Source organism: Narcine bancroftii, chromosome 3, assembly GCF_036971445.1.
Source record: "Narcine bancroftii isolate sNarBan1 chromosome 3, sNarBan1.hap1, whole genome shotgun sequence".
Taxonomy (NCBI): domain Eukaryota; kingdom Metazoa; phylum Chordata; class Chondrichthyes; order Torpediniformes; family Narcinidae; genus Narcine; species Narcine bancroftii.
This window is the reverse complement of record NC_091471.1, coordinates 107,175,345-107,247,433: the sequence shown is the minus strand read 5'-3', so window position 1 is coordinate 107,247,433 and position 72,089 is coordinate 107,175,345. Positions and strand designations below refer to the sequence as shown.

The 72,089-nt window shown below is 41.9% G+C and overlaps 1 long non-coding RNA gene across 1 annotated transcript; it reads right to left on the bottom strand.

Moving 5' to 3' along the window:
- Positions 1 to 24,471: 24,471 nt before the first annotated feature.
- Positions 24,472 to 36,964, bottom strand: LOC138756184 (uncharacterized). The gene is made up of 3 exons (XR_011352835.1): positions 36,783 to 36,964; positions 26,423 to 26,485; positions 24,472 to 24,583 (listed from the first exon to the last, which is right to left on the bottom strand). It is a non-coding gene; the product is annotated as an uncharacterized lncRNA (long non-coding RNA).
- Between the last annotated feature and the right edge of the window lie 35,125 nt (positions 36,965 to 72,089).

Genomic DNA, 72,089 nt, shown 5'->3' with positions numbered 1-72,089 from the left:
ATAACTGTTGTCTATCGTGTTTGCTCTGCAGTATTTTGATGTGTATCTCAGTACATCTCAAGAACCAATTGTGATATTTACTGACCACAATCCTGTGGTGTTTTTGAATAAAATGAAGAACAAGCACTGAAGATTGTTAAACTGGAATTTGATATTACAAGAGTATAATCTGCAAATTATTCCTTTGGGCTAAATAATTTATCTTGGGGTCCTTTGGGCTTGTAACAATACCAAGCAGGCTAAATGAAGGAGATAAAGTGGATGCTGCACATTTCAATTTTCAAAAGGCTTTTGAAAATTGCTGCACGTGAGGCTGCTTAACAAGCTGAGAGCCAATGGAATAACAGCATGGGTTAAACATTGGCTGATCGACAAGAATCAGAGTGTGGGAATAAAGGAATCCCATTCTGGCTGGCTTCCGGTTAATAGGGGTGCTTTGCATGGGTCAGTGTTGAAGCCACTTCTTTTTACATTGTATATTAATGATTTGGATTGCAGAATAAATGGCTTAGTCGGCATGTTACAAAGATAGGTGGAGGGCAGGTAATGATGAGGAAATGGAAAGGCTGCAGGGAAACAGATAGATTAGGAAAATGGGCAAAGAACTGGCAAATGAAATATAATGTTAGAAAGTGTATGGTCATGTACTTTGATGGAAAGAATAAAAGGACTTTGGATGGAAAGAAAATTCAAAATTCAGAGGTGCAAAGGGACTTGGGAGTCTTTGTTCAGGATATCCCAAAAGTTAACCTCCAGGTTGAGTCAGTGGTGAAGAAGGTGAATGCAATGTTAGTTTTGATAGCTTTACGAAAAAGATATAAAGAGCTGGAATGTAGTGCTAAGGCTTTATAAGGTACAGGTGAGGCCTTACTTGGCGTACGAGTTACAGTTTTGGGTTCCTTATTTAAGAAAGGATCTGCTGGCATTGGAGGGTGTTCACAGAAAATTCACATGAATGATTTCTGGAATTAAAAGATTAACATGTGAGGAATGTTTGACGGCTTTTGGAATGTATTCCTTGGAGTTCAGAAGAACAAGGGGGGACCTCACAGAAATATTTCAAATGTTGAAAAATGTAGATGAGGCAAAATTGTTTCCATAGTTTGGAAGTCTGGAACAGGAGGGCACAAAATTAAGATTGAAGGGTGCCCATTTTACACAGAGATGCGAAGGAATTTCTTTACCTCAAAAGTGGTGAACCTCTGAAATTTGCTACCACGGGCAGCATTGGAGGCCCAGTCATTATGTGAATTTAAGACATAAATTGATAACCTGATAATTCAGATACCTATCAAAGGATATGGGGAGAAGGCAGGGGAGCTGAGCTGAGTGGGAGAATGGATCAGCTGATGATGGACTCAATGGGCCAAATGGCCTAATTCTGCTCCCAAATCTTAGCGTCTGACCTGCTGAGTTTCTCCAACCTCTCATTGTTTGCTTATAGATTTCAGCATTTACTGTCCTTGCGTTACTGTATCTCAGTACTTTTTGGTTTCTTTACTAGCTTTGGATGTTTACTTTATTTCGGGTTTGGTACTATATTGACAATTTGTATCAAACTATCATATAACAGAATAAACTTTAAATATTATTAAATTCGGTGGAAGATCGTCTCTTTTTATAGAGGAATTGCTGTTTTTTACTTGAAAGTGACGTAAAAAAAAATAAGCATTATAGTGCCAGGATATTTTGTAGTTAAATCTTCCTGAAGGAGGATACTGTAATTTTGAGCACTAGATGTGGCTTAAAAGCTGTAACCCCTTTAAGGATTGTGTTCTATGACTAACAGCTTTCTGGACTCAATGTGTGCAGGAGGTCTATGGGGAAATCAGTTGAGAAATCTATGCATACATTGCTTGAGCACCTCATATATCTTAGTGTATCAGTGTGGACACTCTTTGATTATCCATGTTAGAGATGAAGATTTCCCTGCACATAAAGGACAGATGGCAAAGAATTTGTTTATTGTCATGTATTAAAGCAAAAAAGTATAATATACTTGATTCGCTTCAACTTTTGTCTGCCATAAGGCAAACAAAGAGTCGCCATGAGCTTTGACTGGTGCCCCCAACAATAAGGGAATGAGAAGCCAAAGAAAGCCCTTGCAGAGTCACTGAGAACCCTTAGATTTGCTTCTGGTGCTCCTGCAGTCTCACAGACTCTTGTTTCATCCATTGGCAACCCAAGCTCCAGGTCTGAACCTCCAAAATAATTAGGAAGCCTTCAGTGCCTGAGGCCCTTTGGGAGCTCATCTTGCCCTCAGTCCCTTCTCGAATTCTAGTTCCAGTACCTGGTCCCTATGACTCAGTGTCCAGCATGTGTGAGTCCTTTATCTGCAATTTGCCTGAAGCCTGCAGCTTGTTTGAGTCCTTCGACCACAAGTCGCCAGTAGCCTGCAGGCAGTATGGGTCCTTCAGCTGCCAAGCACATCACAGCTCTGTTGCCTTTATCACCTTCCCTGTAGGGTCATCTCCCATGTTTTTCCTTCTTAACAGGGGTTGTTATATGGTGCCCTGTATCGGTGTGCTTCTTCCCTGTAGTCCACAAACCTCATAGTATACTGCGCAGCATAGGTGCCACCATCTTGGACAAAGACCTCTATGGTTACAGGATATTTTAAAAATATGCAGTTGGCTCCTTCATCAGGCTGTTTAAAGCCTGTACAGAGCTGTTGGCATCATGATCGGGCAGAAACACCAGCGACTGTGCTGCTGTTACACCAGCTCCAACAGAACGACCATTTTACAATCATCCAAGGTGACAAAGGCATAGGGGATGATGATTGACCACATGATTGTTTATAGAACTGGTCTGATGACCTTTTAATTAATTCTGGTACATCTGAGATGCAGATTTGATGTTGTGGTGGTGGGGGTGGGGGGGGTGAAATTTGTTCTGAATAGGGTAAGTCTGGTCATCATCACTGAAGCAAAAGGTTTTTGTAAGATGATAGAGGAGTTATATTCAAAATCTTGATTGTTACAACAAAGGAACTCTTTGATTCAAATATTGAATGGATGGGAACTTTGTTTGGATAAATAAACTGTTGAAATGAAAAGTAAAGGCAAAAAATGGTCAGAATGAGGCAAGTAAATACAGAAATTCCACCCTGTTTTTAGGAACAGGGCCAGATGCTTTTGTGATGTTGGCAAACTCACTGGTGCTTCATAGAATGATCAATGTCCCACTTAACAAATTAATAGGACCAAGCTGCCAAATTATTTGAACCCAATGTCATTAGTGATTGTGGAGGTGTGCAACTGTGAAACCCATTACCATAGGTTAAAGCAAACAATTAATGATCAGATAGTCATCCCAAAAAATGTTGTCACATCAACTTTGGGACATTTCTGAAACATGCAATGAAAAATAGATTATTCCGTTTCTAAGCACAGAAGCTTTAATATTCCAACTGCCATGCTAAAACTAGTGTAAAAAAAAATTGGCTGGCAAAGGGAAGGTAAATGTTTCTGGTCAATACCCAGCATCAGCACTGAGGGTTTGGTATGACATTGGAAACCCTGGCAAACTTCTACAGATGTGTGGTGGAAAGTATGTTGACTGGCTGCATAAAAGTCTGGCATGGGGACACCAATACCCCTGAGTGTAAAGCCCTCCAAAACGACAGAGCCTAGGGCTTCACAGGCAAAACCTTCCCCACCATCAAGAACATCTACAGGGAACACTGCCTTTGGAGAGCAGTAGCGATCATCAAGGATCCACATCACCCTGCACACATTGTGTTCTCACTGCTACCATCAGGAAAGAGGTATGGGTGCCACAAGACTCACTCCACCAGGTTCAGGAACAACTGCTTCCTCTCCATTATCAGACTCTTCACAACAAAATCAATCATAGACTCATTTAAGGACTCTTAGTTTTGCACTTAATTGATATTTTTTCTCTCTCTCTGTCTTACACAGTTTGTTTCCATTTCTTTACTGGTTTATGTGTCTATGTTGAGTTTTTTTTGCACTATCAATTACTTTGCCTCACCCACAGGAAAAAAATCTCAGGGTTGAATGTGATGTATGTACTCTGACAATAAATCTAAAATCTTAGAAGAAAGTTAGAAGTGAAAGCAACACACAAAGTGTTGGAGCAGCTCATCGGTCAGGCAGCATCTGTGGAAAGTAACAGACTGAGTATAGTTCAGTCTAAAAGCCATTCATTGGGAAGAGCACGAATTCTCCAAATGCTTAAATAAAAAGGGGCAGGTGAATGGGGTGGGGTTGAAGGACTACCAACTGGCAGGGGATAGGTGACTACAGGTAGGAAGGGAAGAAAGAAAGAAAGAAACTGAGGGATGATGGGGAAGGGAGACAAGGCTGAGAAAGATACACTCTGAAGGGAGGCAGTAAGGGAATAAAGGCATTGGTGACAGACTGGTTGGCTGGGTGTTGGGTGGAATGGAGAAGGAAAAGAGAAAGAATGGGGCCAGAGGGAAGGGAGCTGCTGGAAATTGGATATTCATGCCAAGTGGTTGGAGATTGCAAAATCTGAATAGAACATGCTGATCATCTAATTATATGTGGCCTCAATCTAGAAGTACCAATGTGTCAATGTCTGAATGAAAAGTGGAAGTGAAAGGGAAGGGTGAGTAAAAGTTGGAACATGATACATAAAACAGATGAAGGGGAATGAAGTACAGATGGATCCAGACTTTGTGGGAAAGGAGAAAAAATGAATATGTACCTGATGGATAGTCCTGCGGTTGTGGCAGATGGAATCAAGATGGGAGAAGGTAACGGTGGGAGTGGTGGTGGTGGGGGGAGTGAAAATGGAAAAGGAAAGAGCATCTGGGTGGACTGGAGTGGGAAAGGAACCCAGGGGGTGCAGGTTACCTGGAATTCATAATTCCAAAGTTCATATTGTTGGGCACTATCAGTTGCCCCAATAATTGCAATGACAAAGACTTGAGGGGAACGAAAGGTTTTATTGCACAGAAGACTTGAGCTGGCCCGAATACAAACTAGGGAAGTGCAGGGAAAGGAAAGGTGGCCCGATCTTTATGGTCTGGGTCCCAGGGGAGGAGTCCAGGTAAGAGTGTCATCAGGGGCGGGCCAGCCTGAGCCAATTAGCATATACAATTCATACCATTACAGTCACCCCATCTTTTAAAACAGAAACACCCCCTCTTTTACACAATGAAAGGGATGAGTGAGAAAGAGAGAGAGAAAGAAAATTGCTAGAGGTAGAGGTAGAGAGAGAGAGAGAGAGAGAGAGAGAGAGAGAGAGAGAGAGAGAGAGAGAGAGAGAGAGAGAGAGAGAGAGAGAGAGAGAGAAAATTGCCACAGGTTTAGCCGTCCCGGGGACTTCCTCCTTCTACGGAACCGCTGGAGGGCAGGCATGTCTGAGCTCTGCTGTTTGGGAGGGGAAGCGATCCCGGGGGTGTCAGGGGAGGGAGAAGTCTGGGTTGGAGTAATGCTTGAGCTCCCAGGAGGAAGGGAAATTTGATGCCTCCCAGAGGACCGACTCCTGGAGAGGAGAGCTGGTTGGTTCAGCCTCCAGTATTGCGCTCTCGTGTGGGGTGGTCTGCTCCATGGGATGGGCTGTGGCCGGCATGGTGGTTTTGGGATCCCCTGTCCTCACCAGGTCTTGGATAGGCACAGTGTCCTCGTGGCCACCGGAGTACCTCACAAATGCATATTGCAGGTTGGCGTGTATGAGATGTACCGCGTCCCTCAGTGGATCCATCTTATGGCCCATCATGTGTCTCTGTAGCAGGACTGGCCCTGGGTTTGCCAACCAAGGAGAAATGGAGGCACCATTCACCAATCTCCTAGGGAATCCAAACAAACGTTCATGCGGGGTGGTGTTAGTTGTGGTGCACAGGAGCGATTGGATAGTGTGAAGCGCTTCGGGCAAAACGTCCTGCCTGCGGGACACTGGCATGTTTATGGATCTAAGGGCCAGGAGCACTGCCTTCCAGATGGTGGTGTTCTCCCTTTCCACCTGGCCATTACCCCTGGGGGTCCTGCTGGTGGCTGTGCCTCTGGCTAGGAAGTACTGCCGCAGTTCCTCACTCATGAACGAGGTCCCCCGATCGCTGGGGATGTACTCGGGGTACCCGAACAGGGTGAAGAGACTGTGCAGGGCCTTGATGACCATCGCCGAGGTCATATCCAGGCAGGGAATAGTAAAGAGGAACCTGGAGAACTCATCCACCACCGTCAGGAAGTGGGCATTTCCATTTGTAGTGGGTAGGGAGCCCTTGAAGTTGACACTGAGCTGTTCAAAAGGGTGTGTAGCCTTGATGAGGTGTGCCTTCTCAGGCCAGTAGAACTGCGGCTTACATTCAGTGTAGATCTGGCAGCATCTGGTCATGGATCAGACGTCCTCAATGCAGTACGGAAGGTTCTGAGTCTTAATGAAGTGGTATAACCTTGTTACTCCGGGGTGGCACAGACTGTCATGGAGGGTCTGGAGATGGTCAAGATGCGCGCTGGTGCATGACCCCCAGGGTAGGGTGCCTGGGGGATCGTTGCGTTTACCTGGTCGGTACAAGATGTTGTAATTATAGGTGGAGAGCTCGATCCTCCACCTAAGAATCTTGTCATTCTTGATTTTACCCTGCTGTTTAGAATTAAACATGAAGGCCACAGCCCTCTGGTCTGTCAGCAAGGTACAACATTACTGGCCAGGTAATGACACCAGTGGCACACCGCCTCAACGATCACTTGGGACTCCTTCTCGACCGAGGAATGACGTACCTCAGTACTGTGCAGGGTGCGGGAGAAAAAAGCTACTGGCCTGCCTGCCTGGTTAAGAGTGGCGGCCAGTGCCAAGTCGGAGGCATGGCTCTCCACCTGAAACGGGATGGACTCGTCCACGTCCATGTCTCCTTGGATCTGGAAGAATGCAGCTTGGGCTTCTGCCGATAATGGGAAAGTTGTGTACTTAATCAGGGGGTGGGCTTTATCGGCATAATTGGACACTCATTGTGCATAATATGAAAATAGCCCCAGGCACCTTTTCAGCGCCTTTAGGGTGTTTGGAACTGGGAGCTCCATAAGGAGTCACATGCAGTCAGGGTCTGGGGCTAACACACAAACCAACTGAGAAAGGTCAGATGGTCTGTGTTGAACACACACTTGTCCTTATTGTACATCAAGTGGAGAGACTTGGCCGTATGCAAGAACTTAGTGAGGTTTGCGTCGTGGTCCTGTTCGTCATGGCTGAAGAAGGTGACATTGTTGAGATAAGGGAATGTTGCCGTCAGCTTGTGCTCCTCCACCTTCCCGTCCTCGACCCTCTGAAAAGCAGAGACACCATTAATAACAGCGAAAGGCACACACAGAACATGAAAAATTCTGCTATCAGCCTCAAAACCCATGTAGAGTCGGTCGCTTGGGCGAAGGTGGAGTTGATGATAGGCCGATTTGAGGTCAATGGTCGAGAAGACTCTGTATTGTGTGATCTTATTGACCAAGTCGGCTATCTGGAGAAGGGGATACACATTCATCTGGGTGAAGCTGTTGATGGTTTGGCTATAGTCAATCACTTTTCTGGGCTTGCAGGTGCTAGAGCTATGGGCTATGATCCCCTCTGCCAAGCTGAACCTTGGCCTGGATGAACGCCAAATCCTCAGTGCCATAGCACCTACTCTTGGTAGCAATTGGCTTACAGTCCGGGGTGCGGTTTGCAAATAGTGATGGAGGGTCCACCCACAGGTGGTGAGGCTGCAGGACAGTGCTGAAGGCTGGGTGCTCGATTGGGTGGAGGGGTCTGTAAGTTGCAGGTTATAAACAGTGAGCGGAGGTTGTAGCCCCCCCCCCCCTCCAAACACCATTGTCACACTCCTGAACTGACTCTGGAAGTTGAGGCCCAAGAGGATCAGTGCATAGAGCTGGGGCATGACCAACACTCCCCCTCCCCCCCCCACCATCAGCAATGTCACATAGTCCCCCCAGATATGTCCGTTGGTCTTTCGCTGACATTCACACGGACCCGGTAACCGGTCAAATGGGGATCGAGAGTCTACGGGCCACCTCAGGTTGGATAAAACTTTTAGTACTGCCACTGTCAAAGAGGCAGTTTGATTTGTGCCCATTCACCTCGATCTGCATCATGGAGTTCATGATCGGGTGAGGGCTGGCTTGGTCCAAGGTGATCAAAACCAGGATGGGTGCATCGTCTTCATTGTCGGTGGGGAGGCCTGATGCCCAAGAAGGCAGCCTCCATGTTGACCACACTGCCAACACTGGTGAAGAAGGCGGAAGTGTCGTCGTCCGGGGCGGAAGTGATATCACTGGTGATGACTGCTGCTACGCAGAGGGTGGAGGTGTGAGTGGCTAAAATGGTGCTCGCCTCACCGCGCACATGGCCGGCATTGGAAACTGCTCAGCCAGACATGCCACGCTGCTCTGAGATGGGGCTCTGGACCTGCAGACACGTTGGTAGTAGTCCTTTTTCCCGCAGCCTGAGCAGGTAACTCCTTTTTCAGGGCAGAGATGTTGCGAATGTTTTGCCTGCCTGCAGAATTGCACCTCAATGATCCCGGTGTTACTGCGGCCACTGTCAGGTTGGCCGTCCCCGATGTCAACTCCCAGGATGATGGCCCTCGTGGTGGCGCATATTGGGTAGGCCCATTTCTGCCCATGATCCACTCCGCGTGGCGCTGGGCCGAGTCTAAGGTTCTGGTCAGTTGGATATCCCATTTCAGTGGGAGTTGATCCTCCTCAAGGAGACATTGTCGGATATAATCCGACCTCAACCCCGACACGCAAGTGTCCTGGACCAGGTCTTCCATGCACAGGGCCCCCAGCACACAGACTGTGGGGTTCCCCAAACAGTCTTTTCCCAGTGTGATCAAGGCTCGGATGAACTCTTCTACCAACTCACCAGGCTGCAGTTTTCTAGAATCCAGGAGGTAACGGGAGTAGACCTCATTGATCTTGGACTTGTATAACGCCCGAAGTTCAGCCATCGCCTCTGTCTATGTCGAGCAGCTTCTGATGGCCTGGAAAGCACTCTGGCCGACATGCCTGTAGGTCCTTCAGCCTCTTTTTTTCTGAATCAACCACTCCTGCAACGGCCTCCAGGAAGTTGTTAAAGCAATTGACTCACTGCTCGAAGAGCTCTGATGCTCCCAGAACTTAGGGATCCACTTCTAGCTGATCGGGGCGCAGCAACTTCTCCATTACTGGAGATGTTAAAATTTCTGTGCAATAAATTTTTGGGCACTATCAGTTGCCCCAATAATTTCAATGACAAAGACTTGAGGGGAACGGTAGGCTTTATTGCACAGAAGACTTGAGCTGGCCCGGATACAAACTAGGGAAATGCAGGGAAGGAAAAAGTGGCCCAACCTTTATGGTCTGGGTCCCAGAGGAGGAGTCCAGGTAAGAATGTCTTCAGGGGGTCGGCCAGCCTGAGCCAATTAGCATATACAATCCATACCATTACATATATCAATGGGTTACAAACTACCCAAGGCTCTAATAGCTCAGTGGTTAGGGCACTGGTTTTGTAAGTCAGGGATTGTGAGTTTTTTCCTCATTTCTGTGAGGGGCGCTTGACAAAGTGGCGACTCTCTGTCTTCCATATGCAGACAAAGTTAAAGAATTTCATGAATGTTATATTTTAAATGTAACATTATGTGACAATAATGGGGCCTTTACCTTTATCAAACAAAATAAGAGGGTTTCTTTTAGTTGTATTAGGCTTTACCATAGAGGACAGACAGGTCGGTGTGGGAATGGGAAGGAGTTGAAATGACGTGGAACTGACAGATCAAGGTGGCTTCAGCAGATAGATTGTGGATGCACCACAGGCAACCTAGTCAATGCTTGATCTCACCAGTGCAGCAGAGGCCACAGTGTGAGCATAGAATGCTATAGACCAGGTTGGATGAGATGCATGCGAATCTCTGTCCTTAAATGGTGGTGATGGAAGAAGTGCAGGGACAAATGCTCCACCTCTGTTTACGGGTGAAAGTGCCAGGTGATGGAAAGGGGTGGGTGAGGAATGCGGAGCAAACTGGGGAGTCATGGAGGAAGTGATCCTTGTAGAAAGCAGAAAAGGGAGAGGGGAGAAATATGGGTATGAGTGACTAGTGGTGGGATCCCACAGAAACTGGCAGAAATGGTGAAGGATAATTAGCTAGATGCAGAGGCTGGTGTGATGAAAGCTGAGTACCCCTTGGTTCCATCTGCCTAATCTCCTCTACTTTGCCCTTTTCACCCTCACCCACATGTCTATGTCACCCTTCTCTCTCCACTCTCAATTTCCATCTGAATGTTGATCCAAAACACCAACCACCTCTTTGTCTTCACAGATGTTGCTCAACCCATTGAGTTCCTTCAGTAATTTACTTTTTGCTCCAGATTCCAGCAGCTCTAGTTTTGTATCTCCCAACTAAAGAGCCATGGGCAAAGATCTTTGAAACTGTGATTAGTTGTTGATGGCACAGAACATTAGTGTAAGTGTGGTTAAGGGAACAATCTCAGGAGAATTGGCAGGAGCTCTGTGATGAGGTCCAAGTCACATGAATGTGTATGGTGTGAAAAATGGGTTCTGGTGGGAAATTCTGTTACTCTTGCAATAGGTATCTTTCAGCAAATGTTTCAGCTCAAACATCCAGAATCTACCATGGTAGAAATAGAGGGCACCAGGTCTGCATGCAAGGCTAAGTAGAGTATAACAAGCCAAAGTTGTGGCCGTCACAAGGGGTCTCAATGGAAGGAAGCATTTGCAATTGGAAGCCACTGTAACAAATGTGCCATACACCTAATTGTTCTCGCAGAAGCAGCCTGTGATGAAACTTTGAATAAATTGTGTATGCTTGGACCTCCTCATATCTCATAGTCTGTGTGCACCACAGAAGGCTTTGTTAAAGGTTAAACCTCACCAGGTTCACATATCATAAAGATTTACTGATACTTTCATACTACATTAGTTTGCGGCCTTTGAATAGGAAGGTTGTTTTTCCAAACTCCATAAGTGTATTTTTCTCTATTATGCATCATTTGTGTTGTGTATAATAGGGGCAATTTGTAAAAGAGTTCTTAGCAGGTGAGGGTAAATGCCTCAAGCTCCAATTCAAGCATTTCTCTCCAGTGCAGCATAACATTTCCATGGTGTATGCTAATATTTGTCCTTGGATAGCTTCTAGTGAACTACGTAAGATTGTGATCTTGGAGCAGTGTCTTCTGTAACTGTGCTTTCTTTAATTTCCTCTGTCTGCCTTTCCCAAACATTTTATATTAATTAACCTTGGTAGAAAATCTAATTACAAATAAATTTAAATTAAATATAAAAGTTGGCACAAAAATGCATGTTATCCCAAAAGGGCACATGTATCAAACTGAACAATGTGTTGTTAATCTTAATTAATCTTTAATTATATTTAAGCAATGGGAAATAATTTCCTCTGGCAGTATAAGCTATGATTATATTGTGCATTGTCTAATTTATTGAAAATGATGTTTCATCTATCTGATGGAAAGTGAACTAGATTGATTGGTCAGTTAATGCATCAGACACTAGTGACACAAGTGTGGTCCATACATTATGGAACAAATTCTTGTCTCACACAAAGCAACAAAAAGGTAACAATTTGAATGAAGGTTTGAGACTTGTTTTTCAATATGTTATTATTAACAATTGGTCAGACAGTTCCCATCATTTGAAAATGTTGAAAGCACTGAGATGTAAAACAAATTCTGTCTTGAAATGACATTTTTGGGGAATTAGAGAATAATGCATAGTTCTGAAATTACTCAAAATCAAGAAACTGTCGATGTTGGAAATCTAAAATAAAAAGGGAAAATGCTGAAAACACCATAGGTCAGGCAGCAACTGTGGAAAAAGAGTCAACATTGCCACATCTGACCTCCCTCTGAACTGAGGAGAGGAAATCACCTAAATGTAATTGCAGCAACCAGCCAATATATGTTTGGACCATATATTCTGAGCCACAAGAACATTACCCACAATGTTGGACTGGTTGATAGCTCCAGCACCTCTGGGGTGATGAAGGAACAAAGCATAAATTGGATGGGAATATGTCTGGACCATTTTGGCATTTGAATATATTCCATCAAGTAATGTAATCCATTGTGGTTTTATCATAATTGAAACCCACATCTCAAAAAAATGTATCAATCTTCAGATTGGAAAATTTTCACTTGCACCTCTTGAATCAGCTTTTTGGGGAACAAGTTCCAGATTTCTATGACCCATGTGATTAAGTGTCTGCTTCCATCAGTCCTGATCAACAGTAAATAAAAGATCATTCCAGATTAGTTAAATATATCAAAACATCATCTGCAAATAGACTAAGAGCCCACCTCACTGACAAAAGGCAAAGGAGGAAAAACCCAACACCCAACCCCAACCAACCAATTTTCCCCTGCAGCCGCTGCAACCGTGTCTGCCTATCCCGCATCGGACTTGTCAGCCACAAACGAGCCTGCAGCTGACGTGGACTTTTACCCCCTCCATAAATCTTCGTCCGCGAAGCCAAGCCAAAGAAAGAATATTTATCATCTACTATCTTTATAACTCTAATATTCTCATTCTGTCTAATAGCCTGAGCTAAAGGTTCGATGACCAATGCAAATAGACCTGGCGACAGAGGACAACCTTGATGAGCTGAACGTGATAATTTAAAGAAAGAAGAGTTTTGACCATTTGTCACCACCCTAGCTACCGGATTAAGCTACAGGATTATTTTATAATGCCTTCACCCAACTAATAAAAAAGGGTCCAAACTTGTATTTCTCCAACACTTTAAATAAAAAATTCAATTCGACCCTATCAAAAGCTTTTACAGCATCTAACGCAACTTCCATTGGTAGGTCAGGTTGCTGTTGTGAGGCGTTGATCAGTGAGGTTACTCTAAGAATATTATCAGAAGCAAACCTATTTTTAATAAAACCAGCCTGATCAGCATATACCAATTGTGGTAAATACTTAGCAAGTCTATTGGCCAGTAATTTCGCTATTATTTTATAGTCAACATTCAGTAAAGAAATTGGCAGATATGAAGCTACTTTCAAAGGGTATCTATCTTTTTTTGGTATAACTGTTATTATTGCACTTAAACACAAATCTGGTAAGGCTTGTTCTTGGGTTACCTGATGAAGAATGTCCATAAATAAAGAGGACAGATCATCATAAAAAACTTTATAAAATTCAACAGTGAACCCATCATCTCCTGGAGATTTCCCATTAGGCATTTTTTGAATAACATCCTTTATTTCTAAATCTGTAAAAGGAGAATCTAGTTTCCACACATCATCTTCCCCTAATATTGGCAAATTTAATTCTGACAAAAATGATTCAATAGAACCTTCTTCTCGAACTACCTCAGAAGCATATAATTTCTGATAAAATGATAAAAATTGGTCATTGATTTCCTGAGATTAAAAAGTAACTGTATTATCTTTTCTCACAGCATTAATAGTTCTTGATGTTTGTTCTGTTTTCAATTGCCAGGCCAAAACTTTATGAGCTAGTGATAGTACAGATTCTATCACCAATGTGTTTATGTTCAGATTGTAGTGCAGGATGACTGTGATTGGCTGAGAGTGTAGCCACACCTACTGGCAGGTCTTAAAGGGTTACTCCTAGCCAGACCAGGTCATTCTTGATTGATCGACCTACATGTGATACACTCCAGTCTTCTAGTTAATAAAAGTCTTGGTTTGGATCAACAAGCTTTTGATTCTTTCAACGCGCTCTACAATTTTATTAACTAGAAAGTTTTGAACGCCTCAACATTGATCCACAGTCGGCTACAGCCTCGAATGATTTTAAGCACTGGGTGAGGTGCTTCAAAACATACTTCCTGCTCTCTGAGCCTGGCATGATAGAGGACAGCCATCGACTACTAATATTGATGACTATGGTGTCACCGAAAGTCTACCAGAGCATCCAGATGCGACCACTTATGCCGCAGCCATGAAGGTGCTGAAAGGGCTCTATGAGCGACCAGTGAACAGGGTCTATGCTCGGTACAAACTAATGAAAAGTAGGCAACAGCCCGGTAAGTCCTGTACAGCTTATATTCAACCACTAAGGGCAATGGGCAGGAACTGTGTCTGCTGCAGAGACCACAGATGATCTCATTCAGGATGCCTACGTGGCCGGCGTCCGATCAGTGAGGTGAGGCAGCGCCTGATAGAGCACGGGGGAGAAAACCAAGAGGACATGATCTGGATTGCAGAGACAATGGAGGATGCAGTCTTAAGTATGGATGTGTACTCTCCGGGCTGGACCCCATGCTCTGATGTGAGTAGGATGCCCTCCCTCAACCCTACTAACCCCCGGTACACTGATGGCCTGTCAGCTGCCGCTAAGATGCCTGATGCGACCCTTGTGATAGTACAGATTATATCACCAATGTGTATATGTACAGATTGTAGTTTAGGATTACTGTGATTGATTGAGAGTGTAGCTACACCTACTGGCAGGTCTTAAAGGATTGCTCCTAGCCAGACCAGGTCATTCTGGACTGGTCGACCTACTTGTGATATGCTCCAGGCTTCTAGTTAATAAAAGCCTTGGTTTGGATCAACAAGTCTTTGGTTCTTTCAACTCGCTCTTTCTGCGCCAGTGCCTGGCGAGAAAAGCCAGGTGTCAGAAGTGCCTTTATAAACGGCCATTTTGCTGCAGTCTGTCACTCCAAAATGGCCACCATCTAACACAGTGCCTTGTGTGAAGCCCAACCGCCACCCTGCCATTCAATAACATTTTTTCCTCAGAGCTCTCATCCAGTGAGAGCGAGGGCTCCACTGCACGGCAGCGCCTGACGTCACGGAGCAGACACCGAGTGCAGAAGGTACAACCCATCCTCACTACAATGATGTCATCCTGCTTCACCCTCCATCATGAATCAACATCCAACCAGTCCCCAGCCCCGACTTCAACAGCCAGGGACCCGTCGCCGCCATCACCACTGAGCCCGCTGCTGCCATCACCACTGAGCCCGCCGCTACCGATGCTGCTTACCAGGGACCTGCCGCCACTGCCGACCAAGGACACACCACTGAGCCCACCGCTACCAATGCTGTTGACTGGGGACCCGCCACCAATGAGGCAACCGATCAGGAACCCGCCGCCGTGACCAATGCTACCAACCCGGTACCCACCGCTACTACTGACGCTGGCGACCTGGGACATGCTGCCATGACCGACCTGGTACTGACCGCCATGACCGCCCGACTGACCGTCCCACTGCCGACAGCAAGCAGCGACCCACAGCTGCCTTATTATCCTGTGTACAATTCCTCTGAAATTCTTTTTCCAAATCCGCTATCTGTTTCTCCAATGACCGAGTCTCTGCCAAAAATTTCTTCTTTTCCTTTGATGCATAGCTAATAATTTGACCATGTAAAAACATCTTCAAATCATCCCATACAGTAAAATTACTCTGAACTTTATTCCTATTCAAATCTAAGGAAGAAACAATTTGATCCTTAATAAATTTTACAAATTAGGTTTTTTTCAATAACATTACATTAAACCTCCATTGAAAGGTTGATTGAATAACTTCCGGTCCAATACAAGAAATGAGAAGCAATGAATGATCAGAAATTATTCTACTCTTACATTCAGCTTGAATAAAATGTGATTGCAAATGTGCTGATACCAAAAAAAAAGTCAATCCTTGAAAATGAGTCTTGGCACGAGGAATAAAATGAAAAATTTTTCTTAATAGGGTTTATTCGGGGATTTGGACCAAAAGGAATTTATTAATAGGCTCAAAAGGTAAAATATCAGTTCAGGCCACAATATATCAAAATTAATTAATTCCTTTTACATGGAATAATAGATTTTTAGGAAATTGGCAGATCAAAGGAATAAAGTAATTGCAGGATAGTTTTGAAGAGGGTAAATTTTTATAATTTAATCAACTTAGAGAGAAATTTGGGATTTCAGGGAATTCTTTGTTTGTTTATTTATATTAGAGTGTTATTGAAAGAAAATTTTGGAAGAGAAACGAAAATTCCCAAGTTAATGGAATTTGAGTTTATGATTTCTCATTTTTCGGATAAGGGTTTTATTTCAGAAATGTCTGCGTTGTTACAAGACACTATGGATAAAATAAATTTAGATAAATACAGGATTAAATGCCAAAATGATTTAACTTGTGATATCGATCAGGCTGACTGGGAGATGATGTGTTTTGAGGTTGTGAATAAATTGTTTAATGTAAGATATAATATGATCAATTATCATTTTTTTGCATCAGTTATATTTAACCCCTGATAAATTGAGAAAATATGGATTTAGTAATTAAGAGTCATGTTTTAGATGTGGATCATGTGTTGGAACTTTTTTACATTTGGTCAGGCTTTGTGATAAAGTTCAATCATTTTGGTATAAAATCAGGGAATTTCTTCAAAATTTGTTTAAAATTCAATTTTTATTAGTTCACAAATTTTTTTTGTTGGGTTATATTGTTCCATTTATGGATCTGGGGTTAGATAAGTTTCAGACAACATTTTTGCATTTAGCATTGGCAGTCACGCGTAAATGTGTTGCGACTTCTTGGAAAGATGAAGTTGAGATAAATTTAAATTGTTGACATAATGAGTTGAGGTCCTGTATTTATATGGAAAAAATAACATATAATCTGCATGATAATTTTATTTTTTTTTGTTAAGATGTGGTCACCTTATTTGAAATGTATGAATTTAGTAATATCAAACTGCGATGAGTATTTTCTTTAATGCTTCCCTTGTGGGGTCTATTGAGGGGGAGTAGGGGGGCATAGTTGTAGTTCTAATTTTTATGTTATGGATTTTGTAAAAATTTTTCTTTGGAAAATATTAAATAAAGGTTTTTTTTTTAAAAAAGGTCCTGATCAACGATGTTTTATTCCTCAGGTGATGTCCCCATTTACCTGATGCACAGTACCAAACAGGCAAGTCCAATTATAACCTGTAAAGCATAGCATTGTTAAATGCATCACATTGCCTTACAGGATAGGAGAAGATTCTAAAATGGGAAGGAAATAAATGTTGAAATAAAATCTGAAATATAAGCAGGTATTTGGGCAAAATCTGTGCAGAAAGAAGCTGATACGAAGCTTTGAGGTTTTTTTTTTGTCCACCCCTGCTAATAGGGAGAGGGAAACCAATGAAACTATTCATTAAGGAGGTAATTGATGTGAAATGTTAACTTGGTTTCTCCCTCCACAAATGCTATCTGGCTTGCTGAGTCTTTCCAGCAATTTCCATTTTTTAAATTTCTGAAAGGAAATGGCAACTAGGCAGAACCTTCTGCCCAGTTGGAACTAAGATAGCATTTAAAGAATGAAGGAAGAATGTGCCATGCAGCCTATCAAAAAACAGGCATGTCAACTTAAGGCAGTGTTTGTCGCCCCAAGTAAGCTGAACCATTTTTGATTGTTAAAGGTGTCACTCTGTCATGAGTAGTGCAGGGCCAGAATGATTGGAAAAAAAGTTCATTTATGTAAACAAGGGGCTTAGTATTGAATGCTGTTAACATAACATATAACATAACATAACAATTACAACACGGAAACAGGCCATTAGGCCCTTCTAGTCCGCACCAAACCAAACACCCCTTTCTAGTCCCACCTCCCTGCACAATGCCCATAACCCTCCATCTTCTTCTCATCCATATACCTGTCCAACCTTTTCTCAAATAATACAATTGACTCCGCCGCCACTATTTCTCCCGGAAGATGATTCCACACAGCTACCACTCTCTGAGTAAAGAAGTTCCCCCTCATGTTACCTCTAAACCTCTGCCCCTTAATTCTTAACTCATGTCCTCTTGTTTTAATCTTTCCTCCTCTTAACGGAAATAGTCTATCCACATCCATTCTGTCTATCCCTTTCATAATATTAAATACTTCTATCAAATCCCCTCTCAACCTTCTACGCTCCAAAGAATAAAGACCTAATCTGTCCAATCTCTCCCTATACTCCAGATACTTAAACCCAGGCAACATTCTGGTAAACCTTCTCTGCACTCTCTCCACTCTGTTTATATCCTTCCTATAAATTAGGCGACCAGAACTGCACACAGAACTCCAAATTAGGCCGCACCAACGTCTTATACAATCTCAACATCACCTCCCAACTCCTATATTCCATGCAATGATTGATAAAGGCCAGCATACTAAAAGCCTTCTTCACCACCCTATTCACGTGAGTTTCTACCTTCAGGGAACGATGTACCGTTACTCCTAAATCTTTCTGCTCTTCTGTATTCCTCAATGCTCTCCCGTTTACCACATATGTCCTATTCTGATTCTTCTTACCAAAATGAAGCACCTCACACTTATCAGCATTAAATTCCATCTGCCATTTTTCAGCCCACTTTTCTAAGCAGCCCAAATCCCTCTGCAATCCTTGAAAACCTTCTTCATTATCCACTATTCCACCTATCTTAGTATCGTCTGCATATTTACTAATCCAATTCACCACCCCATCATCTAGATCATTAATGTATATAACGAACAACAATGGGCCCAATACAGATCCTTGAGGCACACCACTGGTCACCGGCCTCCAACCTGACAGACAATTATCCACTACCACTCTCTGGCCTCTCCCATTCAACCAATGTTCAATCCATTTGACTATCTTAAAATTTATACCTAAAGACTGCACCTTCCTAACTAACCTTCCATGTGGTACCTTATCGAAGGCCTTACTGAAGTCCATATAGACAACATCCACTGCGCTACCCTCATCCACATTCCTAGTCACCTCTTCAAAAAATTCAATCAGATTGGTCAAACATGACCTTCCTCCCACAAATCCATGTTGAGTGCTCCTGATCAGACCCTGTCTATCCAGATGTTTATAAGTACTATCTCTAAGAATTTTCTCCATTAATTTACCTACCACAGAAGTCAAACTTACAGGCCGATAGTTGCCAGGCTTCCTCCTGGAACCCTTTTTAAATAACGGAACCACATGCGCAATGCGCCAATCCTCCGGCACTATTCCCATATCTAATGACATTTGGAAAATTACCGCCAGAGCCTCTGCTATTTCCTCCTTCACTTCTCTCAATGTCCTGGGGAAGATCCCGTCTGGTCCCGGAGACTTATCCACCTTTATATTCTTCAAAAGCCTTAAAACTACACCTTTTGTAATCTCTATATTCCCCATATTTACCCAATTTGCTTTTTTTATCCCATATCTCCCAATATCCTTCTCCTTAGTGAATACCGAAGAAAAGAAACTGTTCAATATCTCCCCCATTTCTCTAGGCTCCACACACAGTTTTCCACTCTGATTTTCTAAGGGACCAATTTTGTCTCTAGCTTTCCTCTTACCATTAACATATTTGTAGAACTCTTTTGGATTAGTTTTCACCCTGCTTGCCATAGTTTTCTCGTACCTTCTTTTAGCTTTCCTAATTCCTCTCTTAAGATTCCTCTTACATTCAATGTATCTTTCAAACATCTCCTTAACTCCATGCTTCTTATATCTAATGTACGCCTCCCTTTTTCTTCGAACCAAGTTTCCAATATTCCTTGAAAACCACGGCTCTCTCAAACCTTTTGCCCCTCCTTTTAACCTAACAGGAACATAAAGCTTTTGCACTCTCAAAATCTGATCTTTAAAAGACTTCCATCTCTCTACTACATCCTGCCCATAACACAAATTGTCCCAATGCACACCCTGCAAGTCCTTTCGCATCTCCTCAAATCTAGCTTTTCCCCAATCAAAAACCTCAATCCTTGGCCCTGATTTTTCTCTTTCCATAATGACATTGAAGCTGATGGCATTATGATCACTGGACCCGAAGTGCTCGCCAACACTAACCTCCGTCACTTGACCCATCCCATTTGCCAACAGTAGATCTAACACTGCTCCTTCTCTGGTCGGCATCTCTACATATTGTTGTAAAAAACTATCTTGCACACATTTCACAAACTCTAACCCATCCAGTCCTTTCACAGAATGTGTTTCCCAATCTATATGTGGAAAATTAAAATCTCCCATAATTACAACCCTGTGCTTATCACAAATATCTACTATCTCCCTACAGATTTGCTCCTCTAGGTCTCGGTCCCCTCTGGGTGGTCTATAATACACCCCTACAAGTGTAACCTCTCCTTTCCTACTCCTCAGTTCCACCCAAATAGCCTCTGTGGATGTGCCCTCTAATCTATCCTTCCTAGGCACCGCTGTAATATTTTCCCTGACAAGCAATGCAACCCCACCTCCTCTTGCCCCTCCGACTCTATCACACCTAAAACAACGAAACCCAGGGATATTCAGTTGCCAATCACATCCCTCCTGCAACCATGTCTCACTAATCGCTACCACATCATACTTCCAAGTATCAATCCACACCTTCAGCTCATCCACCTTTTTTACAATACTCCTGGCATTAAAATATATGAATTTCAGGGATTTCCCAATTTTTAATCCCTGTTTTCCCTCATCTTTAAGAACAACATTATTTACTTTTCCTGCCAATTGCCCTTCATCTTCTTCCAGAGCATTTCCCTTCTCTATCACCTGCCCATCCATATTCAAATACTTACTACAAACTTTCTTTGTTTGCATTCCTTACTGCTCTGTACTATTTTGTTGGTGGTGGAGAGGTTTTCATCCCCTTCACGAGTCTCATAATGTGGTCTGGCACGTTGTCTCAGTACGGAAGAGAGAGAGAGAACACCAAAGGAGCTCTTTTCAATTGTTCTACAGTTGAATGTTATTCTAATTTATATAACATAACCTTTACTTGTGGCAGATGGAATTTCATTTAATCTACGATTAAGCTTATACTACAAATTAATGCTCAACAACATCAATGGATCAATGGTTAACTATATGAGATGGTTGTTGGAGGTAACATCATCCCCCAGCTATGTTAAACTAAGCACTATTAATGTTAATATGTGTAAATACCAGAGACTTGGGTGAGTAGGTGAAAGAGGGGGAGAGGTTGTGTGCTGGTGACTCTATCACAAGAGCTCTTCAGAGTTTACACCTTGTAAGACAACCATGAAGTGAGTGGTCCTTGGATGCCTCTGTTCCACAAAGGCGATGGTTAGTCAACTATTTCATCTACAATCAAACGAAGACATTGCACTAGTGCGTCAGTAATACTTGAAAATGGATTCTTTGACCTTCAACTTGAATGTGTCAACTTGGGTGGTTCTGAGAACCTGCTGTTGATTCAGAGCTGCCTCTTGAGTGGACACAGGAGAGCGGGAGCAGACACAACACTGCTCTATAGGGTCCTTCCACCTGATTGTCATGTGTTGGTTCCATATAAACTTTAAAAACCCTGTTAGACCAGCTGATTTTTTTTTAAACATCCTGGAACCACAGAGGTCTGTGCCCAATACTGCGACACCTATGCTGACCAGCATACCATGAGTGGTTGCAGACTCCAGGGGAGCAGCAAACAGATGCAGGGCACCAGAAATGGGAGGGCAGCCCCTGTTGAGAAAGAGAAGCCTAGGAAATGACCCAACCGGAAGGTGAGGCAGTGGACTAGTGAAGTGTTCAGCAAGCAGCTGGTCACTTGTGGTCAAAAGATTCACATCAGTTTGCAGGCTGCTGCAGACTAGCTCATGGGAGCCAGTGTCAGTACCAGGTTTCAAGAGGGTACTGAAGTCAAGAAGGGCTCTTCTGAAAATTTGTGACCTATATGGAGGTTTTGGATCTGGTGATGCCAAGAGATTGAAGAGAACTCTGTGAGCCTGCAGGGGCTGGGGGAGAATTGGAGGGAAATCCACAGACACTCAGTGTCTCTGAAGGGAATGTTTTTTGCTTCATTTTCTCTTCTCTTATTATTGGGAGTGCCAGGTAATGGTCATGGCAACTCCTTACAGCAGGCAAATGTGGAAGTATATCATCCATATTACATTTTCTGCATAATTACATGACAATAAAAGTGACTTTGGGACCTTTTTTTCTCCTAAACTGGTGGAGGTGGCATGAGCAATACCATAGATTTCCATTCTTGGAGCTACAGTATATCTAGGAGGTCAAATTCTGAACAGAAACAATGCTCCATTTTGTATTAACTGATAGAGAAACCTTCTACAATAGAAGTCCGAAAATCTACACTGCTCGAGGATTGGATCAGTCCAGATTTTCCACATTCTCGGGCAGTACTTTTAAAATTTAAATTTAAGGAGGTAAAAGGAAGAGATAAACAGGTAAATTTTGATAGCTTGTCCACTAGCAAATAGAACTTTATTCATTTATCAACATGAGCAGTTTTAAAGAAAGATAAAGTCAACACTGACAGAAATGTAAACAACATTTTTTCATTACATAAAAAAAGTCATGTAATGCTTGAAATTATGTTTAAGCATGAACTTGGTAAAAGAAAAATACAGTGAACAAATGAATTTCTTTGTAATAAGATTACCTGTATTAAAGCATGGTCACTGGTTACCACTCTGCTACTCTGGTGCTTATACATGTACACACGTACGCACACGTGTAAAAAGTTTGAGAGTTTTTTTTAAAGTCCATATACTGAGGTGGTCTGGATTTCCTGCATCCAGATTTTTGGACTTCTACTATAAATTGGACTGTATTTTTTGTTGTATTTCTGCAATTTCTGCAAAAAATAATTTTACTTGAAGAACAGCAAATTGCACCCACGTCTTATAAGCTGTGACTATCACCTTGTAATTCATTCACTGCTATTAAGATTGTATTAATTATTTTAGAGACATTGGTTAGGATGAAAAACAATCAATCACAAGTATATTGTCCCATTACAGTATTAACATAAATAACATATTTCATAAATGAATAATTCCTGGCCTAAAGCATCCTATCGTGCTTCCCATTTTGTCAAAACGCTGCAAGAAAACAAGAATAATTGTTATTCGTACAGAGTGGCCTAGATTTTGCAGCGATATAATAACCATGCTTGCTCTTGACCTAAAAGGAAGGTGCCCATCAATATCTGACAAAACTGGAGAAAGTAAAGCAATTGCAGATGCTGGAATCTTAAGCAAGCAATTAGAAGTTCAAGAGACTCAGCAGGTCAGGCAGTGACCTTGAGAGAAATGGACAGACAAAATTTCAGGCAGGGACCCAATTTCTTGGTGTGGATTTTCCATTTACCTTTGGCCTCTGCACAATGAAAGTAGAGCATGCAATATCATAAATGTCAGGAATTCAAAATTAATTTCTTTCATATGATTGAAGAGAGACAATTCCTCTACAGTGCACAAATCATTTATGGGCCTAGAAATTGTTCAGAAATATCTGAAATTTAGTCAGGCGATTCTCCATGATTGCATGTTGGAAGATGATAAAACAATGCAAATTGGGAAGAAATACTTGACACCTGTCAACAACTTCATGACTTCTACCATAAACCTCAAGCTTGTGGAAATATATCTGTAGTTTTTGTCACTTTCTTGATGCAAAGGTTTTGTCATTACAATTGCAAAATCTGCTCCCTTCTTGTATTAAACCACAAGAAGCTTGATTATAAAACTGCAGATTAGAGGAGTCGACCTCTGTGAGTAATTAACATTGCAAGCTGTTGGAATTTTACTTGTCAGCTTTGATTGCACTTCAACCCGCATAGTAATTTTAAGGAAAGCTAGCAGCTCTGTCGTCTACTGAATATATTAGAACCATACAATGAGTCTGCTCAAGTTAAAAGGTGCACCTTTTTTGAGGTAATGTGTCACAATAGAGTTGAGTAAAAATAGATTCATGTGCTCTAAGTAAATAAAAAATGCTACATGCCTCACATTTTCCACAAGAAATTCTCAATCTGTTTTACACAACTCAAGGAAAAGGAGATACATTAACTGTGAACCAGTTAAAGGTTGTTTGAAAGAAAGGAAGATTTGCATCTTTCTAGTCCCTCTCAGTTCATAGCAGAGCACTTTGTAATCGTCCTTTAGCTGTCTAGGTCCAATTGTAATATCAGAAATGTTGCATTCAACTTGTCCAAAACTTGCTCCCATGACAGCAAAGTCACAGTAATTAGATAATTTGTTTCATAGTAAATAAAACTTTTGAACCTGCTTATTCATGCTCAGTGCACAAAGAAATCAAAAGTCCAGAAGGAAGCAAGCTGCAATAGTTGACAAAAAATATTCCTTGTTATAAATTTCCATGTGAATGTGATTATCTTGAGAAATAATAAGATAATAAATGGATCCATCTATGGAGTGAGGGAAACCATTGTATATATGTAACTAGAAGTCTTGACCATTGTTAATAGAAGCTATGCAAAGATTAGGTTCTAAAGTAAGATATATTGCATGAATGAATATTGTTAAAGATGCTGCATAAAACAAAAATAAATCTTGAAGTTGTGTGGCAATTAACAAATACTTGATTCCAGTAGCTACGATTTGTACAAGTGCAGAACATAGAAAAAATGTTGAAGTAAATGTCAGAAACTCTGGATTCCAGATTATCAGCCCAGTTTCAGAGATCAGAAACAAGATACATTTCATGATCTACATTCATTAATTTATTACCTCGGCAAAGGTCTCTTCAAAGTTGCTGATATTATCCGTCTCGATTTCTTCCCTGAGCAATTCTTCCTGAATTGTTAGAGCGAGTCTATTCCAGCAGCTTCACTCAGCTGAGCTTCACCATGTTTCCCTTCTTGGCTGACTCTTGACCCACTTGTACTTCAACAAAAAAAAGAACATCCTTACCTTCCATTTTTGTAGCTTCAGAACTCGATCAGAGTTTCTAAGGTTTCGCAAAGTTGCCGAAGGAATGCAAGTGCTTGAATATGAGCCTTTCTAGTTCTTCCTTGATGCATGTGTTATCGTCCTTATCATCTCTCCTTGCGGCTCACCCCCACCCCCACCCCCCCCACCCCGATGTCAGAAGCAAGTTTTTTTTCCCCCAGCCATATTGGGAATTCCTTATTATATCTGAGCATCCAAATTGATAACTAATTGCATCACTTGTGATGTTTACCACTAACAGCTCTCCAGAGTTTAAGCTTGCTCTTCTACAATTTGAAAATTGTGTTTTTAAATAACTCTGTTAAATTAGATCCATTATGTGCAGCTTCTTACAAAAAATCCCAATGAACAAATTAAAATATTTGTCCGAGCTTCTCTCAAAGCCCCTGCCACCTCCTTCAAAATCTAGGAGATATTAAATCTGACTATAGAGCTACCTGGACTTAGAGTCCTATTAGTTTTGCCTCCCCTATTCCCTTTGAGCCAGGTTAGCAATCTATTAGAGTGTCAATTTTGTCTGGAATGGAAAGCACAGATCCAAATAGCTCACAGTTAAAAATAGAAACATGATACCTATGCACTTTTCATTATTATCATTTTGCTCAAAACAGACTTTAATGCCCCACAGTCATCCTGTAACTGATGTCTAGCAGTTTTGACATAAATGCTAAAAAAAAATTACTCTAATTTGGCATAACACCTCACTTCTTTGCATTAATTGTTTTCTTACCCCTTTGCTTGAAAAATTATGAACCATTTGATAAGTTTTAAGCTGTCTCCTTTAGAGTGCAGATCGCTAAACTAATTTTATATGGTCAAAATGTTTTTTTTTGCCAGTCAGCACTAGTGGTTCAAGGGTAAAATTCTCATCCCCCATGCAAGGGACCTGGGTTCAATTCCCAGCCAATGCAAGAAACATAGTGGCTGAGTGGGAGAATGGATCATATGGTGGATTACATGGGCCACATAGTCTACTTCTGCTCCTATGTCTATCTTATGGTCCTTTTTTTCTATGTAGCATTCCTCCTCAATAGGGTTCATGAGCCTTTGTAGATGGCTAACTCGCCAGCTTTGAAAAATGAGCATCAGGAATGTGATAAGTGATTAAGAGATACCTGTTTGACATATTTAAGTGTAAATTTAGACAGGCCTCTCCACCCCACACTCCCGTGCTGTCAAATATCCCAATTATCCTACAACCCTTGTACGCTTTGAAGGGTGGGAGGAAACTGGAGTACCCCGAGGAAAGACGGGGAGTGCCGGACTCAAACCATATCACTGGGGCTGTAATAGCATTGTGCTGACCACAACACTAACCATACTGACTTGTACAATAACTGGTAAATGATAATCTTGTACTCAAAGGAACAAAATGTCTTTAGGGTTGACAATAGGTAGCCATCATTTAACTCCAGCAAATGAGGCAAATTTTAACCCTATTGCATTTCTGCGGCTTTGGCCTCATACACATTCTCTTCTGTTCCCAGCTTTTCATGCAGAATTAAGAAGAAATTATCAAATGCCTTTCAGCTTTTGTTTGTCTACATTATGCAGGAATAATTGAATTCTCCCATCACCTCAACCTTATTTCAATGGCTGCTTTAGCAATTTAATTACATAGATGCTGAACCTTATCTTTCTCTTGAATTATTGATAGCATGCTCAGAATATCTGATGATCTCCAAATGGAGCCAAAATACATCCCATTGCTTTCTGAACTTCGTTTTACTGCACTTATCCACTTTTATATATTTTTACAATTCATCTCCTTACCTATCTATTCCATTCTCAGCAAAACATTTTAACATCAGGGTAGCAGAGTGGTGTCTTTAAAATCTGAGGCAGATAATCAGAACTGACATGTTAGCATGGAATTCAGAAACCCGTACTTCCACAGATGCTGTGCTTTGGACAAGCTGTTAAATTGTAACTCCTAGAGACCCCTTAAGTGGATGTAAAGGACTTAATGGAACTACTTGCAGCGGTGAAGTTTTCTGATGCCTTGTCAGATATTTAGTTCTCTATTACCAGGTTAAATCAGATGATTTATCTTATTATTGGTAAACTAGAAGTGTTTAACAGGTCGTGCAGCATCTAATGAGAGGATATAGATAATTTTCCAGTTCACTCCTAATTATGGATCTCATCTATACACAAAATGGCCATTACATATGTCTATGATCTTTTTTACATTTCAAAGTACTCTGGAAGGCATTTGAGAATCATAAAACTATAATATATCCCTTCATTTCAATGCATATTAAATAGAGACCTTTCATCATTATCCATCTGATTCTGAGGAGTGACCCTCCACAAGTGATGTCCATTCTTTTTCTCTCTCTCCACCCATACAATCTAACCTAAGAGAATATTTCCAACGTTCTCCAATTTCATCTCAGATCTCAGAATCTGCAGTATTTTGCTTCTATAGTTTGAACTTCAGAGATCCTGTAACTCTTTACTCCCCCACTTTTTGTTTGACCTTCCATTTGCACATCCACCAATGATTAGTAAACCTTCACCACCCCTCCTTGCACCACATCCAGAAATCTCTTGATCTTCAACTGTTTACACTCATTCTTATTGCTTTCTCCTTCCCCACTCCCTTTCACTGTGGAAAAAAATCATCTTTGATTCCCAACCTCCCTCAGGTCTGAAAGGTCATCAAGCAGAAAGGTCAGTGTTGCTTCTCTCCATAGGTGATACCTGAAAAGCTGAGTATTGTTATTAAATTTTGAATATCATTTCTTTGCAAGGACCTTGAGTTTAAGGATTTTATCAGAGCATAAATTTTAATTCATTTATTTAATTTCAGATGCTTGAGGGACGTGATAAATATTTATCTCGGGATTCAGGGAGCCTAAATACAGTCTGCTGGAGGAACTCAGCAGGTCAAGCAACATCAGTGGAAGGAAAAGAATGGTCAATGTCACAGGCCAGAATCTTTGCTTCCTCAGTCCTGATGAAGAGATCAGGCGCAAAATGGTGGCGATTCTTTTTCTCCCACTGTCATTCTTCAACCTGCTCAGTGCCTCCAGCAGATTGTGCTTGGCTTCAATTCCAGCATCTCGTGTGTCCTTCTGAGAGCCTATTGAGTTCACCTGGTTTATATTCTGTCGGTGTAAAAAAAAGGTGTTTAAATTTGTAGAATGCCATTTATGAATACAAATAATTCAAAAGTAAATGAAAATAATTTAGTCTCCATAATTTGCTCTATTTGTCCAGTTTCCTTTCAATGCAGTTATCAGAAAATTAATATACACAGATCAGGGTGCAGTTTGGGAGGATATAAATGACACCAGCACAGGCTTGAACAGTCAAATGATTGTTTGTGGTGCTGCGATTTTATTGATGTTGTATCTGTGCCATATATTTTACTAGTTGCTTTCATAGACAGTATAAAGTCAACTTGGTGCTTTAGGTGCTGCAGCAGTTGTGTTTGCCTTTTGGAAAATGGTTGCTTTGAGGGAAAATAAGATATGTAAATCTTCCTTTAAACATGTCTATGCAAAGTCATTATGAGTTTCATTACAAGAAAATATGGAATTGAATTTTAATATATAAGAACACAATAACAATTTATAAAAAATATATCTAAATAGTATTCTAGATTGAGGTCTAAAGTTTATATTATAAATGATACCCATGCTATTTTTGTGGGACAAATTACAATTTGATTTGCCTGACTATCCAATTGAACAATCCATTCCTATTCCAAGCGCAGTGTGAAGTTCAACTGAAGGCAGACAAGATCCATCAGATCAAAATGCCTTCAACAGAACCCCACCACTTTACAGAATTAACATTTACTATCGAGATTGTTCTGTCCTGGATGCAGGACCAGCGCTACCATTAGGTCAACTAGGCAGCTGCCTAGGGTGCAGACCTCAGAGGAGAGAGCAAATTGTGCCCACAGTTCAGGTTGACCAGGGGGAGGGTTTGGAGCTGGCATCACGAGCTCAGGTCTGCACCTGTAAGACGACTGCTGAGGGGACAGATCGGCCTTTGGAGTCAGGTGTTGGGAGCTCCGGTCACCCGAGTTGGGAGCTCCCGATGCTTGATTCTAAACCCTCCCCTTGGCCTACACTGGAAATCCTGAAGCTTGAGTCCTGACTCTGAACCCTCCCCTGTCCCCTCGGCCTACCACACATGCACTTTGGAGTCCAATGTGTGTGTGAGGTAGTAGACCAAGGGGAGGGTTCAGAGTCGACGTCGGGAGCTCTGGTGTGTGTATGTAGGCTAATTGCCAAGGGGAGTCTCATGTAAGCCTAAATGTGTATTTGGCTATTTAAATGTAAAATATTTACATTTATTGTTCCAATTATTCTAATATTGTTTTGAGCAATTTATTAAGATTTCATCAAGAAAAGTCAGTCAGTCCATGACTGGCCCCTTTTAGAGGATCATAATTCATGAGAAGAGGAACCAAGCAGGTTTGAGACCAAGATGGTCCAGGGTAACTTGTTAAGAATAGTTCACAACAGGTACTAGCTGGCTTTTAACAGCAGAATAAATATCAATGTTCATAAATGAGAAATAAAAATATATAAATTCTTAAAAGAAATCAACTCAGCAATTACTCCATGATTTTTTTTTGTCTTTATATCAGTGATTTTGTTTATCCTAGTTGTCAGTTTCATAAAGCATGAGAACTTCAAAAGGCAGACAATCAGAAAGCCATTCTTGAATTTCCATCTATGAAGCCATGGTGAAATTATATAGTTACATTTCTCTATCAATGGATTGCAAGTTCTCCCAGTTGTTGGTGTTGTGTAATATGGAGATATCATCCTTCCAGACAGTTCTTAAAGAGACATGTAATCAACGTTATTATTGCTCTGGTTAATGTTGTCTCACAGTGGTGCAATTAATAAAGCTACTACCTCACAACTCCAGCGACCTGGCTTCTGCCCTCAATTCTGGCACGATCTGGGAGCAGTTTGCATATTCTCCTTGCAACCATGTGTGGTGTGCCTGCAGTTGCTTGGACTGCGCACTGGTGCATGTCCGGGACAGGGCGACAAATGAGTCATTGAGTTCCCTGGGCCTACACTGGATGTCATAGCTGAACATGGCCAGCTCAACCCTCCAGCACATGATCTTGTCATTCTTGATCTTGCCCCTATGGGTGGTGCCGAACATGAATGCCACCATGCGCTGGTCAGTGAGAAAGATGAACCTCCTGCCTGCCAGGTAGTGGCGCCAGTGACGGACAGCTTCCACAGTTACCTGGGCCTCCTTTTCGATGACAGAGTGCCTGATCTCTGAACCGTGAAGAGCCCTGGAGAAATAGGCCACGGGTCTGTCCCTTACTGAGAGTGGCAGCGAGCGCAACATCAGAGGAATTGCAGTCCACCTGGAATGGGGTGTTTTGATCCACGGCATGCATCATGGCGATGGCGATGTCTTATCTGATGCAGGTGAAGGCCGCTTGTGCCTCTGCGGCGAGTGAAAGGTGGTGCCCTTGGCCAATAGCTGGACCTTGTCAGAGAAGCGGGCACCCACTGGGAGCAGTAAGAGAAGAGCCATAGGTACCTGCAAAGGGCCTTGAGCGTGTGGGGAGCGGAAGTTCCATTAGAGGGTGCATGAGTTTGAGGTCAGGACCAATGGCATCATGTTCCATGATGCAACCCAGGATGGTGAGGCGGGTGGTGCTGAACACACACTTCTCCCTCTTATAGGTGAAGTTTAACACCTCGACCATGTGGAGAAATCTCTCCCGGTTGGCATCATGGTCCTGCTGGTCATGGCCACAGATGGTGACATTGTCGCTTTTAGTTTGTGCCAGTCTACCATGTGGTCCATCTCCTGCTGAAAAATGGAGACTCCGTTTATGACCCCAAACAGGACCCAACAGAACTGGTAGAGGCTTTCATCTGCCTCAAAGAAAGTATAAGGTTTATCCTGGCTGTGGATAGGGATTTAGTCGTAGGCTGACTTCAGGTCAATGGTGGAGATGACCCAGTACTGGACTATGTCATTGACCATGTCAGCGATGAGGTATCCAGCTAGGTGTATCGGTTGATGGTCTGGGTTATAATTGATTAACATCCTTGGTTTGCTGCCCCTTTTTACTACTAGGACATGGGCTCTCCAGGGACTATTGCTGGGTTCTATAACTCCCTCAGCTAGTAGTCAGGCTGTACAGTAGTGCCTGCTTTTGGTTTGCTGTCTGGTGTTAGGTAATTGAAGAGGGATGGTGGGGATACCCGAAGGGTGGAGAGTCTGCAGGTGGATTTGGAATGGTCACTGCATGATGAGTGGGGGGAAGGCAGGAGTGAGGCTGTGGAGGTTACACAGGAAGTCTCGGCCCAGGATAACTTGGGCACAGAGCTTGGGCATGACCAGTCACCTAAACCCTTGGTATGTCTCCCTCCCACTATCAAGTTCATTGAGCAGCACCCCTGTGGCGTGATCAAGTGACCCTTGGATGCAAAAGTGATGGGGAGGTTTGCTGGGTACACTCTGAGTTTCATTGTCCTGACCACATTCGGATGCGCAAAGCTCTCAGTACTACTGCATTTTGTTACCTTCCCATTGACAGCAATGTCCATAATTGAGCACCCGAGTCCATAGGGAATGTCCTCCATCAGTGTAGTGGATGCTAGGACTACCTCAGGGACTGAGTCACTGCTCCCCGATGGTTCTAGCGAGCAGCAGCCAGAGGGTGACTTTTGGTGTGTGGGGTGCAATGAGTGCACAATTCTGAGGACGCATGTGTAGACTGCAATGTCTGGTTGGCGTGCTGGTTCAGCTTAGGTCATGCGGCTGGGCATAGGTTGTCCCATAATGGTGGCGCCCAAGGGGTGTGCACGGCGTTGGCTCAACCCGGTGGCCTGGACGGAAGTGACGTAATTGGTGTGGGTGGAAATCCAGACAGAAGTGACATCATTGATGTGGGCAGAAGTTGGGTGATGAAAGGTGGCAGCACCCATGATGAGCACACCCGCTACTCACATGTGGAGGAGCCCATAGGGTCAGAAGGCACTCCCAGCTAGTCGCAGAGTGCCGCAGCGCTCCCGGTGGGTTTGGAGAGTCACTCTTTAGCAGTGCGAGTTCCTCATGGGGCAGTTCTTTTGGGAGCACCTGCCTGACCCACCCTAGGACCCACAGTGCTTACAGCAGTGACTGGCATCAGCGGTGGCTATCGTCTCTTCCTTGTGGGGCCCTTCAGCGACTGCTGCTGTCGTTGGCGTTAGCCAGGCCGGTGAGTAGGGGAGGTGAGCATCGAAGACCTCCACATGGTGAGCTGCAGCTTCTAGGGAGCTTCCATAATTCTGAAGAAGGAGGCATTGTTCTCCTCCAACAGTCTCTGTCAAGTTGCTCTCAACTGCAGCCCTCACGCGCATGCTTCTCGGATGAGACGCTCCACTTCCACAGCAGTCACGCCAGCTTCAATGGTGCACAGGTATGCTAGCTCTCACAGTGCCCCCAGGTAAGCATACGTCATCTCACCAGGCTGCTGTACTCTGCTGCTGAGCAGGTATTGGGCCTGGAGCATATTTGTCACGGTCTGGTACATACCTTTCAGGGTGGCCATTGCAGGTTCAAAGTCCGTGCACGGGGACCAGTTTGGTGTGTAGGACCATGAGCTTTTTCTGGTTCGTATTGATGACTTCCTCTTGAGTGTGAATAATCACCTCAATTGCATGCTTCCAGATCTCAGAGGATGCTGGAGTGTCTGGGCACTGAGGGTCTATGTCTAGCCTCTCAAGGGTGATAAATCTCTCCATGGTCCTCAAAATTTTAAGATCATTAAATTGTGATGCGCTGTGGTGCAGCAAACAAACATAATACTTGAGAAGACTGTACTACAGGCTTTAATTAGCTTAAAGTTGAATACCAGGTCTTTGTAGACTCTGGTTCCATGTGCTGAACTGATTTAGGAAGGGGCTGGCTCGAATCTTTATATAGGCCAGTGATTGATGGCTGGCACAGTGGGGCCAACCTCCCAGGTTGCCTACCTGCAGTTGCAGTGGTTGCACCCTGCAGTAGGCCGGTAAGAGAGCGGCTATATTAGTTGCTGTATCACCCCACCATGTGAGCACCCTCTGGATGTTTCAGTTTCCTCTTGAATCTCAAAGATGTGGGCATTGCTGTAGTGTGTAAGTGAGTTGTAGAATCTGAGAGGAAAAGATAGAAATGTGGGAAAATACAAAAAGGGAAAAGCATAGATTTGTAAAAATGGTTAGGGGAAAGTCAGAGCCAACTTGATGGATCAAAGGGGCCTTTTTATACTGCATCATTCTTGTGGAAAAAGTGGACACTGGAAGCTATAAAGACTTAAGGTGTGTGAAGTAAAAGGTTTTAATGTCGTGTTGCCCTTGGCGGAGGTATGCATTCTACTGAGTGCCCTCTTGTTCAAAGTGATTTGCATGCCAAAATGTTTTCTTTTGTATTTGAGAAAGATAATCAAAGATTGATGTATTACTTATTCTTGCAATTAAAAATACATTTAGCAGTTTCAAATTTTGTGCTTTTCATTTTTTCCACAAAACATCTGTTTTTGAACATTGAAGTTGGCAAGTTTTGGTGGGGGGTGGGGTGGTGTGAGTAGTTGGCCTCGCCTGGGATGCAAAATGGTCTGGCGTCAGCCCTGGCTGGATGAGCAATATAAAAAAACAACACAATTTAAATCTTGTGAAGCATGTGGAGGATTAAACAAGGTTCTTGACTCTGACTAACCATGTGGTAAATGAAATAGTGATATTTCCTCTGGCCATGCAATTGTAGCAAAACTGTAAATGAAAAATAATATGCTCGTGATTTCATAACAATTTTTTATTTACTGAAATAAATGCTAAAGGTGCAGGGAAATTATTTTACTAATATTTTAAAGCAGCTCCATTTTGCACACTTATTTTTCATCTACTAAAGCAAACCAAATCCACATATTCAGTCTCAGAACAGAGTACCCATGTGTGGCCAAAGGTACTGCAAGAGAGGATAGATGGGTCATGCATGTGTCAGTCACTGTAGTTTTATGAAATGTATTTCACAGTCACCAGGATTTTAAAGAAAATATTACACAGATTATTTTTTTCAAATGAATCTGAGTTTTCCTATTTGTATCACCAATCCTGTAAATTTTAATTCAGAGGTTCCACATGTGTTTGGAAATAAAGGACAGGACCAAGGACATTTTCTCTCGGCCCCCTTCCTGGCCAGAATGCTACATTTTAGCAGGGGAGAGAGAGAATGCTGCTGAAGGTGTGGATCTTAACGCTGTTTTTGCTTAACTTACTTTGCAATCTGACATGACTACTTCATGCTTAAAGTCATTCAGAAACAAAACATTTCCAACATGTCAAAAATTTAGATGGAACAAGAATTTGTGGTCATATATATTCCAAGCAATATTAGAGAAATAGTGTACGAGGGGGGGGGGGGAGGGGGGGGGAAGGTGGGGTGAAGAATCTTTTTATAGGCATTTTGTGCTCCCTGCTATTATTAAATATAGTCTTTTGTGTCCTCTAGCTGTTTCTGGTTTGTGATAATGGGGAGTTTTCTGAATGTAGTTGGATTTCTATTGTTTATAAAACAAGGCCTACACACCACTCCCCACCCTGCTCTGCTGGTTCTAATAAATAATTTAACTATCTAATCATCTAATCACATACTACTTTAAGTAATCCCTATGCCACCTGTGCTCTGTAATTAGTTAAGGGATTGCTTAAGGTGGTATGTGTGTAGGAAGGGAAGGTTGAGAATCACTTCTCTAGACCCAATTATTACTGAAATATTTTGCTTCAGAAATATTGTCATTGGCCCTTAAGAGAAACTTGTCCGTGAACTACTCTTTGCAGACGATGCCGCTTTAGTTGCCCATTCAGAGCCAGCTCTTCAGCGCTTGACGTCCTGCTTTGCGGAAACTGCCAAAATGTTTGGCCTGGAAGTCAGCCTGAAGAAAACTGAGGTCCTCCATCAGCCAGCTCCCCACCATGATTACCAGCCCCCCCACATCTCCATCGGGCACACAAAACTCAAAACGGTCAACCAGTTTACCTATCTCGGCTGCACCATTTCATCAGATGCAAGGATCGACAATGAGATAGACAACAGACTCGCCAAGGCAAATAGCGCCTTTGGAAGACTACACAAAAGAGTCTGGAAAAACAACCAACTGAAAAACCTCACAAAGATAAGCGTATACAGAGCCGTTGTCATACCCACACTCCTGTTCGGCTCCGAATCGTGGGACCTCTACCGGCACCACCTACGGCTCCTAGAACGCTTCCGCCAGCGTTGTCTCCGCTCCATCCTCAACATCCATTGGAGCACTTACATCCCTAACGTCGAAGTACTCGAGATGGCAGAGGTCGACAGCATCGAGTCCACGCTGCTGAAGATCCAGCTGCGCTGGATGGGTCACGTCTCCAGAATGGAGGACCATCGCCTTCCAAAGATCGTGTTATATGGCGAGCTCTCCACTGGCCACCGTGACAGAGGTGCACCAAAGAAAAGGTACAAGGACTGCCTAAAGAAATCTCTTGGTGCCTGCCACATTGACCACCGCCAGTGGGCTGATAACGCCTCAAACCGTGCATCTTGGCGCCTCACAGTTTGGCGGGCAGCAACCTCCTTTGAAGAAGACCGCAGAGCCCACCTCACTGACAAAAGGCAAAGGAGGAAAAACCCAACACCCAACCCCAACCAACCAATTTTCCCCTGCAACCGCTGCAATCGTGTCTGCCTGTCCCGCATCGGACTTGTCAGCCACAAACGAGCCTGCAGCTGACGTGGACTTTTTACCCCCTCCATAAATCTTCGTCCGCGAAGCCAAGCCAAAGAAAGAAGAATGAAACCGTGCACATAACAAGTCAATTAAATATGATTAAAACAGTGGTTTTCAACCTTTTGCTTTCCACCCACATACCATCTTAAGAAATTCCTTACTAATCACAGAGCACCTATGGCATAAGGAATATTTAAAGTGGTATGTGAGTGGAAATAAAAATATTGAGAACCACTGATCTAAGGAATTGTAAATCCACATAATTGATTCTGGTCCTCTTTCCTTGTTTTATGCCCTAAGTTTTAAAGTTGTTTAAAAACAAAACCTGGAAAATCAGAAAAGATATTTTAGTTTGTCTTCAAACTCAGCTGATGCTTTAAATAGATAGAGCTTAAAAAATCTAAAAGGTAATTGAGATGTCTTCAAGTGTGCCTCTCTCGAGCAATAGTTCAGCTACTGATACTGCAATTCTGATGGTTTGAATTGATGGTATGGAGACATGAATTCAAATGGCATAATGACATCTGGGAACTTAAACTCTTTTAATTAAATATATAACTAGTTTGGGGAAAAAACATCAGAAATGAAATAATTGTTTTGTGGTAAAAGCCCACCTGGTTCACTTGTGTCATTTGGAAGGAAATCTGGTGACCTTCAACATTTGGTTTTGTGACTAAGAATACACAAATATTGCTAATGTTTGATTGTCCTGTGAAATGAAAGAGCAAACCATCCTATTCAATAGGGCAATAAATATTGCTGCCAGTGATGTCCACAACCCAAGAATGAACAAAATAAAAATTCCAATCCAGAAAATGGCTAATCTTCAGTTTGTAGTATGTTCCACCAGGGTATGGTAAATAATAATCCATATGCATTTTCTCAGTGGAAATTCTGCATAATATTCACCATTATTGTTAATCATGATTGGTTGCCATTAGAAATATTCTGCTGATACTAATTCAAGAATACATCAGCATTTTCTTTCACAGTAGACTGATCATCCAAATATTATATAATAGAATTTGACAAATTAAATTTAATGGCACTTGATAAACAGATTGAATGAAAAAGGTCATCTTTTATTGCTTTTGGGAAAATGTATTTCAACTTATTTGATCAACCTTTGCAGTGTATGAAAATTAGATGCAATTTATTGTCCATTGTCAGGGAAATAAAATTATTATTTGAAGATTAAAGCCATCAGAATACCTAGAGAAGATGTTGTCGTTCATATTCAACAATCAGAATGGTAGTTACTGTGTAGATGATTCCAGATTGAGAATTCGATATTTCTATTTTTTGACATAGAGAATATCAGACGTGAAACACGAGTCACTCACTTCAATATGTGAGAAAGAATTCCGGTCTAATAGTAAGTTGCCACATTGTCCTTACCTTGGAATTGGATTATCTGAAGAATAAGGCATGATCTGCTACTAATTTCTATCCTGGGACAGAAATTCCAGATCTTCTTTGGAAAATGAGTTATATAGTACAGCCTCCTATCTTTCCCTTACTATTCAACCTGGTTTAGAGAATTATAGTTTTATTCTTTGATCTTTGACTAAAGGTGATAAAGCAACATTCCTTCCAATGAGCCAGATGCTTCAATGTTGAAACTACACACAAGGGGGGGGGGGGGGCAATTTCTTTTGTGTGCCATATGTCACAAAATCATGTGCATAATCTCATTATGTTTATTGAGTGATATAAAACTAATTTGCATGAGGGACTGGGGGAACAGCAGCATTGCAAGGCTGCTTTGAGACCATGGATTAGAGCTGTCTCAGGGAGGCAGCCAGCTAAAATGGTCATGTAATCAGTGACTAGCTTCATCAGCAAATGCATTGAAGAAGTCAACAAGACTAAATGTTTCACAACCAAGACTAATTGGAAACTATGGTTGAATCCAGAGGTCCAGGAACTACTCAGAGTTCTTGATGCTGCCTTCAGGACATGGGACAATATAGTACTAGGTTCAGCCAGTCCTGAACTCTTCTGTACAATCCAGAAGGCAGAATGTGGGTACGCATAGAGGATCCAAATACAGCTGTGCAACAATGAAGACACTAAGCACATGTGGCAGGGGATCGATACTGTAGCAGATCACAAGGCACCATTGTGAGTTAAAGATAACGACGCTTCCCTTCTGGACAGACTGAATATCTTCTATGTACAGTTCCTTGAGAAGAACAGGATGACGTTGAAGAAAGATCTGTGTCTCCCTGATGTACAGACCCCTGAATAGCTGTGGCTGAGGTGAGGAGAACCTATCCAAGATGAACCCACATAAGGCAGAGGGACCAGACAACAAAACTGGTTGGGTACTGAAGGTCTGTAAAGACCAATAGTCAGAGGTCTGCATGGACATCTTCAACACCTCACTGCAGCAATCCATTGTTGCCACAGGTTTCAAGACAATTATCATCATCCTGGTAATGAAGAGGGTGAAATTAACAGGTGTCAATGACTACCACCCTGTGTCATTGACCTCTACCATTATGAAATGCTTCAAAATCTGGTAATGGAATACATTACCACAGACGCTGGACCTATTTCAATTCATTTATAGAGGAAACCATTCCACTGACAATTCTATAGCTTTGTCCCTTCACTCTGTTGTGACCCACCTGGAGAACGACTCCTCATAGGCTAGGCTGCTGTTCATTGACATTAGCTCGGCATTTAATATGACCATTCCCAAGAGGCTGGTGGACAAGCTGTCCTTGATGGGACTCAACACCCATCCCTATAACTGGATTCTGGACTTTCTGAAGAAAAAGCATATTCTGTCTGGGTTGGTGGTGGTACGTCGACCACCATCATGCTGGCGTACCTCAGGGTGCATACTGACAGATGACAGCATCACCAGATCCAGCTGCAACAGTTTCATCAAGTTTGCAGATGACACCATAGTCGTCGGCTTCATCAGCAACAACGATGAATCGCACTAAAGAGAAGAGGTGGAAAATCTCATGATTATGGTGCAAAACGTAACAACATAAGTCTTAATGTGGGCAAGATGAAGGAGACAATGATGGACTTCAGGAGGACTAGAAATGACCACCCTCCACCACATATTATTTGCTGCAGTTGAGAGAGTAGGGAACACCAAGTTCCTTGGAGTTCACAACATCTCCTCACTTATCAGGTAGGTGAAACAGCGACTGCGTTTCATGAGAAGACTGATGTGGGCAATGTTACGGCCTACATTCATGGTTCTATAGGAGTTCTATTGAGAGCATTCTGGCCAGCTGCATTGTAGTGTGGTTTGTTTGCTGCATGAAATGGACTGGAGGTCAATCCACTGGACCATAATATTTGCAGAAAGGATCACTGGAGTCTCCCTTCATCTAGTCTCCCTCCCCTTTCCGCCACCCCACCCCCCCCCCCCCCCCCCCCCCACAATTGATGTGATCCACTGAGATCTTTGTCTGAAGAGAACATAGAAAATCATTGAGGACCCCTTCCACCCTGCACACAGCATCTTTCAGCTGCTCCCATCAGGAAAGTGATATAGGAGTATCAGAGCCAGCACCACTAGGCTGAGCATAGCTTCTTCCCGTAGGCAATGAGAATGCTGAGTGGCCAAGAGAACTGCTCTCTTTAATCATCTGAGACTTTCATTTTATGAATCAATATATATTTTTATTTGTTTATCTATTACACACGCACACACACACACACGCACACACACACACACACACACACACGCGCGCGCACACACACACACACACACACACACACACACACACACACACACACACACACACACACTCACTCACTCACTCACTCACTCACTCACTCACTCACTCACTCACTCACTCACTCACTCACTCACTCACTCACTCACTCACTCACTCACTCACTCACTCACTCACTCACTCACTCACTCACTCACTCACACACACAATAAATAATTGTCCTGCATATGTACTGTTTGACTGTATGCTATGTCCGGTTGTGTGCTTGTATAAGTGCCCCAAGGATCGGATTACACTGTTTCGTCAGGTTCTACTTGTGCAATCAGATAATAATAAGCTTGAATTGCCCTAATATTTAATCTTGTATCTTATAGAAGAAATTATTCACAAAATGAGTAATTCAAATAATGCATCCAAAGACAGATGTTCCAGTGGAAAAGTTTGCATGATTCATAAGAAAATCTATCCAGATTTGTCTAAGCAATCTGTTAAGATTTGGATTAGCTCTGCTTAAATGCTCATGCTGTTCTCGTGATGAAATAAAGCCATTTGATTATCTGATCAATAATGTTTTCTTATGCTGTTAACTAACAAAAAAAATCATTATTTATCCCTACTCACAGTTTTATAGGGGGTAAACTATATTTGTCTAATAAATGCAAATATTTGGGATCATGTGTGGATGAATATTGCAGGCACCTGGTAACCACCCTTTTGTGGCTTTGATCTGGAATTCAAATAAATCCTGAGATGAGAAGTGGCATTGTGACAATGCTACAGCATTTATGCTGGGTAATCTGCTTGAGAAACCCATTGGACTAAGGGCCGAGTGCACTGTTCCATTAACTTAATGGAGGATAAATAGCTGTGAAGGATAAAGCAAGAGATGTCTTATTAGATTTTTCAGTTTTGTTCTATATTACTGTGCTTTATTATTTTAAATTTATTTCCATTTTTTCTTTAATATATTAGTTTTAAATAGCTTTGGGATGTCTTTGAATTCAAAATATTTCATGTATTGAAGTTGCTACAAAGTGTTGGCCTTCAGAATTATCTAGTTGGTCTTGGAAATATTTCATGTGTTGTATCAGCACAGGTTTTGTTTAAGCTCAGGAGGGTGTGATGCTCAGGGATATGTTGAGTATCATGGATCAGAGAAGGATCAGGACTAGGGCATAGGTAGAGTGGGTAGTTGGTCAGCAGCATCAATGCTGCTAATGGTGAAGAGAAGATTGTGAGCATCTGTTGGAGGATTGTTTTCCAGGTTTTGGAAGGAGGATGGTGTTTGAGATTTACGCTGTAAACAAATTGGTATTCTGGTGGAGTTCAGATGTTTAGTGGATGGAAGGGAACGAGTTTTGAAGGATTGGTTAATGGGATTAGTTTGGATGTCTGGAATTGAGGTAGGTCAGGTGATGTTGAGTGGGTCAAGGTATGGACATCGGGTAATGGAAGGGGGAATTTGATGCGATGGGGGTATGTGAATGTTTGAGGTGATACATGAGCTTCGGAACTGGTTTGGGCATTTGTTTGTGTGGTGTTACACCTCTGGCCTACTGCAGGGGGCAACCTCTGTATCTGCAGGAGTGTAAGGGGACAGGACAACACCTGGCCGCTGTCAATCAGTCGGCCTGAATGGATCAAGCCCCACTCGGTCGGGTGTCAATCACCCTCCAGGATATAAGCCTGCACCAGCCTCCTGAGGCCTCGCTCAAGAGTTGCTGCAGCCACAGCCAGCCTGGCTCTGTGGAAGTCTTTGAGGATTAAAGCCTGTTGTACAGGTGTATGTCTGATTCTGGCTAACAGTGCACTACAGTTTGATGAAAGTTTGGGCCCTGTGGTGGGTGGAATATCTGGTTGGGTGAATGAGGGATGGAAAATCTGGTTGGGTTGAAGAGCTAGATTAGGCGATTGGATGGGGGGATTGATGGGTGAGGAGTTAGGGTAATGTGTGGAAGACTGGGTCAGGTGGAGTAATTGGTGGACAGAGAGTTGGGTTGGTGATGGATGGGCAGACTGGTGACTGGGATTTTGGTGGGTGGAGGTCAGTTTGTGTGATGAGTTGGTCAGACAAGTTTGGTGTTGGATGGGTGGAGGTTGGTGAGCATGGCAAGGTTTCAACATTTCTTAGGCAACCTCACAACAATTAAAAGTGAAATAAATATCTTACTCTGATCATCAATTTCATCTCTTGCAATTAAAAATAAATATGATATTCTGTGTGAAGCAGGTCATGTGATATTAAGTGTAAATTTGCCTTTTTATCTAGGAATATATGACTGTAATAGATGATGTTGTCCTTTGTGTTTCCATTGAGTTATTTTTCTAACCAGAGAAGCAGGGTTCTTTTGATTCATGAAGATTTCAGTCCAGCATGACACATTGCGACTGCGTATTGTAGCAATTCCCACTTTGCCCCATCCATATATGTCTTGTAACTGAAGATAAAGCATTGATCCAATTTAAACAGCAATTGTAAAGCAAAAAACTGAAACTGCTGAAAATACTGAAGAGACATGACACCATATATGGAGATGGCCTGCTTTTATGCAATTGAAACCGTATTTAGCTTATTTAGAAATGGTGGCCTTTTGGGCAAAATGTATTTAACATCCCTCTAGTTTTCAGAATTAAAAATGAGATTGACCAAGCCAATAGCAGTGGCCAAAAGAGAGGGAGAACATCTGGGGATGATAGTAAAAAAAATCCATTTGTATCAACATTATTTGTAACATGGAGTTTATTCAGAATGTGCTTAAATTGTATATGGACTTTGATGAAGTCAAGAATGTAATTGCTAGTTCCAAAAGGGCTGCTGCACCATGTTTTTTTTTGTGTAGAAGGGGAAAAAGTTTCATGTTCCCTTCTCTAGACCAATTACCTTCAACCAGGGTTTATACCATGTCTGCCCAAGATGCACTGGGAGCCATGGGCTCTCACTAAACTCATTAATTCAGAGATGGTTGAATGAATGAATGAATGTTGGGAAGATGTGTCCTATTAAACATTTTCTTGGTCAACCTCTGAGAATAACTTCTGTGGGAGTTTCAAGTTTGGAGGCAGCCTGCTTTTGTCGATGCTTCTGCGACACATACCTAATCTTGTCAGACGATGAGTCAACCATACAAATTCTGAGAGCATGTTGACCTTTACATGGGTGGGTACCTTGTATCCAATTCCCATTCACTTACTGTTGGCAGTGGGAAGATTTGCTGTTAACTAAGGGAGTAGCCACGCGTCCATACCTTTTTCTGCCATCATGTCTGCTGTTTCTCTTGATCAGATGACCTGCTCAAAAAAGCAACTTGAAATCTTGCGGCATCTCCTTAAAGTTGCTGCCTCTTTATCCACCACAGTTTTCCATTCTTTGGAACTCTTGTACAGATGGGGTGACCCTCATTAATACCATAATTCCTGAATTTGACCTGAACCTGACCAAAAGGAGCAAAACTGTTCAAAGCAACAATAATTGTTCTTGTAATTATTTGTTGTATTTGCAATCACTTATTTTAATGCCACATTTTTAAATACTTTTAAATACTTTATTTTTTATTTTTTTCCATAAATATATTCATATAGTCTTCAAACTATGCATTTCAAATATATATTTTAAATGTTTGCAAACAGAATTTAAGAAAAAAAACTTTTATTTATGCCTCAGTTTTTCACAAGCGATTCTGCATGCCTCTTTCTTCCATTGGATTCTGAATAATTCTCACCCTTGTGATCATTCTGGGGAATCTTTTCCCTTGTGTACAGGTGGTCAGTCTCTACTTCCTTCACAAGGTACCAAGATGGGTCTTGAATGCTCCTTCTTCATTAGGTAAATATCAGACCAGTGACCATTTGTTTTTTTTAATAATCTCCCCACTAACTCCTACCCTTTGATCATCTTTCTCCCATTGTTGATTGCAAGTGCATGAATCAGTTTATTGATATCATAAAGTGTATAAAAATTATGAGAGACACTGATAGGATACTTGGATCTTTTTCCAGGGTTAAGATGTGTAATACTAAATAGCATAGGTTAAGAGTAAGAGAGAAAAGATCAAAGGAGATTTGTGAGGGGAAATGGTTAAACAGGGAGCAGAAGGGCCCTAAACCTGCCGCCAGGCGAAGTGGTAGAAGCCGCTACAATAGCGATGTTTCAGGTTAATTTAGACAGGCACATGAACAGGCAGGGAATATAGTGATTGAGACAATGTGCAGACAGATGGAATTAGTTTGATTGGAATTATGGTTAATAGGCAAGGGGTGAGGAACAATTTCTGTGCTGTACTGTTCTGTGCTCTATGTTAAAAGTCATCCTGTTCAATGTTTAACTGTTATCCATAAAAAAAATGTTTTCATGGTTTAGAGATGTTTCAAATAGTTATATTTCCAAAGGTTGTTGGAATAAAATCCACATACAATGGAGCCATGATAGAAACAGAAAATCCTATAAAACTCAGCAGGTGACACAGAACCTCTAAAAGGACAACAGTTAAAGTTTCAGTTCAATAATCCTCCATCTGTACAGTGTAAGAAACGCTCATTGACCTGAACCATCAACTTTCTACATATATGCTGCCTGATCTGCTCTTTCCAACATTTTGGATTTTATTTCAGGTTTCCAGGACCTGCAGTTATTTTGTTAGATTTGCATTTAATAAAATTATCTTGACTTGCAAAGCTTATTGACAAGCAGAGTTCAGTTCAATGAAGGTAAAAGACAGTAAACTCCAAGAAATACATTCCTTTCTGTGATTTGATTTGCTTCCTTGGAATTATATAAAACAAATTTTGTTTGTGTCTGAATAATTACTTTTGCATTATCTTCAGCCTACTGCCCATAATAAATCTTACTTTAAAGTTCCTTCAGTTCCTTCATATGTTGGGGTATGATGTTTGCTCATTTTTATTTTTAGGTGAGATGGCTGTAACATTGATCCTTGTGATACAACCACCTGATCCCTTTAATGTCGGTTTTTCCTTGAGTTAAATGCCTTTTTAATGCAATCCTTTCTGAAAGTGAAAAAATCAGCAACATTCTCTTATAGTGGCAAGTTTCACAATAGCACTGTAATCCCAACTCTATTATATTGAGAAAATGTTCCCTGTAGAGAACAAAGATGCACAGTGATTTCAAATCAACCAGAAAGTGATGCAATGGAGTGAACTTGGCTATTTTTTAATGGTTGCCACAGATCAGCTTCACCAAATTTCTAATGAATTTCAGGATATGAATAATTGCTCTAAGATTGACTGAAATAGTGCAGTTGTTTTTTTATTTAAATCCAATATCTTATGTCCAATGTAGGCACTGTCCAAAAATAATCCATAAAAAGTTCAAAGTACTGGTTGAACTATAAGATGGAATCACAAGTTTTCCTTCCTCACTTAATTTCTAAATAACAGTGTCAGCCTATTTAATTTTAAAAATTTGCATTTAAAGTTGAGCCACTTTATATTTGTTTACCTTCTTAGATTAAGTTAACAGTGTGACTAAATACTTGGTAGAATTTTTCTGCTTTATATTTAATTTTAGGATGCCTTTTGTTTCTTCTTAAGAATGATAGTCCCATGTCAGATCATTGATAATCGAAAGTCCCATGTCAGATCATTGATAATCGAAAGTCCCATGTCAGATCATTGATAATCGAAAGTCCCATGTCAGATCATTGATAATCGAAAGTCCCATGTCAGATCATTGATAATCGAAAGTCCCATCCAGATCATTGATAATCGAAAGTCCCATGTCAGATCATTGATAATCGAAAGTCCCATGTCAGATCATTGATAATCGAAAGTCCCATCCCAGATCATTGAGAATCGAAAGTCCCATGTCAGATCATTGAGAATCGAAAGTCCCATCCTAGATCATTGATAATCGAAAGTCCCATGTCAGATCATTGAGAATCGAAAGTCCCATGTCAGATCATTGAGAATCGAAAGTCCCATGTCAGATCATTGATAATCGAAAGTCCCATCCCAGATCATTGATAATCGAAAGTCCAATGTCAGATCATTGATAATCGAAAGTCCCATGTCAGATCATTGATAATCGAAAGTCCCATGTCAGATCATTGATAATCAAAAGTCCCATGTCAGATCATTGATAATCGAAAGTTCCATGTCAGATCATTGATAATCGAAAGTCCCATGTCAGATCATTGATAATCGAAAGTTCCATCCCAGATCATTGATAATCGAAAGTCCCATCCCAGATCATTGATAATCGAAAGTCCCATCCCAGATCATTGATAATCGAAAGTCCCATCCCAGATCATTGTTAATCGAAAGTCCATTGTCAGATCATTGATAATCGAAAGTCCCATGTTAGATCATTGTTAATCGAAAGTCCAATGTCAGATCATTGATAATCGAAAGTCCCATGTCAGATCATTGATAATTGATCTTTGAGTTGGTCAAGAAAATGCAGATTGCAAACAGCAATTGGCTTGATTATTAAGAAAGGCAATGGTGATGAATGAGTTTGGAAAGCTTGCCAATGCTTGCTTATGCATGAAGCTGGGCCAGCAAGGCAGGAAATACAGCTGCGCTGATACTGGAACCCAATGGCCTGAATAAAAACGAAAACATAATGAGGAAATATAGCCATAATAACATGAGCTGATTGCATCTGTCATGAAGCTAAACCTGTTTAGATTACTCAAGTTGTTTGGCAATACTGTCTAATTAAATATTGATCAAAAACATAGCCTAGAAATTAAAATGTTTTAGTTCTGCAGAGGGGTTAATTGATTATTATTTGGTTTTGCCAATTTGGTAACGTGGTTGATCAGATTGTCACATCACTGTTTATGGCTCCTCTGTATTTAAAAAAAAAATAATGCCCACAGTGCTGGCCTTCCAATGACATGACATAGAACTTTAATAATGCAAATTAGAATCAAATTGAAAGAAGAGATATATTTGACGGCTTGTTGGAAAAACTGAGGCAGCTACTTTAATTAAGGAATGGAGGGTGACCAAGGGGCTGAAATCCCTATTGAAAAGAATGAGAGGAAAGGCATATACTTTATAGGGCTGCCTGTCACTCTGCCTGCCATAAATACTTGAAGCAACTGGCATCAAAGATGTTGATAGAATGCTAGTGCTTTCAGGATACAGGGTTCAAGACAGCCACATCCCGGTACCCAAGAGTATGACCCCATCGATATGATCTACTGGGATTGCTGATGTGCGCAAAAGTAATTGAGGGCCTCTTCCATCCTGCACAGAGCATCTTTCAGCTGCTCCTGTTGGGGAAGAGCCAGCACCACCAGGCTGAGGAAAAGCTTCTTCCCATAGGCAGTGAGAATGGTGAATGATCAAAGGAACTTATCACACTAACCAACCAAAACTCTCTTTTGTACAAAACTATTTTAATAGATAAAATAGTTGTCTTGTATATGTATTATTTGTCTGTATGTGTGTCTGCATGTTTTTCACTGAGGAAACTTGGCCAGCAAACTGAAGACAAAAGTATTTGCCCAGCTCAAGCAGTGGTCAGGGCTACTCTGAGCTATTATTTATTGGTGCAGAGTGCTGGTCATGAACCAGCTGGTGGCCTCCATGTTGTGGTACTGGTTGGTCACTTTGATCCTGCCTGCTGACTTTGTTATCATTGCCCCAAAAGGTGAAATTCTTCTGGGGCAACAGGAAATACTGGATCTCTGCTGTGGCCCTGTGCCTCTCGATTGAGGAGGTGGTCAGTCATTGTTATGTGTGAGTATCCAGCTTGTGTTGTCCACATCAGGACCCTGCAGAGATACCTCTATTGAGCTCCCTTCGTGATAGCATGCATTGGTGACATTTATTCTTTGCCATGGGGCATTACCTTCAGGAGGGTATGTAGCTCCCAGCGGTGAATATCAACCATGCAGGAGCTGCTCAAATTTCATTTACTGTGTGTCAGGGGTACAGTTCCTCTACTCCAGGTGCCTCTCTGCCAGCAGAGATGAGTGTTCTGGCTGTGGGAGAGGCACATCCACATCCTGTTGCAGCAGGTATCAAAGGAACTCAGGAGTGTGGAGTGCTCCTGACACAGTTGGAATTAATGATTGGATTCAGGAACTGAAATCTTTCTTGGGAGCTGTCCCATACAATATGTACTGCCTTGCAGAAATGCCCACTGTGCCATTTGCGATGGGCTGAGGTGTTTATTGTATAGTTTGCCCCTGTACACTGTACACTTCCTTGTCCTAATTTTTCATCAATACATGCCCTGGCAGTCTGTTTCGTGATCCAGATCTGAGGGAGGTCCTCCCCTTATACATTGGAAAGCTAGGGTGGGTGCACTGAGCATGTAACAGATATTTTAAGTCAAATGATGGACTCTCTGACCACCTACCTTTTCTGTAGCCATGATGAGTTGGTGTATCATGTATATCCAGAGTGTGAGAGGTTGCAGCCTTGATCTGAATATCTGAAGGGCCTACCCTTCAAGTTCTGCCTGTATTTCAGTCCCTTGCATCTGAACTTCAGTCACCTTGTGATGAGGGAGTTGGGGGAGGGGAAGGGGGGTGCTGGTGGGGTTGATAGAGGGATCTCTTGGTCAGTTTGCTCCTGGGCCTGGCAAAGTTGGCAATTCATGGATCTAGGCAGGAGGCAGCCAAGGGTTCAGCCCAGGCTGCCTGCCTACCTTTCATCTGGGATTACATCCTTGCACGTGTGTTCCTGGAGAAGGAGCACATGGTGTCCATGGATACAATGAGAGATTTCCAGGATGGGAGGGCACCACAAGGGCTCATGTGTGTTCTGGATGGTGATGACTGTGTTATAATTTGAACTTCTAAAGAGTGGGTATCTGAAGTACTGTCATGTTGTATTAATGTGATTTCTCAACATCATTGAATAAAGCACCTTTGGAAAAAAAAAAGGTGAATGGAAGGGCCCAAGAAAGTGTGGTAAAACAGAAAGACCGAGGGTTACAGATACATAATTCTTTAAAAGTGGAAACTCAGGTGGACAAGTTGGAGAAGAAGATGTTTGACCTGCTTGTCTTCATTGAGTACAAAGGTTGGACCCCTTCAGCTGCACGTGATATTGATGAGACCACACTTGAGTACTATATGCAGTTCTGTTCATCCAGCTATGGGAAATACATCAATAAATTGGAAGTGGTGATGAAGAGATTCATCAGCAGGTTACCAGGACTGGAGGGGTTGAGTTATCAGGAGAGATAGGATATAGGTATGCTGTGTCTTTATTTCCAAGAGCACAGGAGGCTCAGAGGTGATCTGAAGAAGGTTTATAAAATCATGAGGGGCATGGAGAAATAAAATTCTCACAGTTCTCCCCCCAACCCCCGGGTATGTGTCTTCAAAACTAGAGAGCAAAGGTTTAGGCTGAAGGCGAAATATGTAAGAGGGAGTTGAACAACTTTTTCATTTAGTGGATGGTCTGTGAGGTGCCAAAGGCAGGCACAATTAGAATGTTCAAAAGGTATCTGGACAGATACATGGATAGGAAGGGTTCAGGAGGAGATGGACCAAGCAGTGGGAATAGCCAAGAATGACAACTTGGATGGCATAAAGAGGTTGGGGTGTGGGACTTTTTCCATCTTGGATAGATTCCTGAATTACGATGGGTGGTGTGGAGTTGGCATGGTTGGTGATAGGTGAGATTGAATTAGATTGAATGATTAAGAAGATTAACTCCATCTCCAGTGGAGTTGATAAGAATAAAAGGTGAATTCATGCAAATATATAAAACTATTGTGGGGCTTGGCAGGTGTGAATATTTTTTCCTGGTTAAATTATCTAAGATCAGAGGTCAAACTTGGACATTCAGGGATGAGGAGAAAAGAGATTTTCTCTTTTGGCAGTGAAGCTTTGGAATCTTCTATCCAAGAGAACTGTGGAGGATTACTCACTGAACATATTTGGGTTAGAGATCAATAGAATTTTTGGATTTTATGGGAATGAGGGATTGTGAAGCAGGTACAGGAAAATGATGATTATTTTGAGTGATAGATTAGGCATGAAAGGCCAAATGGCCCACTTCTACTTCTATACTGAATGCTCTCCTGTAAAAATAAAATGCTCTCATCAGACACACAGGAGATGTTTAAGATTGCAACTGATTTCAATGTTAAGCTCTTCATTTGAGCAGGTAGCAAGATCCCAAATACTCACCTGCTAACCTGCTCTTCCCTCCCCAACCAATGCAGAGACTCCCTTCCTGCCGAGTCTGGAAGTCTTGAGGAAATGTCGTAATGTCATCCAATCTCAAGAATCAGTTACCACCATTTAATTCCTTTCACCATTCCCACAGTTTGTCCTTAGCTACATCCATTGCCTGGGTGAGGTTAAATATAAACTGGAGGAACAACACACTGTACTCTTCCTGAATAGCCTTCAACCCAATGGCATGAATATTAAATGTGGCGGTTTTGATAACTCCCTACCTCTTTCTTCTACTGTTTCCATCTTGCCTTTTACCTGCTTCCATTCTCACATTTCTCTCTAACCTTTCCCCCTTTTCCCACTAGTGGTCTCCTCCATCACCTATCTCTCCACATCTCTCACCTTTTGTCCAGTACCCTATCCCCTCCCCAACCACTGCCCCTCCTCTTTTCTCTCCTTTCTATACTTGATATCTCCCCTTTCCACTTTATTCTCGATGAAGTGGACTCCAAGGAACTTGGATCTCCCTACTCTCTCCACTACTGAGCTATTAATATATACTGGATGGTGATCACCGCTAGTCCTCCTGAAGTCCAAAATCATCTCCTTCGTCTTGTCCACGTTGAGACTCAGGTTGTTATTCTCCCGCCATTTCACGAGAGGTTATCGATTGTAAGATTGAAGAGCCAGCTCTTCAGCGCTTGACGTCCTGCTTTGCGGAAACTGCCAAAATGTTTGGCCTGGAAGTCAGCCTGAAGAAAACTGAGGTCCTCCATCAGCCAGCTCCCCACCATGATTACCAGCCCCCCCACATCTCCATCGGGCACACAAAACTCAAAACGGTCAACCAGTTTACCTATCTCGGCTGCACCATTTCATCAGATGCAAGGATCGACAATGAGATAGACAACAGACTCGCCAAGGCAAATAGCGCCTTTGGAAGACTACACAAAAGAGTCTGGAAAAACAACCAACTGAAAAACCTACAAAGATAAGCGTATACAGAGCCGTTGTCATACCCACACTCCTGTTCGGCTCCGAATCATGGGTCCTCTACCGGCACCACCTACGGCTCCTAGAACGCTTCCACCAGCGTTGTCTCCGCTCCATCCTCAACATCCACTGGAGCGCTTACATCCCTAACGTCGAAGTACTCGAGATGGCAGAGGTCGACAGCATCGAGTCCACGCTGCTGAAGATCCAGCTGCGATGGATGGGTCACGTCTCCAGAATGGAGGACCATCGCCTTCCCAAGATCGTGTTATATGGCGAGCTCTCCACTGGCCACCGTGACAGAGGTGCACCAAAGAAAAGGTACAAGGACTGCCTAAAGAAATCTCTTGGTGCCTGCCACATTGACCACCGCCAGTGGGCTGATAACGCCTCAAACCGTGCATCTTGGCGCCTCACAGTTTGGCAGACAGCAACCTCCTTTGAAGAAGACCGCAGAGCCCACCTCACTGACAAAAGGCTAAGGAGGAAAAACCCAACACCCAACCCCAACCAACCAATTTTCCCCTGCAACCGCTGCAATCGTGTCTGCCTGTCCCGCATCGGACTTGTCAGCCACAAACGAGCCTGCAGCTGACGTGGACTTTTTACCCCCTCCATAAATCTTCGTCCGCGAAGCCAAGCCAAAGAAGGATCGATTGTAAGTTTGTTCACAGCTTGGCCAATGAAGTATAATTCTGTTTGCTTTTCATTTGTTGGATCTTCATCCCCATAGGCCCCTTCAGAGAATTATTGAGTTCTCAATTTCACTCCATCAATCTATATCTCAATGCTTTTGAGATATTGTGCAATATTTTAATCTGCACTATTTTAACTCACCCCATTTTTTGTGTGTCTGCAAGCTGATTTAGAAAAAGACAAGTTACAAAGGCAGGACAGTAGAGCATAATAGAAAGCTTCTTCAAGTATACCAAGAATAAAAGAGAGGCATGTAGATATAGGATCACTAGAAAATGATGATGTAGAAATAATAATGGGTGATAAAGAGTTGGAAGAGGAATTAAGTTCGTATTTTGCATCAGTCTTCACTATGGATACATTAGCAGTGTGTTAGATGTCCAAGGGTATAAAGGAAGGAAAGTGAGTGCAGTTGATATTTCAAGGCAGAGGGTGCTCAGAGAGCTGAATGGTCTAAGGGTGAATAAATTTTCTGAATCATATGGATTGCACCGATGGGTTGTGAAAGAAGTTGTGATAGAGATAGTGGAGGCATTGGAAATGATCTTTCAGGAAGACTGGTAAATCACAAATGTCACCCCCCATTGTTATGCTTGAGGTTATGGAGTACTTGGAGGCACAACGGAAGATATTCCAATGCCAGAGTAGCAAGATCAATGATCACTCACAGAGACGGAGTAAGGGCCAAAGGCTGCATTGATCTAAAGATCCAAGCATGCCTCAGCATGCTGCTGGCTCAAGTCCAAGAGCAGGTATGAGGGGAAGAGGGAGACTAAGGCTCTTGGCTTTTATTAGGGGCCTTAGGGGAAGGGCTACCAGTTTCACGTGGGCCAGTCTGCCCAGCTCAGTGGGGAACGTGCCCGCAATACCATATTCCACCATTTTTAGATAGAGTCCGGTGGGGTGATGAAGGGTACTGTCTTTGCAGTTCACGAGTTGCACAGTAATGTTCACAGGTTTAGTCTCTCTAGTGGATTTACCCATTGTTGGGACCTCAGTAGTCCTGTTGGCTTTGCTTCTTGCTCTGGCAGCCCGATGTCTGCATCTCCCAGGTCCGTGGCAGTGGGGGGGGGGGCGGGGGGGGGGGTTAGTTAGTAACCAAGGAGTGGAAACATTCGGGGGCAGTGCTGGGTGTGGGATTTCTGACCCAGGTGGTCCCCGGGGCCGGCTATTCGCTACCCAAGGGTATTGGGTATACCTCGCACATAGGGATTCTCACTCGTACCAGGTCCCGAATGGACACTGTGTCATCCTGTCCATCTGGGTACCTTACCAGTGCATACTGGGGATTTGCATGCAGGAGGTGCTCTTCTTCTACCAGTGGGTCCGCCTTGTGGGTTCTAATATACTTCCGGAGGAGCACTGGCCCAGGAGCTGCCATCCAGACCAGCAGAGTGGTTCCTGACGCCGACCTCCTAGGGAAGGAGAACAATCTTTCATGGGGCATTGCATTCGTAGCCATACAGAGTAGGGACCTGGTGTCATGCAGCGCTTCCGAGATTACCTCTTGCCACTGGGTCACATTCATCCCTCTCGTCTTTAGGGACCACAGGACTGCTGTTGAAATGGTACTATTTTCCCTCTCTACCTGGCCATTCCCTTGGGGGTTGTAGCTAGTGGTTCTACTTGCCACTCTTTCCCTGGAGAGGAAGTAACGTTGCAGCTCCTCACTCATGAACGCTGAACCCCATTCGTTAAGCACGTACACAGGGTATCCGAACAGAGTGAATATAGTACGGAGTGTTTTAATGACCTTGGCTGTGGTCATGTCTGGGCAGGGAATGGCGAATGGGAAGTGCAAGAATTTGTCCACAATGTTCAAGAAATAGCTGTTCTGATTCATGAATGGGAGGAGCCCCTTGAAGTCTATGCTGAGGCATTCAAAGCGGCGAATGGCCTTGATGAGTTGGGCTCTTTCTGGCCTGTAAAACTGGCTTGCATTCTGCACAGATGGGGCAATTGCATGTCAGCTTTTGGATAGTGCATCGGGGGGCTCGTTGAGCTTACCCAGCCGGTAAAAATCAGCTCATTTCTTCACCACGTGATCTTGTCATTCTTAATTTTGTCCTGCTGTTTGTTATTAAACATAAAAAGACAACAGCTCTCTGGTCCATCAGCAGAGTGAAAGGCCTGCCGGCCAATTAGTGTTTCCAGTGGCAGACCACCTCCACTATAGCTGGTGCCTCCTTCTCCACGGTGGAGTGTCTGAGTTCAAGACCCTGCAGGGTGCGAGAAAAAATGCCACTGGCCTGCCTGCCTGATTCAGTGTGGTGGCCAGTGCAAAATCGGAAGCATCACTCTCCACTTGGAATGGGACTGACTTGTCAATGGCGTGCATTCCTGCCTTGGTGATCTCATCCCTGATGTTCTTGAAAGCCTTATGGGCCTCTGCCAATTGGGGAAAGGTTGTGGTTTTCACCAGGGGATGGGCCTTGTCAGCATAGTTGGGGGCCCATTGTGGGTAATACGAAAAGAGCCCCGGCATCTTTTTAAACTCTTGAGGGTTCTGAGGTAGGAGTAAATCCAGGAGGAGGCATGTGTACTCAGGGTTGGGGTCAATCACACCATGCTCCACGATGTACCCCAGGATTGCCAGCCACTCTGTACTGAACATGCAATTCTTTTGGTTATATGTTAGGTTGAGAGTTTTTGCAGTGACCAGGAACCTTCTCAGGTTGTGTCGTGTTCTTTCTGGTCATGGCTGCATATGGTCACATTATCCAAGTATGGGTAAATGACTTTTAACCCATTTTCGTCCACCATGCAATCAATTTACCTTTGGAACACTAACACTCCATTGGCCTCAAATGCTGTGTAGGGCCAGTCCTTTGGGCGGATAGGGATTTGATAATATGCTGACTTGAGATCTATGGTCAAAAAGGCCCTGTATTTTGCGATCTCATTCACCATGCCATCAATTCAGGGCAGGGGGTAGGCGTCCAATGGGGTGAATCGGTTGATAGTTTGACTGTAGTTAATCACCATCAGGTTCTTCTCTGCCCCCTTTACCACCAGCACCTGTGACTTCCATGGACTACTACTGGGCTCAATTATGCCCTCCCTCACAACCATTCCATTCAGACTTAATGAATCTCCTGAACCATCGACACTTAGTGGCCACTGGCCTACAGTCTGGGGTGAGATTTTGGAACAGTGGAGGGGGAAGGGACCTGAAGTGTGACCAGGCTGCAGGTGGGTAGCACTGCCCAGCCTCCAGGTGCATGATTGGGCCTCTTCAAAGTGGTGGTGGGGGTGGTGGTGGGACCTCCCAGAACTAGTTGTTTCTGACTGCAAGTAGGGGATGGGGGCCATCAAACTGTATCAATACCCCTTTTACCTGGCACCGGAAATCCAGTCCCAAAATGATGGGGGTGCAAAGATGGGGCAACACCAACAGTCTGAAATTTTTGTATTTCATCCCCCATGGTTAGATTCATGGAACACTACCTGGATATTTCTGTGAAGAGGGACTCAGAGGCCAGTTCCCTTGCAGTCTCTCCCCAGGTCATGCAGGGCTTGAAAGAACACACCCATGGACTCACCAGGCAGCTGTTTCCTCAAGGCCAGGAGGTATTGTGAGTAAACTGTTCACTCGGGGTCCGTATAGGTTGTGGAGCTCAGTCATTGCTACTGGGTAGGTCGTGCAGCTTCTGATCACCTGGTATGCTTGGTGATGGTCTCTCACTCACAGAACCTTGAGCCTCTTCTCATCCAAGTCCACATGGTTATCAATGACTTCCAGAAAGTTCAAGGAGCACTTGATCCATTGCTCGTACTGTTCAGCAGCTCCAGGTGTCTGTAGATCGATGTTTAGCCTGTCGGGTTGCAGCAGTTTGTCCATCCTGTGTGGAAATTAAAGTGTAATAAATTGATAGCCTCTATCAATAACTCTAAAGGCAGTGAGTGAGAAATGATAGGCTTTAATACAATTTAGATTGTAGCTGGCCTGACTCCATGTGTTCGAATGAAGGACAGGGGGAGGAAGGTCAACCTTTATGGCCAAGTCACAAGGGGAGGAGTTACTAGGGAGTGATCATCAGCAGGCAAGCCAGCTACCCATACACAGTCATACATACATATCACCACACCATTGCTTTCACATCCATCCTATGAACACAATAGTCTAAGTGTTGTCTCACCAGATATTTGTAGAGTTGGAACATAACCTCTTGACTCTTGAACTTAATCCCCCTATCCATCTTGCAGTCAGGAAGTACCAATCTTTATGTGGGAAATTGAAGTCTCCCATAATAACATCAATATATTTCCTGCACCATTCCAAAATCTGCTTGCTTATCTGCTCCTCGAGGACTATTTGGGGTCCTATTGACAACTCCCAGCATAGTTATTGCTCCCTTCCTATTTCTGATTTCCATCCACATTATCTCTGTAGACACTCCCTCTGCAGTGTCCTTCCTTTCTATGGCCGTGATACTTTCCCTGACCAGTATTGCTTCTCCTCCTCCCTTTTCTTACCTCACATAATTCTTTTTAAATCACCTAAACCTCAGTACCTGTATCGGCTAATCCTGCCCTTGCTCCATCTAAGTCTCTGTAATGGCCACAACATCATAGTTCCATGCTCTAAGTTCATTTCCTTTATTCATAATACTCCTAGTGTTGAAATAGACATATTCAAAACCCTCTAACTGACTGCATTTATTTTTCATCCCCTGCCTCTTCTTTCTCTCAAACTCAGAACCCATGGCATCATGCTTTTGACCTTCTGTCCTATTCTTTACACTCACATTCTGGTTCCCACCCCCTGACAAACTAATTTAAACCTTCTTGAACAGCTCTAGAAATCCTGCCTGCCAGGATATTGGTCCCTTTCCAGTTCAGGTGTAGCTCGTCCTTTTGGTACAGGTCGGACCTTTCTCAGAATAAATCCTAATGATCCACAAATCTGAACCACTCCCCCCAGCACCAACTCTTCAGCCACAAATTTCTGCTCGTACCTCCTCTGGCACATGGCACAGGTCCTGCTTATCAATTTCTTTCTTAACTCCTCATATTCCCTCTTCAGGACCTCATCCCTACTCCTATCTATATCACTGGTCCCCACATGGACCACAGCATCTGGCTGCTCACCTTCCACCTCCAGAATGCTGTGAACTCGATCAGAGGCATTCCTGACCCTGGCACTTGGGAGGCAGCATACCATCTGGGATCTTCAATCTCATTCACAGACCCTCCTGTTTGTTTGCCTAACCAACGTATCTCTAATAACCATAGCTCTCCTCCTCTCTCCACCTTCCCCCCACTTCCCTTCTGAACCAAGGGGCCAGACTCTGTGCCAGAGATATTACCATTATGATTTGTCCCTGGTAGAGCGTTCCCCCCCAACGGTATCCAAAATGATATTGTTGAGGGGAACAGCCACAGGGGTGCTCTACACTGTCTGCTTATTCCCCTTCCTTCTCCTAACAATCACCCAGCTACCTGCCTCCTCACTTTTGCAGGTGACTGTCTCCCTGAAGCTCCTGTCTATCACTGCCTCTGCCTCCTGAGCAATGCAGAATTCATTCAGCTCCATCTCCTAATGAATATCGAAAGCTTTCAAGTCAGGGGTAATATTGTCGGCCTCGGGCCAACCAGTCAAGGTAAAGTACAAAATTTTTAATAGTGTGGCCTCTTACTTCTTTTCTGATCACCTTAGCTGTAATAGACCAGTGGCGAAGTTGTTCCTGGTTGATAGCTGTTGCTTCCAACCGACAAATTAATATTCTCTTCTGGCTGTTCTGTTGCAGGCAGAGGTAAGCGTGATAATACATCAGCATAATCGTTGTTGCCTGCAGGATGACACTTTAAGTCATAATCATATCCATCGCCCATCGTTGAATTTTGCAGCTGCTAGCACCGGATTATTTTCTTTGGGCCTAAGGTCAAACTTGATGGTTAATTATCAGTCACTAAGGTAAACTTCCTACCATGTAGGCACTGATGAAATCACTTGAGATCAAATATTATGGCCAATCTGTGGTGATACACCTCAAGCCAACTGCAGGGGGCGACCTGTGTACCTGCAGGAATATCACCGGAGGACAGACCACACCTGGCTGGTTGTCAATCAGCCGACCTGAATGGATCAGGCTCCACCCGGTCGCCTGCCAATCATCCACCGGGATGTAAGCCACATCCATCCCCTTGAGGTTAGTCACTCAGAGGGCAGCTGAATATAGCAGAAGACTTTAAGTGGAATAAAGCCTGTTGTTCAGTCTTTACAAATCTTGTGTCTGTTTACTGTCACCACAGCGCATCACACAGTCCTTTCTCTAGTTGCGCATAATTTAGTTCACTGACCGCCAAAGAGCAGGAAACACATGTTCTCCCTTTTCAGTGACATGATAATACCACACCTAAACTAACAGGTAAAGCATCAGAACCTTGTCACTTGAGGTCAGTAGTTTCTTCAAGGGTTTGCAAGCTTTATTGGTCTCAGAATTTCAACACAATTTCTGGTCTTGTCTAAGCATTTTGTTGAGAGGGTTGCACAGAGTTGACATGTTGGGAATGTGCTTGTGGTAATGCTTAACCAAACCTAAGAATGATTGCAATTCAGCTCTGTTTGATGGACAGCGTGCACTGCAAACAGCTTCTGCGCCAGCTGCATCCATACTAACTCCTTCACGGTCAATCGTAAATCCCAAATATATCACTGAGGGTACCGTAAACACACATTTGTCTTGATGCAGTCAGACTTTAGCCTGTTCTCACCTGGCTAGGACCTTTTCCAGGTTTGCTAGATGCTCTGTGTCATCCCGACCTATAACGATGATGTCACCTAGGTAACATCCAACATTCAGAGCATGAAAAAATTCTTCCACTCCGGAATTGGATGTCCAGGGATTTGCAAGGCTAGATTAATTGTCACTTTGTAGTCACCACAAATCTGACTGTCACTACTGGGTTTTCTGACTGATACAGTAGAAGCTACCCAGTCGCTGTACTGAAATTATTTTTCACTTTCTAATCTGTCAAGTTTGTTTTACATGCAAGGGTTCAAATCCCATCCTCATCGTCAGTTCTATTGTCTTTTACTCTTAATTAAAGCTTTAACATACACAGATCACAGTCACGTTGTTTATTCCAAAATGGCGCCCTCCGAAATGCGATGTAAAATAAAACATGATGTCACGCAGACATGTGTGTTCACGTAATAGAAATAAGAAGACACATTTTCACACTGAGGATAGTGAATCTGTTGAAATCTATACTTGAATGCAGGATTAGTTGATAGATTTTCGGATGTTAAAGGCATCACAGGATAAAAGGTTTATTTGAAAAGTGGCGCTGTTGTGAGATCAGCCATAATCTTACTGAACAGACTAGGAGGCACAGCAGGCTGAAAAGTTTATTGCTGCCTCATTTTTTTCATGTAATATTTTAATGATAATTTTAAATATATTTAACAATCAACAATCATACCAAATACAAAACATACAATAGAACCCCTCCCTCCCCTCTATACAAGTCCTATTAAACAGAGAAACAACAAAGTTCTTCAAGATCATTGCAATTTTACAGTCAAGTATTCTCGAGCAGATAGGGTTAGTGGGCTAATTGCAGGAAAGAATAAAATGACTTCAGTCCAATGAGTAAAACAGACTTGCTCAAATCATTCTGTAAAATTAAGTCAGATATAGAAAAGCCAGAAAGGGATGTTGTTGAAAAACCAATGAGTGCAAATAAAGGCCAAAAGGTAATGACAAAATTTACTCTGCAAGTCGTGTTAGCCCAAAGGAATTCTTTTCAAAAGAATGAACAATTCCATTACCTTCCAAGCTCATTAGAGCAAAAGCCTTCCCTCTTGTCATGGCATATCAGAATAAAAAAAAAGCAAATCATACGGAAAGGAGTAGGTTTCTTTCAGCCCACAGATTAAGAGAGTTTACAAAATAAATCAGGAACGTTTATTTTTCTGGTCTCGGATTGTTTCCAGGAAATTGCTGAGAACAAAGATTAATCACAATGACTTTTGGAAATGTGCTTAAGCATATTTGAAATCTTGAGCAAACTCTCTGAATTAGTATGTTTTCAGAATAGATCTGGACAGACCATTAATGTGAAAGTCAACAGCAATTGATGTTAAAGGCTTGCTTGGTCCCAATCACTACAAGAGCAGTGAGTGAATTGGGTTGGAGTGAAATGGGTTAGACAGTGTCCAAATTGATGAATAGACAGTCAGTGCTTTTTGGTTTTCGATATTGCATTCGTCTTACAAGGGTAACTGGAAGAATAGGTTGGACTGGAGCAATATTAACACCTGCAGGAAAGATATTCTATTTTACATGATGAGTGTTTCCTTTCCATTAATGTGTTTTCCACAGTAAGCCTCCTTACTATATTTATTGTATTTGCATTCCACGAGTAGCTAAATATTAGGATAGGATTTGTAGATTGTCTTAATAGGACAACAAGACCATCAAGGAAAACTTGATATTAACCAAATTCTATGCTAGTCACATCTTATATTTTTCTCTGAGGATTCTCACTGCAGCTGTGTTTAATCTCTGGACTTCAGGAGGTTTGTTTTGATCTCTTGCCACTTAATGTTCATTTGATGTTCGTTGGAGGTCTGCTATTTAATGCCGTACAAAGTATGGGACAACACTATTGTTGAAGAATCAAATTGTCATTTGCTTTTCCTGAAATTGAAATGAATATTCTTGTCAATGGTTTATATGAGGCTTTTATTTTGAAGAAAATGGTTTATTTTAATAAAGATATAAATGTGAAATATTTTGACCACGAAGTGAATCTCCTCCACTGTTAGATTAGTCACTATTATATTATTGTGAGAACCATGTTTATTTTCTTCCTCTATATGCTTTCTACTCTAAAGATCAGGGATTAGTGATAAAGTTGTATCATAGATTTGCATATGAAACAAATTTTTAAATAGGAATGGAAAAATATTATTTCCAATGCAAAGAAATCTGGTCACTCCTAGTAATTATTTACCATTCTATCGGAATCTTTTCTGTCCCTGAAAAAATGTAAATGATATTTATGTCATTGGTTTACAGAAGGACACAATTTCTGCAGCTGAATTCTTGGCATGGAGAAAAATATATAATAATCATGCCATTCACACAGATTTTGCCCTTGATTGCTTCAAGTGTGATCCCAGTGGGTAAAATGATTTGGATGACAGGATGTAATTTATTAATAGAAATTAAAACCATGGATGCTGCAAACCTAAAATCAGAAGTACTGTGTGGATGTTTGGAGGTGAGGTGGGGGGGAAAGGAGTAGAACGGATAGCTTAAAGTCTCAAGGAAGTCTCTTCCTTCCATGGCATGCTGATTTGTTTTTATGCAAATAAAAGGTGATGTTTCATAGAATAATTAACATTTCATAGATAAATAGCATGATAACAGGCCCTTCTGGCCCATGAGCCCGAGCTACCCAGTTACACCCATGTGACCAATTAACCAGGCCGCCTCACTGTTTTACCACTAATCATGGCCAAGATGCGCATGGTCTCATTCGCAGATTAATTAATGCTTCATTGATGTATAAAAAATGGCCTCGGGGAATTTTTATAATTGGAAATAAACCCAACTTTCTCTTCTCTTATTGCCAATTGTCCAGAGGGTAAGTCATAAAGCTGTCTATTCTGGCAAACATAGTGCCATTGTTATTATGATTTGCAAGCTGACAGGATCTCGCTACCTCACAGCCAGAGAATCATAAAGTCTAACAAGGGTAATTGAGTTTCATGTTAAATCTCTCCTGCCTCACTTTATACCTACCCTCTCGTTATGCATTATCCTACTCTAGGTAAAGGACTGTCTACATTCACCCCATGAATTTCTCTCATGATTTTGTATACCTCCTTGAGATCACCTCTCATTTATCCTCCTGTGGTCCAAAGAATTAAACCTGAGCCTGCTCAACCTCTTCCTATAACTCAGAGCCCAGAGACACTGCTGGTCTAGATGTCTGGAATGAGCTTGCAAAAAAAAGGTGTGCAGAGAAGTACTGACCTTGATTGACAACAAATCAGGTTTTAGCATATGTCATAGCTTTGTCAATAGTATTTTTGTTTAATTATAGCCTTCACTATCATGTCTCCCTGTGACTACTCAGTTTGTATAGGTTTTTCCTTTGCGTAGAGGTCTGCTATTTGGGCATGATTAAATCTGATCTCATCATAATTTCTACAGACCATTCTAATTATCTGAGCTCCAGTTGTTTGAGAGACTTTTGATTTGAGCATTCCATCCATATGCAGAAGAAACTGCACTGCTGCAGCTTTAAAGGAAAGGAACCTAGTTCACTGGTATAGCATGAGAACATAGAAAGACGAGCAAGGGTGAGTAATATGGTTTCTTGTGTTACGGAGTCCAGAGGACCCCCAAAACCAGCAGCACTGTCAAAAGATGAAGGAGGAAAAACCCAACACCCAACCCCAACCAACCAATTTTCCCTTGCACCCGCTGCAACCGTGTCTGCCTGTCCCGCGTCGGACGTCAGCCACAAACGAGCCTGCAGCTGACGTGGACTTTACCCCTCCATAAATCTTCGTCCGCGAAGCCAAGCCAAAGATAAGCACCACAACACAGGGTTACTTAAACAAAAGTTGTTTTCCATTATATTTGAACAAGAAAACAGAATTAAACTGTAACTTATTACTTAACCTACCTAACTACCTAATCCTCCCTCTAATACTAAGCGCAGGTGTGTGTAATGTACATTTAAGACTAGAAAAGTTCTTTGCCTCACAGTCCAATTTCACTAGTTGCAGGTAATTCATCTACTGTGCACAGAGTTTAGCATTAACAAAGTTCACCAGTCTTGGTGCATAACAGGCAAATGGTTACCACTCAGGAGGGTTCTTGCTGGTTTTCAGAGAGAAATTCCTTTTCCAGGACATCCACAACTGATTCCTTCTCAATCAGTCTTGCTGATGAAACTTGCCCCCTTCAGGATTATCCAGATGATCCTTTTTCCTCCTCCTTTGACCAGGCAGCCTTCCAAAATTTGCCAGCTTGTCTTTCTGGAAATAATTTCTGTGACTCCTCTCTCTGTTTCACACCCTGCATGCAAAGATCACATGCTCTCCCAGGCAAGTTGCTGTCCATACTTTGTTGCCTCCTGCAAAAAGGATTCTGCAAAAGTCCTGCAAATATTCTGTGTTTTAAAATGTGTGTTTGCAAGCTGTTCCAACAATTCCTCACAAACCACCTCTAAATACTCTGTCACACTTGAACCTAATTTGTAAATTGGTCTTAATAATCTCGTACATTTCTCTCTTTTCTAAATTGCGGTGAGCGTCTTACTCAATCTCCTCTCCTAAGAAAAGATTATTAATGTATATTTTTTTTTACTCTCTCCCTAATGGCATGGTATAATTTGCATTTCCCACAGTTCTGTCCTGCATTTCACAGCTTTTACATACTTTTTATTTGTTACCTCTCCTTAGCTTCCCCTTAACATATCAGGCAGATTGCTTCATCAACCATTTTATCACCATGATTATCACCATGGCAGCCAAGGCTTTACCCGACCAGATATATTCCTTTTGTCCAATCTGTTCTTCTCCAATCCTCTTTGCAATTCAAAATTGTTTCTTTCTCCGGTTACCAGTTTTGACAAAGGGTTTTTGACCTGCAAAGATACAATCAAATGAAGTGAGTGACTCAGGATTGTGCAATTCCATTTTGAGTTTGGAAGACTGCAACATGCCCAGATGATGCTTCTGAAGTTTCATTAGAACAGCCCAAGGCCATAACACAGATAAATCAGAGGGGGAATGGAATAGACAACTAAAGTGAGGACTTCAATTGACGGGAGTCGCTCCTGGAGAATGAATGGAGGCACGTGGCCCCCAATCTGTGTTTGTAATCTCGAGTGTAGAAACTACATTTTGAACACTGATTGTACACTAGATTCAGATAATAGGAGAGATCACATTGTGAAGACTGAATATACACTATTCAGGTCAGCTGATTTACAGCTGGCCAGGTCGGGTCAGCCTTTAGGTGGTATTCCTGCAGGTACAGAGATCGTCCCCTGCAGTAGGCTGGTGGTCGTACCACCACACTTACCAAATTTAATGACGGCCTAAATGGCAATGTTGTTCTGTTCATTTCTGTTGCTCCCAATTCTAATTTTGTCCAAGGTGAAATCAAACTACAAAGCACTGATGGTCATTTTGTTCCATCAAAGCATAATGGTTGTTGGGCTGGATAACATCTTTTTTCCTTTTCCACGATAGCTTGTTGTTGAGCAGCCTGAAATATAATAAGGTAAAATAATATATTAAATAATAATTTAATTTTTTTAATGAGATAACATCAATCATGATGTTTATGAATATGTTATTTACTCATGTTAACAAAATATTCTACTAATTTAATTTTGTCCTTGCATTGATTTTCATTGTTGCTACAATCCAGAAAAAATGTTGATTTGCATATTGTAATTTCTCTCTATTGCCTACAAAGCACAATTCATGTTTGATACGATTATGATAAAATAGGTTTTATCGTGTAGTTTTATGCATCCAATTTCTAGAGTGTCATTCTTTTTATGTATAGTAATGTTCACATTTATGAAATATATTTAGTATATTTGTAAGCAACACTGAATTGTTGAGGATATTCTTTTGATTATGTCCACTTGATATTATTTCATACTAAAATACATTGAAAAACATTTTTTGTCAATATTTGTACACAGGCATTAGAAATGCATCTTCTTGTTGCCACAGCAACAGTCGTAATTTCATTAGTCTCCTTTATCATAGTGGTTTTTTTAACTTTTTCTCAGGAACCTGTTACGTCATTTTGCATCTATGATTTTTATTAAAAGCTTAGCATAAATGATCATTGCAATGAAAGACTGCAGCTGTGGTTAGACATGTCTTGTAGATGTAGCAATAAATGTCAAACCAAAAATCCAATTTTGCCCACATGAGGTTTTTTGTGAAGGGGAATAGGGGGAGGGTGGGGGATGGAGAGGAGTTGGAAGGTGACTATTGATAGGATACCTACATCCAACACAGCAGATAATTCAGAAGTGCAATGTACATGATGGCCCAAGGCCATGAATAAATTTGGCCCTCAAACCTTACTTGAATGTAAACACCAAGCAGCAGAATCTCACTGGAACCCAGAGAATGGTGAATTCAGTCTGGAAATTTAGCCTTTCTATCCAACTTGTTGGAGTCAGATGTAAGTGCATCTGTGGTGCCTATAAGTTAGAGTACTATTGTGAAAAGCTTCTTGAAATCTCTTCATGTGCCATTGTTCAAGGAAATGAAGGTGCAATTGAACAGCTTGTGTGCACTAGTTCTACCTGATTACACCCAGATGTTAATTTCAGGATCCTCTATCTAGAACAAGGGCATGACATGTGCAACTTCCTATCTAGTTCGGAGAGTCAGACATTCCTACCAGAATGATGGCCTTCCTGTCTGTTGAAAAAATAGCATTAATGTGGACAATTTCAAGCTATTCATAAATAAGGTAGTGGCCCACAAACCAAGTAGTGACCTGACTTACAAAATGGCTGGCCAACACGGCGATCACGAGGGCCCCGCAGGGACCAGTGGCCGTCATACCATGTGACCTTCCGCATGGTGGGAAACAGCGGGAATGTGGGCCTGTCGGAGGCCAGCACTGCGACGTCGTCGCTCCTGTCATCAGAGGAAGGGATTGAATATAAGCAGAGCTGACAGTGCAATAACAAAGTTTTCGACCTTGACTCCTCTGTGAATGTGTGTTGTTCTTCGTCGACACTTCGTGTAGCGCGCACTCTATAGAACACAGAAAGAAAAGATTTGTCATGACGAGAACAGAACTTAATTAAAAAAAAAACAATTTGAAACAGAATTGAAGTCAAAATAATATGCGTTATTTAAGTTTTCCTCTGGATATATAAAAAAGTTTACATTAGCACAAACAATCTGGTGAATAGAATAAGTATTAATCATTATTCAATAAATTATAAAATTGTCACATAAGAGAATCAGGTCATTTGGCCCATCAGATTTATACTGGCTCCGAGTGAAGAATTCATTAATATTCTCTGGAATATTCCTTGGAATCATCAAATCATTTGCATGCATTAGATTTTTATTTCTCTATGACTTTTCTATCCAAGGATCTGCCGCCTCCAGCAGTTCATTCCAGATGTTTATCACCCTCTATCTGCAAAACATGTGCCTCAGATTTCCTTTATATTTCTCCACTCTCATCTAAACCCATACTGTTTGATTCTATTCTGTGTCTCTATTTCTTGATCAACACAGTTTTAATTTATTTACCAAAATATTTTAACTTAGATATTAATAATTATTGAAAAAAATGGTTTTTAATGTTTGCTGGGTCATAGAAAGGGAAAATGAACATGAAAGCTTATAAAAAAAATTGTTGTGGATTAGGAGCCATGAAGGCCTTGTTCAAAGATAAATTGCAGAGACTTGCATAGAGTGGAATGGAATCCAAATAATTTTCTTGACTGCCACACAAATGTGCAATTATCCATATGAGAGTTGATTTAGATGGTTCAGTTAATACATGTTGGTGAAAGACTCTGGTAGTGAGTGGAAGGTTGAGACAGCATCAACCACTTCTGGCAAAGTTGCTCTGAGAAAATTCCTGTTGGGAACTATGATACAGTCAGGTTCAGACTTACAGACTTTACAGACTTGCACAGACAATTTTTAATGTTGATTCAGGAATGTTATTCGTTCAGTGTCATTTAACTGTTTGAGTCATGTCTTTAAAACCTTATAACACCTGTAGAAAGAAAGGCCACAGTTAAAATTGTATTTGACTCCTGATAATCTCATCAGACTCCAATCTGCTTCAATCTGAGATTTTGAAAATTGGAAATATCCAAAAATATGGGGAAGTTATAAAGCAACAAGAGGTATAAATAAGGAGGTAGTGAAATGGATTCAGCAGTGGTTGGATGGGAGGTGTCAGAGAGTAGTGGTAGAAAATTGTTTGTCTAATTGGAGGCCGGTGACTAGTGGAGTTCCTCAGTGTTCGGTCCTGGGTCCACTATTATTTGTTATATATATTAACGATCTGGATGTAGGGGTGGAGAATTGGATAAGCAAGTTTGCGGATGACACAATGATTGGTGGTGTTGTGGACAGTGAGGTAGATTACCGTAGATTAAAAGGTGATTTAGGAAGGCTGGAGGTGTGGGCTGAGAAATGGCTGATTGAATTTAATACAGATAAATGTGAGGTGCTACATTTTGGAAAGGCAAATTTAAATAGGTCATATACATTGAATGGTAGGCAATTGAGGAGTGCAGAGCAACAAAGGGATTTAGGAGTTATGGTAAATAGTACCCTCAAGGCTGATACTCAGGTAGATGGTGTGGTGAAGAAGACATTTGGAATGTTGGCCTTCATAAATCGGAGTATTGAATTCAAGAGTAGGGAGGTTATGATGAAATTGTACTAGGCATTGGTGAGGCCAAATTTGGAGTACAGTGTACAGTTTTGGTCACCAAATTATAGGAAAGATATAAACAAAATAGAGAGAGTGCAGAGAAGGTTCACGAGAATGTTGACAGGATTTCAGGGTCTGAGTTACAGGGAAAGGTTGTGCAGACTGGGGCTTTTTTCTCTGGAGCGTAGAAGATTGAGAGGGGACTTGATAGAGGTGTTTAAGATTTTAAAAGGGACAGACAGAGTAAATGTGGATAGGCTTTTTCAATTAAGAAAGGGGGAGATTCAAACTAGAGGACATGGTTTAAGATTGAAGGGGGAAAATTATAAGGGGAACATGAGGGGAAATTTCTTTACGCAGAGGGTGGTGGGGATGTGGAATGAGCTTCCGGCAGACGTGGTCGAGGCGGGATCATTGGTTACATTTAAGGAAAGATTGGATCGTTACATGGATAGGAGGGGACTAGAGGGGTATGGACCGGGTGCTGGTCAGTGGGACTAGGAGGGTGGGGATTCGCTACGGCATGGACTAGTAGGGCCGAACTGGTCTGTTCTGAGCAGTAAGTGGTTATATGGTTATATGGTTATACAGAGGTAAAGAGGTGAAGCTATGGAGTGAATTGAATGTATTGTAGAGATTTTTTTAAATGGAGTATTGGCAAAACATCGAAGTACTCGAGATGGCAGAGGCCGACAGCATCAAATCCACGCTGTTGAAGATCCAACTGCGCTGGGTAGGTCACGTCTCCAGAATGGAGGATCATTGCCTTCCCAAGATCGTGTTATATGGCGAGCCCTCCACTGGCCACCGTGACAGAGGTGCACCAAAGAAGAGGTACAAGGATTGCCTAAAGAAATCTCTTGGTGCCTGCCACATTGACCATCGCCAGTGGGCTGATATCGCCTCAAACCGTGCATCTTGGCGCCTCACAGTTCGGTGGGCAGCAACCTCCTTTGAAGAAGACCGCAGAGCCCACCTCACTGACAAAAGACAAAGTAGGAAAAACTTAACACCCAACCCCAACCAACCAATTTTCCCCTGCAACCGCTGCAACCGTGTCTGCCTGTCCCGCATCGGACTTGTCAGCCACAAATGAGCCTGCAGCTGACGTGGACATTTACCCCTCCATAAATCTTCGTCTGCGAAGCCAAGCCAAAGAATAACCATATAACAATTTACAGTAGAGAAACAGGCCATATCAGCCCTTCTAGTCCACCCCGATTTACATGAAATATTTTATTTTCAATTTTTTTTGTTCTCTAGGTGGAACTGGTTGAGGCAATAAAAATCAGTAATCAACAAATAAACTACTGGAAGAACTCACTGGGTCAAACAGTATTCGTGTAAGGAAAGGGATGGTCAAGGTTTCAGGTCGAGATCTTATATCAGTGCTGATCTGATCCAGAGTCTTAAAATAAATATCAATGATCCCTTCCTCTCACAGATGTCACTTGACAGAATGATTTTTTCCAATGTTACAGAATGGGTTAATAACATTACGATAAAATATATGTTAAAAAAGGTATAGATTGTGAGGGTTTAGTTTAAGTCACACTTCACAAACAGACATCTCAGTTACATTTCATAAACAAACATCTCACTTGGAATGCAAACACCTGTGCAGGTGGAGCCTTCATGTTTGCCATTAACTTCCAGATCCTCTGGTAGAATAGGTCCTCCTCCTCCACGCGAACCCCAAGTATGCTTACGTGGAGTACCAGATGGGTGGAAAGACATTGTTTCCCATGGGGACCTGACACATGCAAGAGCCCCTATGATCAACTAAATAGTACATCCCCCCATTACTACCAGTGACACAATCAAGTACCCAGCCCCATCAATGGCACCCGGTTCCCTGCCCCAATCAAAGACCAAACAATCTACACCCCTCGACCCAATTAACCCTTTTCAGCCACCAGACCCCCAACCTGTCATGCAAACCATTGCTCAAGAGCCAACAGCCGGCACTACGATGGTTGCAATGACAGACAAGACCACTTGACAGACTGAACCTGTAATGGACTTTGATCCACTTCACCCCGCTGGACTCAGTTTTAAAAGAAGGGGTCAATGTGGTGAGACCACTATGTAACTGCTGGTGGTGTCTAATACAAATGTGTTGTATGGGCTGGCTCACCCCTGTATCCATAACTCCTCCCTTCAGAATTCCCATAAAGGCGTTCATGCCTAAACCCCTCCCTCAATACCTGACTTGGAACTGAGCCAGCAATATGTGAGACATGTTTCTGGTGACTAGAGCCTATTAATCATGACTTCTGGCCTGACGTGAGTTATTGATAGTGTATCATGTTGTAAATTGACTGAAGTCACTGTTGGGTGTTACCATTGTAATAAGTGCCTTAGATCTCGCACCACAGTTGTAGACCATAGAACAGTAGAGCACAGGAACAGGTCCTTCGACCTACGTGTCTGTGCTGAATATGATGTTCAAATCAAACTAAAAATCTGCTGCTTGAACCTGGTAGATAGCTTCCCATTTTCTTCATGTTCTTAACCGCACTGATGGTTAGTGAAAAACTCTGGAGAGGAATCTATTTGCATTAGCTTGTTCTTCACCTGTCAGTTTTAATCATCAAGTAAAATTGTCCAGCAGAGAAGAATGAAGTATTCTACTCATAAACTTCATCATTTACATTCAAGGCATTGCTTTGCTGAAGTGTAAAAAAAATCAGTAGTGTCAAAGCAAATATTAATAAGATTTAGAGTAATGACATCTGAAGTTATGATTTATTGGAATGGATACATTACAAGTAGTTTGCTGGTTAATCTTTTTTGAAAATTGTTCATCATATGATATTATTGATAATTTTGGGGAAAAAAACCAAACATCTCAAAAATCTTATCATCCTGCATATCTGACACACATGAACAATGGAAGTAATTATAACAACTACTGGTAAAGTAAGGGATGCACAATAGACCTGTACATTTTGTGACAAGATGATTATTTTTAATTTGGAAGGATACTTGAAGAGATTATTAGCCTCAGGAAAAATAAATTACAAGTGGAATCAGTATCAATTCACTGTAAATGAGCTATATGAATAATATGCTCACTGAAGTTTTTTTTTGTGCCTGCCATGTGCCCTTTTTTTCCTTCAAACATCTAGTTGACAGGAGTTCAGGTTGAAAGTTTAAATGGTTAGTATAGGGGAGTGATTGTATTTCTAGTCTCATATCTTTATAATAATCAGTACCTCATTCTATTGGAAGCTCAACAAATATAAATGAGGTCCAAAATCAATTCATGCACTCCAACATCTAATTCCAGGATACCACAATGACTTAAAAGAATTCAAATTATTATCATTCCTAAATTATATGAATGAGTAATTGGTGAAGTAATTCAGATATGGTCAGTTTTTCTACTGCATTCAGCTTAATTTTATATAACAAAAGTCATTCCACTTCCAAAATGATTAATTAGTGTGAAGATTTTGGTGATTGCCAGAGAGAGAGTAATTCAGGTAACGTTTTGTAAGAATGGCCTGAGAGGACAGAGAGGATGTACATTACTGAGATGTTCTGCTCAGCCATGGGCAAACAACTTTACCGTTCATTTTATTTAGTATTTACCCACTGAATTACACTGGGTAATTAAAGATTATCAGATGGTCACCATTTTGCGTCATATGCTAGAGGATCTGGAACTTATACGTACAGGGTAAGCGATTTATATCCCTTCAATCAATTAAACTGAAGAATTCTTACTGATGCAGGTGTGAGTTATTTTACAGTAAAACCCTTGGTAACTGGTACTTAGAGGATAGGTAGAGTGAATTTTCTGGTTGCTTGAGACTGCGTGTTGCGCGATTGGAGAACTAAAGGTGAGGTGCACCAATTTTAAACTTATGTAATTTTTACCTATTTTTTTTGCGATTTTTTTTGTACTTGTTGTTTGAGGCTGCTGGTTGTTTGAATTCCAGATACCAGGTATCTTACTGTATTTAATTCCATGTACAATCCCTTACAAAGAATGAAATAAAGGGATGGATGATGGAATTCATCAAAAACTAAATAAGAAAGTAAAAGTTAATTTTTAAAAAATCTCCATTAATCCATAAGATCTGAGCCATTGTACATCTTGGGTATCGGAGGGCTAATTTTAGGATCAGAAAGATTGTCAACAATTGTGACTTGAAAGTTTATTACAAACCTCTGCAGTTTAGTAAGAATCTAATGGGTAAGACTATTGACTTTATACTGAGAGTCCATTTGCTTCAGTGCTGAGTATCTTGGAGGGATGTTGGTATCAGAAAGTCTGCTGAGAAATAAGGTAACTTGAGAACAATGCCTTGAAATCTGTATTTAATTCTAAATTGAAGGTTGCCAGAAGTTACTAGCTAATTTGATTTAATAATGGCAAGACCTGGAAGCCTTCTTGGTAATCTAACTGCACGATATTCATGTAATTGCATTTCTAGCAACACAGGCTTATTTCTATTTCCAGACTATTTTTTTTCTCCCTCAACTTTGATTTATTTGTCATTTATCTGGAATTCTTGCAGGATTTCCCCTGAGGTCTTACTGGAACTTCGATGGTTGAAAGCTCAGCAAAACTGCATATATTCTCATTTATTACTCATTGACTTCCACCAGTATTTTGCCTAAATTATAATCTGAGTTTGTAGAATGTTCAAAACATGCATCTGTACTGTCTCTAGTCCATGTAGCTGGTTCTTGTCAAACCCAATGAGAGAATGATGGGAGGGCCTAACTTGGATCAGAGTGTTAGAACTTAAAGTTTGGTAGATTATGTGTGCAGGGCAGTCAAAATGCCAGATCCTTTTTGCTTCAAAGGCTAATTAATTTGCCGTTTTACTTCTGATAAATGCCAAAACTGACTGCCATAGCATTTCTTTGTTCATAGTGCAATTAATTGGTGTAGGATGAAATATATTAGTCAAGTGGCTCCTTAAATGAAGGTGAACAAGAAAATCTGCTGATACTGGGGCTTATGCAGTAAATAAATGTGCTGGAGAAACTCAGCAGTCTCCCCACATCACTAGAATGTAAAAGGCAGGCTCAAACCTAAAATATCAAATGCATTTCACTTTCTATGAAAGCTATGTGAGCTGCCAAGTTTCTGCAGCACTTTTGTGCACTGCAAAAATTCCTTAAATATTGCATTCTTTTTTCCCCACTGTTTCTGAATATCCAATGAGGCAAAATTCAATAGATGACAGCTTTCTCATCATATATGTGTAGAACCCACTGATAATTCTAAAAATCTTTTGCAATTAAAAATAATTTGTTGAATGATTTATATGAAGCAGTATCAACAACTCCCAAAATGATAAATCAAGTGCAAAGAATTCTGATATTTTGGATGATAAAAATGATCCTTTGGGTGGAGACACCATGAGTTAAATGGGTTCTTCTGCAATAAAATCTCATAAAATGTCCCAGAAGAGAAAAATGATTTAAAGCAGGTTTTACTGCAATTGTCAGAAGTACTTTCAACAAGGGGTCAAGAACAGAAATTAGCAAAACACTGGAAGATAAGATATGCAATTAGATTGTTTTGGGAGGTTTATTTGTAAATTTAAATGCATTACAAGACAAAATAAGATTGTATCAGGAATATTCAAGTTGATCCAGATATCAAGTGTTGCAGAAGGAGTAAACTGGACTTGGCATTTTGGATCAACATCCAGTATTAGGTCTAATATAAGCATCAGGTTGAACATCACCAGTTTCTTCACAGTCAGAGGCAGGCAGAACAGGTGTGAACAGTGAAGGTAGCAAATATGA